Source organism: Zosterops lateralis (assembly GCF_965231275.1).
Source record: "Zosterops lateralis genome assembly, chromosome: Z".
In the NCBI taxonomy this organism is placed as follows: Eukaryota; Metazoa; Chordata; class Aves; order Passeriformes; family Zosteropidae; genus Zosterops; species Zosterops lateralis.
The window spans coordinates 5,608,483-5,672,633 of record NC_139800.1 but is presented as its reverse complement, the minus strand read 5'-3'; the positions used below and the strand labels follow the sequence as shown (position 1 = coordinate 5,672,633).

Sequence of the window (64,151 nt, the reverse complement as noted above, 5' to 3'; positions counted from 1 at the left end):
TCAAATGACTTCTCACTAATACAAAATAAGACATGTAAGTTACCAAGTCTAGGCTAGGGCAATGTGTTCAACTAATGAAATAGTTATAAGAGGTTATGGTTACAGTTACTGTCTCTGTAGATCATGTAGGAGAAGTTATAAAGATTGTACAAAAGCAGCTAGCTTGACTTCCTGCCGGAGTTCCAGACCCAAAACATGACTGGAGAAGCACCTGTGATAGAAGAGCTGGAGCTGCAATTGCTCTTCCTGGAGAAGAGAAAGCTCAGGATGTGCACACATACCTGGTGGAAAGGGAGTGTATGCCATGCTTAACAAATCACTTGCAAAGCTATTAGCGAAAGCAGATTTAATATAAGTTCACAAAAGCATGACTTTAAAAAGTTTGGTGACAAAATTCGCTCTATTACTTACTAGAGAGATGAAGCATACAAAGGCAAATTGAATTAGAGTAAATCTAAAATTACTTACAGAGGTTCAAAGTGGACCCCCTTACTTTTCTAGAAGCATAGAAGATAAGGTTTGTTGGTAATTACACACTGAGCAAGAGCAGGACATGGATTGAGATGGGGACATACAAAGGTAAGGCAGCATTTTTACAGGACCAAACATCCTTTTTCTGGCTTCTGGAAATAAAACACAACACAGTGGGTGTCCCCTTCCTCTTTTCCTTTTTACCCTCCCTCATTTCTCTTCCTTTTCATCCTACCCTTTATCCAAACCCCACTGCTGTGTCTAGGAGATCAGGGACTAACATACCAACTTCCATGCTGAGTATGGAATTTTGGTGATCGTCTGACTTAGGTCATTCTGTTCAGCCACAAGCACCTATAAATCTTGGATTCTTCCTTTTTGCTACAGATGGGACACCACAGCTTTCTAAACTCCTGATAGAGCATGATTGAGTCCAGTCTTAGTTCTGAGCATCTTTAGTGGCCTATCTTTAAAGGACTTGGCAGCACTCAGTCATTGACTAGTTTAACATTTATGAAGAGACTCAATAAGATTTGCCCAACAACAATTTAATTATAGATCCGAGATGGCAATGCTTATACTGTACTTGCTACAGGGTGTTTGAATCAATCCCCAGTTACATGTGTGTGTGTATGCACAAAGATAAAGGTACCTACTAAAGTTCCCCTGGAATTCAGTGAAATACTCATATTGAATGCCTTTGCATTTCTGAAGAAGTGAGAGTTGAACCTTAAGCAGAATGGGGAGCTGTCAGCCCAGGTCCCATCAGCACTGGTCCTCAAAGTATCACAAACTCCCCAGTTGCTGAGCTGTGGGAAGTGCTCCATTCAGAGGAACCAGGAGGGTTAAAAGGGCCTCCTATAGGACCATTGACTATAGGATTGCAAGATGATAGACTTTAGACATCAGTTAATCTTCATCTTGGCTGAATTTATTACTGGAATTCTTCAAAAGTCCAGTAATAATAATGCTGTTCCACAGGCTATGGTTCAGAGAAGTAATGTTTGAAGACTATTGGGAATTGCTGATTATCTCTTGTGCTGTCCTGGGTTGTAGTGTAGGATGTGCACAAAGTATTTATTCTATCACCATCTCCATGAGCTGTTGAAACCAGGTGGGGCAGTGTTTTCCCAGGCTCCCTTCCTTTGGGCTCTTCTGCTCATGGCCCATCAATGCCTTGCCCATGACTCACAGGTCACTCCCTCCAGGAGTTATCTCTGTTTAATGGGCCATCAAGGACCCACTGCATGACTCAGCATCCCATTGTGAGATGCTCTGCCCAGGGGGAGGAGCCAAGCATTCCCATCTGGATAGAATCTGGGATTTGGGACAGTGCAAGCAGTCCTTACCCACTGGATTCCCAGAGGACCAGAGCTACCAGACCTTTCCATAGGATCACCGTTTCAGGAAGCCCATCTCGTCTGGACTGCTTCCACCATCCTGCTCAGGTTGTATTCTGACTCTGTCAGTGGTCTTTTGTATTATTGCATTTGTTTTATTTTATTTTACTTTTTTACCTTTCTTCTTAATAAATTGTATTTCTGACTTGGAGCCTCTCACTCATTTTGCCTTCAAACCATGACGGTGCCTTACCTTGGTTAGGCATCAGAAGTTCCTGCTTATGAAGTGTTTCTGGTAAGCTCAAGGGGAGTTTGTGTAGGAATCATTAATCAGGGCAAAAACTTAATGAGGTTATAGAGCAGTTTGTGGATGAGGCAGAGACCATGCATCACTGCAGGATATAAAGCTGGATTAAGACTCAGTAGTGCTCAGTTGGCAAAAACTGGAACATAGAAAATTCTATTTAAACAAAAACCAGTTTAAATTAGAAGTGGTCAAATGCTGGATCAGGTTGCTCAGGGAGGTGCTGGAATCTCCACACCTGAATATACTCAAGTCTGCTGTAGGTGAATACTGCTTGCATAACTGGAGGAAATTTATTAGGGTTTGATTTGTAATTTGTGCTAAAAGCTCCTTGGCTGTAAGTGAAGTACTATTTAAGAGTAAGAATATAAAGTGGTGTTATAAATGCATATTATATAGTTGGCATTTCACAAATATTAACATGAATACTATATGTATAATTGTATTGTATATTTTCTGACGGTACCAGAGGGTTCACAGTAAAAAAACTGTTTTGTTTTTTTTTTTTTCTTTCTTTCTTCTAAACTGACTAAGCCAGAAGATATGTGGAGGAGTGGGGTCACCTTGTAATCCTGCATAAAGATTGTACGTTTTTGTTTTCCTATCCAAATGAAAAGAACCAGAAAACCTCAGAAGAAATATTTATACCTCTGTTAACTAGACAGAGTGCAGCCACCCACAATAAATCTGCCAGGTAAGATAATTGAGAACACTTGAAACTGATACAAACTCAAAGAAATGTTCATTAAATTTATTGAATATGCAACACTGTTCTCCTAAAGATAGAAGTCCAAAAAGGGTGAGGGGGCCACTGGCAAACCTTGTACCAAGCCCCCTCGGCCGAGAAGCTTTGCCTATTCTGTCTCCTAAATTATCTATTTTTATTTTTAATTAAACTTATAAATTTTACAACAGAGTGGAACTCGTTTTCACAGTAGTGAGTGTGGTTACTCATAGTGATAAAAGACTTCTGTTTACCACTAAATCCATGACTGAAAGATTACCAATTCAGTTATATACAGCATTGCTGAAAGCTTCCAGTTTAGAAGTAGCCTTTGATTCTTTTATTTCAAGGCCCAACCCTTTGCCTGCTGAGGACATGCAAAAGCATCTGGGATGAGCATTTCACTGCTTTTGAGGGGAATGTTTCACAGGTACCCTCCACTGATTGTGTGTGCATGCATGCATTCATATGCTACAGCAAATCTGGGAGAAATGCTGCTTTTTAGGTGTTTAAAAGTTAAATGTTGTCATGGGTTTTTTTTTCTGCTAAGTTGTGAAGTTATAAGTTAGGTTAAGTACTGTTAAGTGTTATTCCTCTATTAAATTGTTAAGTTGTAAGTTATCAGTAAAGTTTAAGGTGTAAGTTAGGCATGGTAAGTTTGAGTGCTGGCTGGGATTTTAGGCTGTTTTCCTTCTTATCCTTGCCCTTTCTATCCTTTTGTCACACACAACTGAACACACACACAAATAATTTCTGTTTTGCTTTACTGGATTTTATTTTTTTGGTTTGTTGTGTTGCTTCTTCCTTAGTGTGCCTTAACTGTCTCATAGAAGTAGAGTGAATCTTTCCAATGAACTTTGTTGTGCTGTTGCTTAGTATTAAATCTGTTTCTTTCTGGTGCCCTTGCCAGTGATTTTTTATGCCATCTCAAACACCCATTTGTAACACACCCCCCCATTGCTGCTTATGTTTTCCCAAATCCATGATTCTGCAGGTCTAAGTATCAAACCTGGTGCTTAATTTCTAATGTCAGTCTGCAGTAACATTCCAGCTACAGCCTCACAGCCCTCCTGCTTTCCCAAAATTTGAACAGAAATTAGCATGGTCTTCTGTACCTTTAGTTAATTACAGCAGGACATCGTGTGAGACAATGGCTGTATTTCCCATATGGGAAATTTCCCCTATGGGAATGTGACATGAATTAGGTACAACATACCTAAGCAAGGAAACTGCTAATGTAAAAACACCAAGAAGGTTTAGATCAAATCCATACCCCACGGGCAAAGCATAAAAATTAAATTTCTTTATTTGGACAATGTTCAGCTGAGAAAACATAAATACAAAAATGTGAGCAGTTGTTTCTGGCTGAAGTTCCTCCTTGGCTTGTGGGGTCTCTGTTCTGGAATGGCTGAAGGTTCCAAAGTTTTTCTTAATTTGGGTAAAGTCCAGTTACTTTGTAGGTGTCCACCTCCAATGTTTGGTATCCAATTTAAACAAGTAGAAGTGCATTGATACAGCCATCATTTTCTGGATTGTTGGTTACTTGGGCATATTTCCCTAGAGAGAAAAGGAAATTACATAAATTACACATGTACAAAACCTAGAGGTAGTTCATACAGATTAGATCTTTCTATGTTTGCAAATTTAATCAACAAGTCTCTAAAGTACAGAGACTCAAATGCATTTTGAAATCTTAATCTACCTTCTGAGATGTAAACTTATGTTCTTAAAACATTATAGTCAAGCTCTTTTTTATAAATGGATCATTCAGGGTTCTGAGAGGATTAAAAAAACCCCTTAGGTTTCCTACTGTCCAAGTGAACTGCTCTGTTAAATGAAGTCAGTCTGATCCTATGAAGACCACAGAATCACAGAATATGCTGAGTTGGAAGGGATCCATGAGGATCATTGAGTCCAACTCCTGGCCCTGCACAGAACACTCCCAAGAGTCACACCACGTGTTGAAACCATTGTTCAAATGCCTCTTGAACTCTGTCAGGCTACTGCTGCTGTGACCACTGCCCTGGGGAGCCTCTTCCAGTGTCCAACCAGCCCTAGGTGAAGAACCTTTTTCCTGATATCCAACCTAAACCTTCCCTGACCCAGCTTTGTGCTGTCACCTCCACTCCTGTCACTGGTCATGAGAGTCAAGAGATCAGGACCTGCCCCTCTGCTTCCCCTCAGGAGGAGGCTGAAGACCAGAGTGAGCTCTGCCCTCAGTCTCCTCCAGGCTGAACACACCAAGTGACCTCAGCTGCTCCTCATAAGGGTTCCCTTCCACATCCTTCACCATCCTCATGACTCTCCCCTGGGCACTCCCCAGTAGTTTTATATTTCTCTTTCATTGTGGCCCCCAGAGCTGCGCCCAGCACTGGAGGTGAGGCTGCCCCAGAGCAGAGCAGGACAATCCCCTCCCTTGCCCAGCTGATGCTGTCCTTGATGTCCCCAGGACAGGGGTGGCCCTCCTGGCTGCCAGGGCACTGCTGGCTCATGTTCAACTTGTCATTGACCAGGACCCCCAGGTCCTTTTCCATGGCACTGTTTTCCAGCCTGTTGTTCCCCAGTCCACACGCACAGCCATGGCTGCATCATCTCAGGTGCAGAATCTGTTGATGAGGCTCCTACACAGAGCTTCCACTGCAAATATAATTCAATTGTTCACGGTTCACATGGCTACAGGCTTGTGGCATTGCTCAATATGATGGACAGGCAAGCAAGTTGAGTCTTTGTTCTGAACTTCATCCAATTTGATTTTGGAGGTGTGAATGGAAAGCCTAAGATTAACACTTAAAGCTTGTATTTTTAGAGTTCCTATTAGCTGCTTCTGCTACAGCCCAAACCTAACTTTTAACAATGGATCAGTTATGACCAGAGAATGAGGTCTTAACAATACATGATGCAATGCAAACCAAGAACTTTACAAAGTAGTTTTGCAGTATAACTAGTTAAACTTACTTACCCCAGATAACTTTGCCCCCCTGTGTCACAAGGCCAAGCTCACTCACGTTCACCTCAATGATGGTACCCTTAGTAATTACTCCCAGCTGTGTATACAAAGGAGATGATGGATTCTTCTTTACGCCAAGGATAGGTAGGCAAAAAGTAGCTTTAAGTTCAGGGTGTGTCACATGTGCCTTCTTGAAACGTAAGCCCTGTTGCATAAAGAGTGTTAGAAAGAGTTAATATTTGCTTTAAGCTCTCACAACTGATCTAGTTAAACACTTTAAAAATTATGTCCCCATCTTTATATGTTTAGAGAGACTGGGAAGAATCAAACAACCTAGAATACAGAATGTCATCTGCCTATTATAGATTGCCAGACTTATTTTAAAACCTGATTAATGACAAGATAAAGCTTTCCATGTATGTTTTCAGGATGTCAATTTTTAGTAGTAACCCAACAATAATACTTGTTACCTTGGACAATTTCTGTTCCATGAAGAAAGTATGGCAAAATATGAAATACTCATCTCCTATAGCACTTTTTATGTAGTGACATGCACTTCATAGAAGGTACTTTACAATTATGTACCATACACTATTCTGTATCAAAAAAATCTTGCCAAGGCTGCGTAAGACCATCAAACTGGTAGTGAGTGCAAAAACCAAAGCAGTAAATCAAAAGAATTATTACTTAAATGTTCTTTAAGGCTTTAAAACATTACCATTGGTCGAATGAATCGCTCGTACTTAGGAGGCTTCCTGGTAAAGCCATCTCCAACAAAACAAACTTTTGTAACCATCCTCTTCCATGCCTTCTTCTTCCTCTTTCCTGTACGAATCACCTTCAAAACTTCTGTTTCTCCTTGTGCACGAACCTTTGGCACAGGAACCTCCCACTTCCCCTAGAAGGAGGATAAAACAAAAAAGAAGGTCAATATTATTACATGTCACACAGTTAAAAGAAAGGGGAAAAACCAAAGCATAAAATCAAATTTCTGTAAAGCACAGGGCTAGACCATAGTTGTTATGCCACTCCTATCCACTTATTTTAATTAGCACTCAGAAGTTCCACAAAGCAAGATACTGCATATGCTCCCATTGTCCTAAACTGTTCAGTTACTCAAGGTTTCATGTTTTTGTTAGTCTTTGCTTCAAGGCTGTTAGGTAACCTGAGCATCAATAATACAAAATGGTCACTGTTACACGTAATTTTAGGTCTCTGAACTTTGATACATTTACTTACAGCTTTTTCTTTTCTTTTTTGTTTGATCATGTTAGAGAGGACCTTGGCCCGGGACTGGCCCTCTCTGTCCAGCAGATATGCTGGTACAGCTCCTTTGGGTGTTTTCTCATCACTCTTCTGCTTTGTATTTCTCTTCTCATGCATTTTAATGCTGCAAAGAATGAACATCAATATTAACAGCACAAGAAATAAAGGCTTATTTCTAGATCTATCGTCTTAACTTAGCCTGTGCCTGCTCAAATTTTTATTTAAAAGCTATTTGTGAAGTATTACGTATTTGTACTTAAGGAACAGTACTAAACTATTTTCAGGGTAAACTACGAACTTCACTTAATTTTGTGACTTCCTATAAGGACATGAACACAAGAAAGACGTGCACTTCTTTAAGGAATTTCTGAGTGACCTAAAGCAAAGAGCCAACCACTTTGAGAGATAGCAGCCTTCCTCTCTGCTGATAAAAAAGAACGTTCTACTCCTCTTCTGAGATTTGATGGCAATGCTTACACGTGTGAAAAATGTGTGGTTGTAAAAGGAGCCAAGTTTTGTTAATTTTGAGATTGTTTACTGGAGGGGTGTGGGGGGGGTGGGGAACGACCAACAAACTAATAATGGGTTAATAAACCCATTATCTTTAAAAGTAGCAAAGCAAAACAGCTATTTACACTTTGAAAACAGCAAAAACAACATGGTGGACAGGTGTGAAGTCCATTAGCACTTAATGAGACTATTAATGATGCCTAGGCAACAAAATAATGCTTGAGCTATACAAAAAAAAGGTGGATCTATGCAGAAAGAAGTGGTTACTTTGTAACAGGACACGTGAATGAAGCATATTTTAGAAATCAGCAAATTTAGCAGGGCAAGCCAACTGCAACAAGCTAACCACTGGTTATTTGAGCAGACATGTGCAGGCAGCAGGAGTGAAAAGTTCAAGCCTCAGGAAGACTTTTGAGACTTCATCCAAAAACAACCACCAGGAGGCTGACAACCACCCAGTGCAGAAATGACACATGTGCTACAAGGGCTTACATAACCATGCAATTAGGAAATATCTTGCAATATGAAGGTAACAGGCAAGTATAATGTCCACATTAGGTCAAAAAAGTGTAAAAGCTTGTACTGTGCAAAGAACAGACAAGTGAGTTTGTGGTGGAGCTATTCCCCCCACTCCTAGTGTCAAATAAAAAATGCATTCTCTATAGCCCTTATACTATGGAGTACTGTTTTCCTGCCTAGTTTTCAGGCATCATTTACAGCTTTGATTTCAAGTTCTGGATAACAGCTAAAACTTACATTACAATTATTTTATTTTTCTATGCTTGACACTGCTGTTTGTCCTTGAAGACAGGCCTTACCTTCTGCTCAAATACTGCATATGCCACTGTGTATTTTCTATTAATCATTAAAAAAGATATGTGCTGCCTCTTACTACACTAACACAGGAGCTGATATAAAAGCTCCATGGAAATGCATTCACCCTTTTTTTTTCACGATTATTTTGGTCATGGTTACTGCTCACCAACACTTTTCTCAGGGACTATTTCTAGCAGTAGAATTGTTAACATTCTTTTGAAAGAAAGAGACTCTGAAATGTGTTTGCTGCAGCAAAGCAATTTCCTTCTGCAGCCTGATCGCTATTTTAAAACCATAACATGTGACCCACGCAACAGTGAGCTCTTGGTAACAATATCACCATCCCAGCTCATCCTACAAGCGGGCACTCACGTCTTTTTCATCTGTATCTTCTCGGCATGCCGCTGCTTATGGTAGAGCTTGGCCTTCAGCCCGATCATCTTCTTGGCCTTGCGGGACCGCTCGTGGGCCTCCCGGCCCTCCTTCTTCCTGCGCTTCTCGTGGTAGTCCAGCCGGTAGCCATAGCGCTTGCGGTGGAGCTCGATGTGCTCGTTCTGCGGCTGCGGGCGGGAAAGACAGCGAGGTCAGCGGGCTGGGCCGGGGCCGGGACGGCGCTTTCCTCACGGCGGGGCCCGCCCGGCCTCCCGCGGCCTCCCCTCCCCGTCCCTGCTCCGCCGTTTGCGTCCCGCAGCTCCAGCCCCATGTCCCGCATTCCCGGCTCTCTGTCTCACACCCTCAGCCCCATGTTCCGTGTCCCTGGCTCCTTATCCTGCATTCCCAGCCCCCCGTCCCGTGTCCCCGGCTCCCTATCCCACAGCCTCGGCCCCATGTCCCGTGTCCCCGGCTCCGCATCCTGCATTCCCGGCTCCCTGTCCCGCCCCTCTAGCCCGTGTCCCGTATTCCCGGCTCCATATCCCACAGCCCCAGTCCCGTGTCCCCATCTCCCTGTCCCACAGCCCCAGCCCCCTGTCCCGTCTTCCCGGCTCCCCATCCCACAGCCCCGGCCCCGCATTCCCGGCTCCCTGCCCCGCCGCTCCAGCCCCTCGTCCCGTGTCCCCGGCTCCCTGTCACGCCGTCCCGGCCCCGTGTCCCTAGGTCCCTATCCCGCCGCTCCAGCCCCGTGTTGCCGGCTCCCTATCCCAGGGCCCCGTGTCCCCGGCCCCGCGTTCCCGGCTCCCTATCCCGCATTTCCGGCTCCCTGTCCCACAGCCCCAGTCCCCCGTCCCGTGTCCCCGGCTCCCTATCCCGCCGCTCCAGCCCCCCGTCCCGTGTCCCCAGCTCCCCATCCCGCCGCTCCAGCCCCCTGTCCCGTGTCCCGGCCCCCCATCCCGCACTCCCGGCTCCCACCATGGCGGCAGCCCCGCGGCCTCCTCCGCGGTGGAAAGGAAAGACCTCCCGCGAAACGGCCCCGGCTGGAAACTCTCCCCAGCGCCGCTTTGGTTCCTCCTGGCGGAGAGACGGCGTTCCGCGCCCCCCGAGGGCTTCGCACTGGGCTTGGCGAGGCCAGATAGAGGGGGAGAAATGGATCGGGAGAGGCCAAAGTGGAGCTTTTCGCTGTTTTTTCTGTCAGGCTGTGACGGGAGAGCGGAACGCGAGAGCGAGGGGAGGGAGAAGCAGGTTACCTTCCGGCGGCCGCGCTGAGGAGCGGGGCCGGGCCGGGGCTCCGTGTGGGCGGCGGGGGGTGAATGAACCGGGACAGAAACGCGCTGGGGCTTCGGAACGCGGGATCGGCCGCCGGGGATCGGCCCCTGGCGGTGCTCGGCTGGGCTCGGCCTGGGGACTCGTCACGGGCGGCCTGAGGGTCCCGCTCCGCCGGCACCTTGAGGGAACGCGGCCGCAGGATGAGGGAGGGGAGGTGAGCGGGTGCTGGGCCGCTTCTCCTCCTTGTGAAACGAAGCATAAACTCTCGGGAGCTGGACAGCGACGTCCCTTCAAATAACCACCCAGGAGTGCTTTTGGCGCTCCTGCACTTTGGCTTTTTGTTGCAGCGGGTTTTTTTGGTTATCCTTAAAAGGTCATAGTACTTAATATTTTCTGTTGTTTTTGCTCTAAATAGGTATTTTGCCCTGCAGTCCTTCCTTCAAGACTAGAAAAGCTGTTTGTATTTTGCTCACCAGTAGTCGACGCTCTGGAGCTTATCTGAGAGTGAGTGTAAACTCTGATTTTCATTATTCTGTTTTAGTATTTCCTTGAGAAATGTATTTAGTGTTTGTGGGCGTGCATTTATGCGGCATCATTAACGCTTAATAACATCCTTATTACAGATCTGACGCTGTTTTAACTTGCAAAGCCACGGCCTGAAAATTATTAACCTGATTTCCCATCAAAAAGAACAAAGTTTTTTGATTGAGTTATGTCAGTGGAACGTAGTTAGCCTGTTTCCTGTCATAAACATTTTTTACAATGTTTGCTTATCTTGCCAGGGAACAGCTTTAGAGACAGGAGCCAGAATGTTGAGAATTATGGGGAAGTTTTCAGTGAATACACTGAAGTCATCAAGTTTTTGCAATAAGGTAAGATTTCCCCCAGTTTTGGTACTTCCTCTGTGAGCAAGGGAAACACTTGGGTTAGTCTGAGTAAACTTTTAATTGGGGTGGTGGTTTTTGTTTGGGTTTTTTTGTCTTTAACAGTTGGCCCCTGGACAATGCATCCTTTCATGTTGGAATAGGACTTCAGAAATGGGAATTGAATTTGTAATTTTTGTGTAAATTTTTTGACTGCTTAGCTCTCGTCATTGTTAAATTATTATTTACACAGACAATTAGATGTATTTAAAAATTTCTGGCTATTGAAAAAGATTTTGATGCTGCCATAAATTTTTTACTGAATATTCCAAATATTATTGGGATCAAATTTGGTTCAAACCCCAGTGTGGGCATCATTTTCAGGCATCTGCATTTAAATAGTTGGTGTTTTGACCGTATATAAATACCTGACAACAACATCTGTTCCTGTAGATTTGGGGTTTTCTTCAGTTTATTTTTGTACAAAACTGCCAAAAACAAGCTGGTTATAAAATGTATGAAGTAACTGGTTGTAACAATAAACATTCTATGTAATTCTTTTTTTTTCTTTCAAGTACTTGTATTTGAGAAATACAAAAATGAGGATCATGAGTGTGACACAGGGAAACTGCAGCCTGAGAAACTACAGTTCTCCACCAGGTATAAGTTTGTGTGGTTTTCTTTGTAGTAAACATTAATTTAAAAGTGAGTAAGAATAAAAAATACTTTCTATGTCTTTATACTCTCTGAAGTTTTCTTTTGTATTCTTTTGGCCATTCTTTATAGAATTTAGTGCATGAAACATAAATGCAGCAGTTAAACAGCTCAAGGCCTGGAGAGTTGTGTTGCTGCTCTTTTCTCAGTAGATTCACAATATCCACAGGCCTTTAGGAAACAATAATAAGCAAAGGTACATGTTTTGAGAAGTCAGGTCAGTTGTGAAGTGCTGGAGCCCCTCATTAAGGGTAAGATGCTGCTTTAAAGCATCTCTGAGGAGACAGATGATCTGTGGGAGGTGAAGGAGTGTTGGCTTAAATATTGTTGAATTGTGTGGCTTATCAAAGATGAACTCAAGTACTATGTGTGTTCCTGAAACACAATTTTATTAGCTTGAATAACTGAATTCGGGTTAGTTTCATAAAAAATTACCATGAAAAGTTATTTTCCAGTTAAACTATGTGAGAAAGAATATATCTTTCAAGAAAACAGCATTTAAAACTTCCCAGTATTTTTTCAACACAGGTCAGCTTGCCTTTTATCCCTGAGGATTATGCTGTATAGCTTTAAGGCTTAAAGGAGAAACAACTTTTCAAATTTATTATCTAATCACCGTTTCAGATGAGTGTCAGCATTACACTGTCTTGAGCTGAGGTATCCTTCTGCAGAATAAGATGATGATGCTTTCCTGTGTTGGCTTTTTCCTGTTGTTTCTAAATGACAGCTGTTTTTTCAAGTGTTTCTCCTTTTTTTGAGGTGGAGAGAGGATTTTTAAAATTAGGTGCATGTCTTTAAATCTGAGGTGATAGAGATTACAGATTGTCATGACTTGTGGCTCTGAATCTTTTTTTTTTTTATAAAAAAGATTTTTAGAAGTTTTCTTAAATATATTTCCACATTGGGTTCTGTCTGAAAAGTTGTTTTGTTTTGTTTGTTTCCAGGAGATGTCAAGTCTCTGCATTCTGTCATTAATCCTCATATATCCAGGTACATCAAGCTGGTTTGTTGTTGGGATGTAACTTCAGTCAGAGCAGTTTGTGTGGTAAAGAAATAATTGTTTGTTGCCATACCTGTCTCGTGTGCAGGTTTAATATAAAGTTAATACTTGCTTACCTTTACCCTTCAGTGCAGATTGCTTGCTGGTGGCACAGCTTGCACTGCCATAACCAAACCCAGGCTGTCAGGGAAGCTCCAAATCCAGGGTGTTGCTGGGAGCTGAGGAAGGGGGAAAGATGTCCTGGGAACTATTTTTTGTGTCCATGGGAGCACTGCCACGTTAAATACTGACATTCTTCAGTGTGAGAATGCACACTGTGTCGGATATACTGCAAAGGAACAATGCTACCAATCTGGTGTGCTATTCTTAGGGAATATTAGCTATTTATGCAAATGAGAATTATCACAGGATTAAAAAATTACTGCTCTAACCACAGTGTTTTCACTTTATGCAGAATCCGAAACATTGGCATCATGGCCCACATCGATGCAGGCAAAACTACAACCACAGAGAGAATGCTCTATTATTCTGGATATATAAGAACACTTGGAGGTTAGAAATACTTCTTGTATTTCAGTAGGTTTGAGAAATTTAATAGTGTATAATTACCTGCAGTATAGATGCTGGTGGAATACCTCATGTAGGAGGCGGTTGTTCCAAAGCTGTGTTGCAGTTTAATTGAATTTTAATGCTTGTTCCTTTGTGTACTAAGGCAGTTTTGCTTTCAGTTATCATAGTTATCATAGGACGTACCTTTTTAATTGATTTTTTTCTTTTACTTTCAGCACATTATCTTTGTTTAACATTTAATGAGAGAATCTGCTTATTTTACTGGTTATTCATTGGTCATTCTGGTAAAACAGTTTGTTGAGTTCTTCTTTTGACCTGTGAAGAAACCAGAGTAGGAAAAGGTATCCATTTCTTTTGAAACACATGGCACAGGAAGAATTCCCTTGCTACACCAAGTTTAATAGAATTCTTCAAGACTGAAATGTCACAGCAGCCTCTGTTTGTGTTTCTTTTTGACCTTTTTAAGTTTTTTACCCTGTTCTCTACTGTATATGACTGATAGAGGATGTTAGGCTTGTGAAGCAGTGGAACATGGGATCCTGTTAATTTAAAAATGTGAACTGCTTCTCTTATTATTAGAAAGTAAGCAAAACCCAACCTCTTACTTGGTGGTTTGTTTGTGCTTTACTTTTGACTTGATTACCTTTTGATGACCAAATTCCAAAATGTCAGTGACATTCCACACAGCGAGTGCAGCCACGTTTTTTTAAGCTGTAGTTTGTTCATGATTTTGGACTTTGTTTAGTTTTTAAGATGCTCATGTTGTTAATAGGATTAAGAACAACAAAAAGGTTGTTGGAATTGCTTGTCTTTCACTTGTGCTTTCATTGCAAGGCATTTACTCCTAGGAAAGGCAGCCTGGGTGAATTACCTGGCATTATAATGTTTTTACAAAGGTTAATTTTCATAGTTTTTACATATATATATATATATATATGTAAAAGGGACTATTTCCAGCTCTCTCTTGACATCTGTATTCAAAGACAGTTTCAGATTTTGAATTGATCACCTGCCCAGTCCTGCTTTCTGTTTGCAGATGTTGATGATGGAGACACAGTGACAGATTTTATGGCCCAAGAGCGAGAACGTGGTATCACCATCCAGTCTGCTGCTGTCACATTTGACTGGAAGGACTACAGAATCAATCTGATTGACACCCCAGGTACTGCTCTGCAGTTGTACTCATATTATTAAGGGAGAGAGGGTGAGGTGGAGTGTCACTGAGTGTCTTTGTCTTAAATACAGTGCAAAATTTAATCGGTTAGTAAAAGTGCCTATAATAAGCTCTTTTCAGCTTTAGATAATTGTTTGCTGATTCCAAATCTAGCTTATATAAAGTGAGCTCACATGTTTGCACATTAAATTGTTCTCAGTTCTAGGATTGCTTTATAATGATGTTGCTTATTTTAAAGACTGATAGGTGTATTTCCCTGCAAGTAAAGAAAACTTGTTTTGACATTACTTGAAAGAAAAATAAATTGTTTAAATATGTAATGACCCATTGATGTTGCCTGTTTGAATCATGATGATCTAAAAGGAAGATTGTTTTTTAGGCCATGTGGACTTTACAGTGGAGGTTGAGCGTTGTTTGAGAGTCCTGGATGGGGCAGTAGCAGTATTTGATGCATCAGCTGGTGTTGAGGTAAAAATCAACTGTTAGATTTTTTTTTGTGTGTGTGTGCACAGTCTGTCATGGGAAAAGGGAGAAATTTTCTGAAACCCTTTGTGCTTGAGTAGTCTGTCAGTTGCCCAGGAACGATGAGACCCTTGTGCCCAATTCAGTCTGTCAGTGTCTCATTATGGGGACCCAGGGACCCTTCACTGAACAGTCCATGGGATCAGAGTGTGGTTGTGCTGCCTGGAAGGCTGACCTGAAACAGAGACTGGACAGAACTGGAGAATAAAGTAGGGATTTATTGAAAGGCCTCCAGGATCCACCCTGGGCAGGACAGGAGCCCAACCAAGGCTGTGCTTGGGTGGACCAAGAATAGTCACAAAAAAATACCCCCCCGCTCACGAGATCTTGCACTTTTATAAGTTTTGGTCCATTTGCATATTGGGGTTTAATTGTCCAGTTACAGCTTCAGATTGTGAGATCTCATCCTTCTTGTTCCTCCCTTCAGCCGACTGCTGTTTGTGCTTTTGGGCCTGAAAGTTGTCCTTGGTCTTCAGCAAGAAAAGGATTTGTTTTGTCTCCCTACTCTGTGAAGAGAGTTTACTGACACTTAATATGAAGCTCAGAACTACACGCCTAGGCAGCACAGAATCTGCAAACATGAAAACTAAAACTTAAGGCATCAGTTCAACTACCTTGTTCAGTGTCAAACAGAAGGATGCCCTCCTGAGGGATCCTTAATTGTTCTATTGGCCTCAGGAAGGATCCAGGGACACACAGTCCAGTATGTTTGTTACCTGCTGCCAGCAACTGTTAGCACTCTTGAAGGACTCAGACTTAACAGTTTATGGAATAGCACTCCTCATTAATGTAACTGAAAACTGTGACAAGTTAAGGTTTGAAGATAGCACCTGGCTGCAAAAATGTCCTTAAAGCCATATGCAAACCAGCCCTAATACCTAACCAGAGTTAGCTTGATGTCATCGTTCAGCATGGATGGAGTACAGTTCTTACCCAATAGATGTCGCTGTGGGAATGAAGACAAGTTCAGCCTGTTGTCTGATCCCAGAAGTATCTAACTTCTCCCCATTTTTAATTTAGTTTTATACTATTTTTGTGTTTGGGTGGAGCTTGAGTGACTGTAGTCATGCATCATGTTCAGTGGAGAGTGGTTGTCCCTTGTGTGTGGGTATTATCAGTGTTACATCTGAGGTCACCTTTAAGATACAGATGTATGTCTGTGATCTTGCCACGGTTCCTGGTTCAACAGCAAGAAATCTTTATTTTTTCTCCCTTGGTTGACAGCTGCTATGTGGCTTATCAGCTGCAAGGTGTCCCTGAGTTCCCCTCATGCAAGGATTTCAGCAGAGCCTGGACACAGTGTCTCCACTCTGCTCCAGCCTCCATTTAGTCCCCTTCAGCCTGTATTGTGTGTGGGAAGTCAGGCATGCTGACCACATCCCATCTGGGGAGTAGCAACTGCATTTTACCCTGTAATTTCCACAGTTACAAATTCTGTTAGAGGGTGAATGTGCCTTCCCAGTTTTCTCTGATCTTACCTCCAGTCACTCTTGGTTGTTTTCCCACCATGTCTGGTGACTTAAATTGGGCTGAAATAATGTACAGAAATTTTTCTCTGTATTACCTTCATATTTTATCAAATTTCAGCTTCAGGAAGTTGAGCATTTAAATCCTGTAGTGCACAGGAATTTTCATGGCAATAAGCAGCAAATAAGAGGGATTACCATTATAAGTTTGGGCTGGTTTTGTTGTTTTGTTGCTGTCTTTTACAAACGTTGATTGAGGTGAATGCTTCTGACTAGCTCCACAAGTGGAATGAAATGAATATCTGTCAATTTCTCATTTTCAGGTTCCATGTAGAAAACAGGTAGTTTTCAGGCAGGTTTTCTCCCTCCCCAGAGGCCTTTTTAACAGAGTGCAGAAAAGGTGGAAGAAAGCTAGAGTTGGACTTTTTATAGCATGAGATGTTTCAGTAGTTCAATCCTGTAGAAAAGTTATATGTGAAATCCCTCTTGCATGGGACCTACCTTTTTCCTGGATGAGGAATGAGAGAGCTCTTAAATCACTGTAAGTCACATTATTTGACTTGCTACTGGAAAAAATTAGATGCCATTAAATATGAACCTGAACTGAATAATAGCCTCCACCCTCAACAACAAAACAATTAGATCTGCTTGTTTTTTTCTAAAACTCTGTAGCAAATTCTTGCATTATTCCATGTAGTGGTAAGAGACTATTACTGAATCTGAACTGATTTTTCTATATACCTGCTTTAATTTTTGAATAAAAATACATATGATAAATGGCTCAGCAGTGCACAAATTACTGTTAAAACCACAGTAGTTTTTAGTGTTGTTTTCCCTATATATGCCCCCCATAATGCTTAGTTTCTTTTCACATTCCCTTGCCACGATGCCTGCATACTCTTAGTGCAGGAAAGGGAATGACAACAGATGAGAGACAAGATAAGACAAAGCTGTTTGTGGAGTTCATCTGCAATGCTGGATATGGGATTGTCACAGTACAATTGTCACAGTTCCCTTCTACTCTGAACTCAGACCTTCAGTGGTGGTGGGGGGAATATAATTCAGCTGTTGACACTAATATTTACATTTTGTCTTTTGTTCTAGGCACAAACTCTGACAGTCTGGAGACAAGCAGACAAATACCAGATACCACGGATTTGCTTTTTAAACAAGATGGACAAAAGCAAGGCAAGGTATTTAGGCAGTTATTTAAATAAAAAGCTTGTAAGAGAATGTCTAGCATTTTCCAGTTAAGCATAGGGTGATGCCTTGGGAAGGCTGACCTGAAACAGAGACTGGACAGAAGTAGAGAATAAAGTAGATATTTATTGAAAGGCCTTCAGGATACACCTTGGGCAGGACAAGAGCCTGACCAGGGCTGCACCCAAGGTGGACTGAGAATGGTCACAAAATGAACGACCTGGTCATGAGGTCTTACACTTCTATATATTTTGATCCATTTGAATGTTGTCCAATTACAGCTTCAGATTGTGAGGTCCCATCCTTCTTGTTCTTCCCTTCAGTCCACCCTTGTTTATGCTTTTGCCTGAAAGTTGTCATTGGTCTTCAGCAGGAAAAGGATTTGTTTTGTCTCCCTACTCTATGAAAAGAGCTGACCAGCACTTAATGTGAGGCTCAGAACTGCACCCCTGGGCAGCACAGAATCTGAAAAACATGGAAGCTAAAACTTGAAACATCAAGAACAACCCAATTAATGTCAATACTGACTATATAGTCCTTTGGTTATGCAGATGCATGTTTTTGTGTAATTATAGGACTAATTTTTTGCAGTAAATAGGGAATGGTGAGCCTATTTTACTGATATCATAAAGTTTTGTGTAACTTATATCTGTTCTTCTTCTGTAGTTTTGCATATGCTGTTGAGAGCATCAAACAAAAGTTGAAGACAAAACCTTTACTATTACAGGTAAGCTTAGAAATTAAATGCTTGTTCCCTTTCTTTTGAATGGGACTGCTTTGTTAATTTTTTGCAGCTGTCTGAAGTTTCTGTTCTATTTGCAGTTGCCCATTGGGGAAGCCAAGACCTTCAGAGGACTGGTTGATGTTGTGACTAAGGAGAAAATAATGTGGAAACCTACTTCTGATTTGGATGATGGAAAAAACTTTGAGCGAAAGCTGCTGCTGGAGACTGATGATCCAAACCTGTTCCAAGAAGTCCAGGATGCAAGAAATACCTTAATAGAACAAGTAAAGTTCTAAAGTAAATACTTAATATATTTAAAACCATTACTCAGAGCAGTAGGAAAAATAGTCTGAAAGGGACCTCTGGAGGTGTCTGGTTAAGTGATCTGCTGAAAGTAGGGCTGACTTCAGCTTTAGGTCAACTTGTTCAGTCTTGCTCAGTTGAGTTTTCAAGTCAAAGGATAATGATTCTCTGTAGGCACCTGTCCCAGTGCTGGATCATCATTTCTTTATGTTCAATGGGATTTTACAATGTCACAACCTGGGACAGCCAAGCACAAGCTGGTGCTTTCCTTGTGTACCTCTGAGGAGAATCTGGTTCTGTTTTCCCTGAAGCAGGGCCACTACCGCTATTTCAAATAGTAAGAGACAGTGTTTGCATCCTGCTGTAGCCTCTCCAAGCCAGACAAACCCATCTCTCTGGGCCTCCAGCCCCATTAGTGGTTTTCCAATGGAGTTCCTACAATTTGTCAGTCTCTTTTGTGCTGGGGAAGCTAAAACCAGACAGGTTTTGTACTGCCTTAGATGCCAAAATATATCTGGTACATTCACACAGAACCTGACAGATGTGATTGAAACCTGCAGGGTTTCAAGAGAGATCCATACTCTTCTGAAGTGACAGCTAGGAGCTGGATGGGATGTTGCAGCCTGGTCAAAACACACTAAAGCTGTGTTAGAAGCAGCTCAATCCAATCATAAACTGACCTTTTTTGTTGGAAGGGCTGCCTTCCACACAGCTGTGAATAACATTGTGCAAGTGCATAAACAGATGATGCTGGCTTTCCATTTCCTTTGAAATTGGAGAGATCTGAGTTCAGTAGAACATATACACAATCTGGTTTTCAAACTTAGTAGGTTTTAAGTGGCAGTGTTAATACCCAGCCTTTTATCTTAAGAAATATATTGTCAGATAGAAAGGTTTGTAAGAACAGTGTTAGTTTTTTCCCCTTTTTTTTTCTGGGCACTTCCTGAAGGAGGAAGGGGGTGGGCCAGTAGTGTGATAATTGAGATAACCTTGTGTTTGTAAAATATTTTTCAAAATGCTTTCTATGCTGTTAATATTCCTTATCAGAAACCCTGTAAAATGCAGCATTTTGAATTCTGGCCCTTTTGTACACTTCACTTTCAGTTAATAAAATGAACTATTTCCTTTTCTCTCTCACGTTTTAACTCTTAACTTGATAAGAATTCTAATTGCTTATCAAGGGTTTATTTCAGAATTTGGCCAATTGGTGTTGTAGCCAATAGAGGGGGCAAAATTCTTTCCTGTGGTTGGGTGTCCTGAGGCTGTGACAGCACAAGGATGTATGAGAGACGTTTAAGGAGTTAAGTTATATGTCAAGCTAACAATTTGAAAATTTGTACTGGTACAAATTGAAAACAGAGACATGCTCTTGGACCTATAAACCCTTGACATGAAGAAGGCCAAAATGCCCTTGTCTGTCTTTTCCAGCTCAGTATCTGTTGGCTTGCAAAGGTTGCTTTGCTGCTTACTTCAGACTTCCCTGTGTTTGCAGGACTGAAGTACATCAGTTAAACCCCTCATGACTTTCACTGTATGGCTGGAGGGTTTTTTCTGTTTCAGGAAAAAATAAAAGCTTTCTCTCTCCCACTGGTGTTTTGCTTGACAGCAGCTTTATAAGAGTTTGTCGTTTTTTCCATCCTTTCTTGAAGCCTTCTTTTCCATAATGAATTTTTATATGATTTGAGTTTATAGTTGCGGATATCTTTAAAGGGTTTGTTCCTGCTCTGTTTAGCTATATATCCTAAGAAGATATGTAACTTTTCTGTGAAACTGCTGTATGCCAAATAATAAATAACTATTCTATTGAAGGTTGCAGATCTGGATGATGAATTTGCTGAACTGGTTCTAGGAGAAAATGATGAAAATTTTGACTTAATACCAGCTGACAAGGTATTTTTTACATTTACAAGTGTTTACTAGCCCTTATTGCAAGGGTTTGGGTTATTCTTCCTTTGATACATGCAAATTATGATTTTGCAGATTTTTCAATGAAAAAGAGATCATACCATCTTATGTAGTAAATTAACAGTAGTGTGAATTTAGAATATATTCAGAGTTAGGAATTTTATAAAGATGTGCTATGATTCTTAGGCATGTTGGGCATAATTTCAGAAGTTAGGTACATTTATTCAGGAAGGCAGGGTTTTCTTTTTTTTTTTTTTTTTTGAAAGTTAGAGTGCTGCAAAAGAATTTAGGGAAAAAAGAATGGAACTTTGAGGTAGACTTAATGCAGTTTGTGACTGAGCTGCTGATTCTCACTAACAAAAACAACACCTCAGCTACTTTGAAATGGTTGGATCTTTAGAAGCTGCATGTTGAAAGCAGTGAGTTACAATATACTAAATTAAAAGGACTGTTACAACAAAAACAGCAGCAGGTCTGTGTGAAATGTTTAGAAATCTTAAAACCAGTATCTTCTGTTTTAGCAGCTAAATGTTTGGGTTTATGGTTTGGAGCTTGTTAAAAGCAGCAAAAGGGGTTTGGATGAGTGATGTTGTCCAGTGTCTGATAGCTGGAGCGCAACTTAAGGCTAACTTGTAGTTAACTGTAACAGGAAATGATTATTTTTTTGCAGTTGCAGTCTGCTATCCGCAGAATCACTCTGGCTCAGAAGGCTGTCCCTGTGCTCTGTGGCAGTGCCCTCAAGAACAAAGGGGTGCAGCCATTGCTGGATGCCATCACTCTGTACTTGCCTGCCCCCAATGAGCGCTCACACGAGTTCCTGTAAGTACAGGGAGAAAAGGAGATTCAGGAGAAAAGAAGGAAGAATGAGTAGGGAAAATGAAATATATTAACAAAACATTCATATTCTTTCAAAATTTTTACTCTCTTTTGGTATTAAATAATAGTAGAGATCTGTGAACAAAAAAATACACTTGAGTACTGAACCTGCTGTGGCCAGTTCTACTGGAATTGGATGGATGGAATTTATCTCCAGTTGTCAGACTTGCACTTTAGAGTCTTTAAGTCTTTTTTTAATCTGAGGACATTCTCATTTTACAAAAATGTGATCTAGGAATCCTCTTCAGTATTGTCTGAATTACATAACATCTTATGTGTCCTATTGGAGCTGGAAATGCTTAGATTATTATTTTTCAGTACAAATTATGTTTTTTGAAAATCTGCCTCCATTAACATTGCTATAAGAAACGTATCACCTCTTAAATGAGTAAAAATTTAGGTATATGTGAGTATGAGTGGATTAATCCTACAAATATGCTTTTTGTTGTGCTTCTTATTTTGCAGACAGTGGTACAAGGATGACCTGTGTGCCCTGGCCTTCAAAGTTCTTCATGATAAATGTCGTGGACCACTAGTTTTTGTTCGTGTTTACTCAGGTTCATTGAAACCTCAGTCAGCTGTATATAATATTAACAAAGGCTGCACGTGAGTAGGACAGGAGGTGTGGTTCAGTGTAGCATTGGAATGTCTGTTAAAGTTCTGAGTAACAGAGAATTTAATTTTCAGAGAGAGAATGAGCCGGCTGCTGCTGCCTTTTGCTGATCAGCAAATTGAAATACCGTCACTAATGCCTGGCAACATTGCCCTGACTGTTGGGTTAAAACAGGTAATGAAAAATACTGATACTGTAAAGGAGCTTGTTTCACTAAAGTGCTTTCTACTCCTATGATACTGTATCTCAGATGTGTTCTTGATTATGGTGACATATGTAAACTTGCTTTATTTGAAGTACTTTTAGATGTACTTCCTCCTAAAATTAAATACCACAGTGTACAAATATCAGTAACTAACCAGGAAACTGCAGTGCTGATTGGAAAGGAAGCTGCAGGTGTATTTATTAGGGTTTGAGCTTGTATTAATACTGTAGCTCTTAAAATACAGTGTAATGTCACAAGGAGACCTCCTTTGGGGAAGGGGAATAATGTTATGAATCAGTTACCCAAAAGCAACAGTTTCAAGTTCAAATAAATGTGTTTCATGCTTGCTTCTATTAGTTTAATAATTTGTTGCTGTCTGAATAGGCTGCATGAATCTCATTTGCACAAATTTTCTAAAATGCAGCTGGCTTTGGCATACATTTTGAGTTTGGGGTTTTGTTTTTTTCTTTTTACATCACTTCCTGTGTTGATGTGCAGAGTGCCACTGGAGATACCATAGTGTCATCAAAGGCTTCAGCTGTCGCTGCAGCACGCCGGGCTGGAAGGGATGCTGGGGGAAAGAAGACTTCTGTCAGTGGCACAGACAGTCTCCTGCTGGCAGGTGTTGAGATCCCTGAGCCTGTCTTCTTCTGTACCATTGAACCCCCTTCAATGTCCAGACAGCAAGGTACAGTGCAGCCACCTGGCTGGATGAGTGAGTGGCACAAACTTCATGGCCAGTGATCTAGTATGGCTCTTCATGGTGTTTTTTTATACTGATGGTATATTCAGATCATGATTGTCCATATCCTTTGCTATTACAGTGTCAAGCAGAAGTGGTACTGCTGCTTTTCTAGTTTTTGTGTCTAGAAAACTAGTATTTATTCATTTAGAAATAGAGGGATGGAGGCACTCAGAATGAGTTTTGCTGCAGTTGCAGTGGTGGGCTGTAAATAGTGTCCCAAGTAAAAATAACCTTGAAATGTGGGATTTTTTTTTTTCAGTTGCCACTCACAGTTTTACTCTATAAAGTCTTTATACTCTAAGACTTCTCTCTGTCTAATTAGGGTTCATTCTTGCATCCTTGTAGTCATGTAATCTTAGTGTCTTTCCCAACACTACCTGTACCAGATGGCTTGATAATTTCACTCTTTTGGAAATACCCTTTAAATTCCCTATCTTTGTTCCAACAAAGCTGAGCTTGTATGGGAATGAAGAGGAGGAGGGATAAGTACCAGTGTACTGTGACAGAATGGAGTAAGGTGGAAAGCAAATTTAGAGCAGCAAGTCTGCAGGCTGAGCCACTGAGTTGTAAGGTGTTATAAGGTACAACATGATTTTGTGGTGTTTGGATGTTTTTGTTTGCATTTATTTGTTTGCTTTTGTTGCTTTTTCCCCCAAACAGTGTAAGGTATGATGAATTCAATGTTGACTCTTGGTTCATCATTCTGCTGCTTTTCTCAGAAGTTAGATAATGAGGAATCAGAAAAATCCCCAAAACCCTGTATAAAAGACTATGTACATTTTCATTTTGACCATTTCATGTCAAACTCACCTTAAAATACTCAAGTAAATCATGTAACAGTTGACATTTTTCTTAGCAGTTATTTACAGACTTCATGAATAATTTCTGAAGACAGTCTGTCTTCATAGAAGCACAAAATATCACTCTGGAAATACTATGTATAATAATTAAATTCAAGCACTCTGTAGCACAGTTAATTTGTAGGATAAAATCCAGAGTTGCTGGTTGATTGTAATTGAACCTGACTGCCAAAATCTGTTCTCCTCTAGGATCCTTTTGATTGTTTTGAGGAAAGTGATTTTTAGGCACTTAACTCTGATCTTCAAATTACTGAATTAATTTCAGATAAAATGTTTGATATTTCTGTACAGACTTGGATAATGCATTGAGCTGCCTTCAGCGTGAAGATCCAAGTTTAAAAGTGAAGCCAGATCCTGACACAGGACAAGTAAGATGAATCTTCTATTGCTCATGTTACAACATTATTTTAGAACATCAAGGCCACACTTTAGTTAGTTTATTTGTATATTGAGCTTTTCTTTAACAAAAAGGACTCTCTGAATGTTCCTATGATAGATGTACAAGGTTCTGTGTTTGAAATAAAAATGGAGTCTTGGGCACTTGGGTTTTACAGAACAGAGGAAGTTATCCCATGCTCTGCATGTTTTTGACAGTTGTTAATTTAAAAAGGTTTGAATTATATAGTCTTTAAGGTTAGGTAAGATAATCTTTTTTATGGTGAGCACAGTACTGGTAACAACCCTCTCACTTAAATAAGTTTATGTCAGATGACTTAAAACAATGTGCTGCTATAGGGTCCTTAGTATTATGGCTGTTAGAATTAAAGCATTTTAAGAGACAATTTGAAGCATACAAGTCCTTACTTAAATAATTTGTATTAAAACCTGAATTTTGCATGTTTTTCTACTTCTCTCTTAATTATCTTCTCACCAGACTATCCTCTGTGGCATGGGAGAACTACACATAGAAATCATTCATGACAGAATCAAACGTGAATATGGAATTGAGACTTATTTGGGACCTCTTCAAATAGCATACAGAGAAACCATCTTAAATGCTGCCCAAGCTACAGGTAAAATGAGTGAATGGAAGGAACATCCTGTTTCTGGTCGTGTGGCTTGATTTACTTTAAATGGTATATGAGTAACTTTCAGATGAATTGTATGTATTATTTTTTTCCCTCCCCCTGCAGATGTACTGGACAAAACAGTGGGTGATAAACGACACTGTGTAAGTGCAGAGGTGGAGGTGAGGCCCAGGTCAGGAGAAGGAGCAACAACAAAACCCATCATCAGCTATGCTGAGAATGTCAGTGAAGGACTGCCCAAAGAGCTCCAAGGAGCTATAGAAAATGGAATCACAAATTCATGCATTCAAGGTAAAAGAAGAGCTATGTCAGCTATATGGGTCTAATATTTTTGTAAGAGGCAGTTTTCTAGAGGGAAAACTGCTTGGTTGAAAATTTTAACTTAGCTTGAAAACTAAAAGATAGTGTATATACCTACAACTAACATATATATAAAGTACAAAGAAAAATTAAAAAATGCCATCAAGTACAAAAATTGCCAAACACCTTTTTCTCTCTGCCAGGAATGGAAGTCAGCATGCCTTTGGTTTGCTTTTAAGGTTGATGTCTTCTCAGTCACTCAACATTGAGCCTGGAGTTCTTTTGTTTTATCTTTTAATCTGGTATAAGAGATAAGGTATTTACTTGATGACATAATGTGAACCATAGTGAAAACGCAGAAATTATTTCATAGGCCAGCATGTATTACACTTCTATGACTGTTACTAATGCATTTTTTTGATTTTCAAATATGTTAAATCCATGAGTTTTCAGGAGAAAACTTCACCTAATTGCAAAGTCTGTGTTTTCTGAAGGACTAAAAGCGTCCTTGACTTTTGATTAAAAATAGGAATTCTTCAGTAACTTGTGGGCAAAAAAATGCCTTACAGTAAGATCAATAGGTAGTGGATTAACAAAGGAGAATTTCTCTTTAAGAACCAGTATGAAGTGATTTTTCAATGTTGTTTTGTGGAATTTGAAAGCATATCCCATCTTTGGCTGTGGAATCTCTTAAATATGTGTTTTCTTTATGCTTCTTGAAGAAACTTCAGAACTGTGTTGTCTCCAGCCTAAAATTGATGCCATTAAGTGCTTTAAAAAAATAAAAATACCTGGCCACGTTCTCTGTTTAAAAAAAAGTGATTTTTTTCCTCAGATGTGGTTCAGGCCCTACATAGAATCTCATACAGTTTGTTCTGGTTGAGAGTCCTGGGTTGGAGGCAGGTAATCTGCCTAGGACAAATGTTTATCCTTTATGGAACTGAGTTACCCCTAGAGTTTTGGGTATGTGTTAGTATCAGGCATTGCTGTGATTATATTGTGTTCAAAAGGGAAATAAATAAAATTTTCTGGCTTCTGGTTAAACAAAAGTTTTCCCTACTTTTTCAAATGATGTCTCGTTGAAGAGAGCAGTTTTAGATAATATAATGTATATAAAGATAACCTTTTGGTAATGGTTGTCTGGATGAGTATATTCAGGAGCTTCTGGTTCTGATTATTATCTGTGCTTTTGATAAAGAAAGTATGAATCTGCAGTCCTTTGTCTCTTTTGGCAAAGTTAGGTAAACAAAACTTCAAAATGAGGAATGTGACCAGTAGCCACACCCCTGGGAGGAAGGCAGGGAAGGAAAGAGCAAAGAGAAAATTTAAAAACTTCAAGTAAATTTTGAAAAAGTTTTGCATGCTTCTTAGTAGTCTGACAAACAAATGAGCCTTTTTAAATTTTTTCCCCCTTTTATGTCTTGTCTGTGGCCCTACCCAGGACCTCTGCTTGGATTCCCAGTTCAGGATATAGATGTGACAGTGCAATCACTGACAGTGCACCCGGACACCTCACACACAATGGTGTCAGCCTGTGTCTCCCGCTGCTTGCAAAAGGTACAGTGAAACTGTAAGTGCTGTAAACACAGTAGCATGATCAACTGCTGGGAAAATATGTGTATCAATATCTGGTCATTGTTCCTCTTTGTATGTCCGTGTAATGCCCTTGCTGGGGAATTTATAGCTTTTGCAAGTAAAGAGTTTGAGTCAACTTCAGTGATATAAAGCACTTAAGTCAATTTTATTTTAAAAAACCCATAAGAAGACACCAGCGTAACTTCCTTCCTTTCCATGTAGGCTTTGAAAAAAGCTGGTGTCCAAATACTGGAGCCCCTGATGAACCTGGAAATCACAGTAAGTGAAGATCACCTCAGTGCAGCCCTTGCTGACCTTGCACAGCGGAGAGGTCATATCCAGGAAATCCAGTCTCGTCAAGATAACAGAGTGGTGGTTGCTGCTGTTCCACTAGCAGAAATGATGGTATGTGATCACCTTACCAATGGTAAAACTGATCTTTTTTATATGCTTTAAAATATTTGGCTTCAGTTTATTTTCCTTTTGTTATGGATAAGTAAATTTAGAATGAATTTTAAAAATTGTATTTTAATTATTGAAGGTCGGAGGAAGTGCCCACAAATTGAATAGCTTTTTATGCCCAGTTCAGATTGCTAAACCAGCATGTATTCAGCTGTAAGTCAGGGAAGTAGTAAATACTAAAAACAGATTTTACAGAGAACAGTTTTAAAAAAATATTATAGAGTAATATTGGAAAGTTAACTTACTAGTAGAGTGCAGTATACTTCTGACACTCTTTTTCTCTCTTTCTGTGGTCTAAGCAGTTTTCTGTGCTATTTACCTTCCCCTTATCCTAACTTGAGTGATGTGTGTTCTCCATTTTGTCCAGGGCTATTCAACAGTTCTGCGTTCTCTAACATCGGGCTCAGCAACCTTCACGTTGGAGCTTGCCAGTTATCAAGCCCTAAGCAGCCAAGAGCAAAGTGCACTTCTTCAGAGGAGGATGGGATTGGTGTGATCTTTACTCTGCAGGAACAGTATTTTCTATCCCCCTGTTAAATATTTTCATATGTACCACCAGTGTGTGTGTGTCAGACCAACTGGTGACGGCAAAAAATGAGTGAGCAGCTGTATGAACAGACTGCTTTGAACTGTCCAGGGAGGAAGGTTCAAGAGACTCTGCTCTGCTGGCATAACCTCGTGATTGCAAAGCAGGAATACAGCCACAAGTTGTTGCTTTGCAAATTCTTATCTTCTGGACATCTTTAATAAGAAGTGATGCAAATAGTCTTCATAGAAATGAGCACTAAGTCCACCTTAATGTGCCACTGGGACTGTTTTCCTAATCTAGCACATAAAGTTTGTGAAATTTTTGTCTATCACTGAAATAACTTTACAGTTTTGGCATTCTGTATCTTGCTTTGTTTTCAGCTGTATGAAGGGATGTGATTAATAAGCACTTTAAACAGTACAACTTACAGGTATTACTTCTACTGGTAGAAACCAGTTATGAACCAGAGTTCAGGACTGGATGTAATTTTTACTTGTATATAGCAAGTAAGTGAAATAGATACTTCTGCAAATCAAGTAAGATCTGTGTAAAAGAAATACAAGAAAAGCAGTTTTTCCAGGACAGTAATTCCTACCTACCACACTGCAGTATGTTGAAAAAGGATGTTTGGTTTACCTTTAGGAATTCGTAAACTAAGTTGTAATGGTTCTGATTTGCTACGGGTTGCAATTACTAGTTACCTCGAAAAGTGGCAAGTGATACTTTGAAATAAAAAAGATAGTTTGCTCCTAATTTAAATAGTGTCTTAGCTTTATTTTTCTTCAGCCTAGGAGTGTAAGGAAACTGGAATTAGTAACTCCATGCTATCAAGCATCATGATTTCACAGTATTTTTGAAAGGTTAAAAAACAATGATTTTTACTCCAACAAGGCTGTCTAATAGTTTTATTTTAAAAGCGAAAAATTGAAGTCTTGATTCAGATACGAAATGACCCGTACATATCTATCCCCAGAGGCACTTGAGGCTGTTGACAGGAACTCTTTGCAGCAGTTAGAGCCCTCTTGCTTCGTGGGCACAGTATCCAACAAACACCGGCTCAGCTGCTATGCCACGGCTGTTAAAATAAAGCAGAGTGAGTATGACTGTAATCAAACAACTGGCTGCTTGTGTAGGCAGGAAGAGATACTGGCAATCTTATTTTAATTACTACATAAACACAACTACTCCCAAGAAACAACAGATGGCCCATTTAAGGAGTGATAAAGGGCCCTATTCTGCTTTTGATTTGTACTTTTGATTGAACCTCTGTTTCAATCAGTGGCAGACATGTTGAAAAGTTTAAATTCAGGGGCTGGTTCTTTTGATGTTCCGCAAAACCTACTGCTTTTAGTGAAAAGAAGTCATAAGAAAGACAAATATTAAGCAGCTGACCTTTACACGCTCTCCCCTCTCCCAATGTCAATGTTTCCTTCATATTGATCTCTAATTCTATAATTTTCACTGTTTTGAGGGTTGTTTCAAGTGCTTCAGTCCCTCTTGATTAAAGAGTGACAGTAAACTAAACATATATACTCTATACTCTAAAGTGATTCCAACAGATAATCATGCTAAGACATCTTCATGAACATGACCTTGAGTTTCAAGTGCTGACTATAACAGCTGTTGTATCCTGTTCTTTAAAAAATTGATTTGTATCTACCTTGAGCTACTACTACACAGTTGAGATTTTCAATGAGTTGTCATAAACTTCTTTAGAAAAACAAAATGGTATGTTTCACACTTGCTGCAGTTCAACTATTCAGCTCTCTGACTGTATACTTCAAAAGTGGAGTCAAGGTTGGACTTAAAACCTAGAAATCACTCATATGAACATACAAAAACAACATTAGCAATACATAACTAGTATCTCGTCTAGGTACTTTTTAGGAAAGAATTGGGAGAAGAATGTGTTATGACTACTGTAAGCAAAGTCAGTTCATAAATTAATTAAAATTTGTCATGGACTGCTTGTCATGGACAGCCCCTAAAGTAAAGCAGTACCTGAAAGAATAGCTTGCCCAAGCTCAACTCTCATGCAAACAGCTCCAATTGATCACCTGCTGCAGGTCTTTAATTATTATTCATAATAAATAAATAACACCACTGGTTTTTTTTAGAAGTCTGCTTTTCCTTCTGTCAGTGTATCCCTCCCACATACCCTTTAATATAATTTCTGTCTGAAATAAGTCAATCATGGTGTTCATTTTTCCTTTACAAGAAAGAGAAATACAGATGAGTCCTAGTATTTCACTGAAAAAAGTGAGCACTGAAAATTTTATCTGCAAAACCATCCAGAGCTCCTGTCTTAATGTATCTGTCTTCCTCTTCTGTGGATACAAAACCAAATGGGATTGCATTTACAGTCAGGTTAAACTGCTAGCTCTCTTTCCTTCCTCTCCAGGCCAGCAGTTCATGCCTGTACCTTTATCCAACTGGTTGTATAAGTTGACAACCAAGATACACTGTAGCTACTAAATCTTACCGGAGCATGCGGCATCTCTGATGCCTCAGTCTTCTGTAGGCATCCTCCAAGTTGGTCACATTGCTGCTGCTCCAGAGTCTCTCCCCAACAGCACTTGCTCGAGGCCTGTAAAGGTATACTCAGTTTTAGAGCAGCTATGGTCTATAACCAAGAATAGATAAATATTTTTTATAATACCAGGTCTAATATAATACTTTAATACCCAGAAGCATTAATTTTCATAACTGCTTAGGTTCAGCACAGAGCACTGTTACCACTAGCATACAGTCCTAATTAATGCTTCTTGTGGCTGGTTTTTTAAAGTCTGATGATAAAGCAGTCCATACCACAATCTTGGTGTCAGGTTTGTTGCATCCACGAATTCCCCCCACAGGCAGGCTTCTCCACCTATTACAAGTTTCTTCTGTTTTTCAGATCCTGAATTCAAAGCAGAAAGTCAGTATTTCTGTCCAGAAGATGGGGATATTAGATAGGACTGATGTTCAGTTGTTTTCATATAAAAATACCTATCCTGAGCATTAACTTACATTTTGGTAGTCTTGTTACTGAATCTGAGAACCACCAAGCTCTTTGTCCAGAAAAGCCATTTCTCTGCTCTGTCAGAAAGGATTTTACTTTTTAAGCTCTGAAGAGATTCCTCAGTTTTTTGACATTCCTCAGAAATTTAAATCCTGATGGAAACTGTTCATTCTATCACATGCAGAACATTCCTTGAAAAAATTACTTAGTCACATATTCTCCTTAATGATCTCTGAGAGCTCCCTTGCACCAAATGAAAGCCCCATAGAAAGTGTAAGATGTTGTATCAACTTTAGATACAGGGAGAGAAGATGTCTTTTTCTAGGCTAGTTCAATACTCAAGAAGCTTGGTAACCTAAATTCAGTGTCTGTCTACAAAGAGCCATTTTACACAACTCTGCTCCTAAAGCATCTGCCCACCTAGTCCAGCACTCTTATCTTATGCAAACACCAGTATCAGATGCTTGAGGAAGGTTAACACCGTTCCCTGCGAGAAGTACAAAGTTAATTTTTTTTTTTTAATTTAAGAGTTTTCCAGAGTTCTAGCTGGCCATAATTCCTTTGATGATACTATAATCACAGTGATGGAATGGCCACTCTATAAACAGCCCTATTTTTTCCATTTACACTACTATAAACCAGGGAGTTTTATGCAGAGAATATGCATATAAAAAAAACCAAAAACAAAACCAAAACAAACCAGGGAATTTAAGTGGTTCAACACTGTAGTATTTCTTCCAGTCTTGCCCATAACTAATGTAGTCTAAGTACCAGGGTGAGGACAGGACAGCAGTCAGCCCAGCTCCAGTGACACTGCTCAGTTCATGAGCGTAGTTATTTGCCATCCACACTTGAACTACAGTGTCTGGTTTCAGCTAAAAGAGGAAAAGACAAAATCAGCAAACTAACCAACTTAACCCAAAAACATTAATGGCCATCCTAATTGCTGTTATCAAGGAAAAGGATCATGAATTTCAAAACTATTTTGTTTTGAAGAGGAACATTTTGGAAACTACCTTTTGCCATCCCTTCCCTCCCCCCCAAGTCCAAAGCTGATTAGCTCTTTGCTGGTTTTAAACACTCAAATGGAGTGAAGCCTAAGTTATACTGCAGACATCTAATGCTCTAAGAGGATTCTTACATGCATCACGTATCTGACCAGCTCTTAAAAGCTGAGCATTTGGTGTTACTAGACTAGACACACAGTTATGTGAGGAGAAAAAAAAAAGAAAACTCACAGAAACTTCTCTACTTTTACTCTGATGTTTCAAAGCATATTATACTAATTGTGTTCACCTTTAAAAAGCACTTCAGTGATGGTGTTTCCTGTTTCACCTATTATATATTCAACAAATTATAATTTCAAGAGACTGAAATTACCCACAGCTGGAGAGACTTGCTAATGTCAGCAGACTTGCTTTAGCTCTTAAGAGACAAAGCCAAATCAGCTTTGGGAGCCTCACACAATATTGTGCCGTTATGCAAGAGTACATCACTAATTTTCCCAACTTACCTGTGCTTTGTGATCAAACACTTCTTGCCAGACCATTTGTCCTTTGTTGTAGGAGGAAACGATGTCCACAATGCTAGAATTTAAAAATAAGATCAGGCTGGTGAACTTCAGTGAGATAAGTACAAGCACTCAAGTTGTTCAAGTAGAGCAACATCTTCTACCCCAAGGCACATCAGACTTTTCCCACCACTGCACAGGGGACCCAGAAAAAGCTGGTTGTTCTGGTTTTGGCCTTCAGTGTTCTGTTTTGCAAAGCATGTTCTACCATGTAGAACAATGTGCACAAGCATTAATACAAACTGATGTTCAAAACTACCAGGGACTCGTACAGGGTGACTAAATCAGTGCTATTTAAGGAGGGAAAGAAATGTCTGCAAAAATGTCCTTCCACTCTGTGTGCTAACATTACTACAGATACCTAGTTTAAGATACCCAACACATTCAGAGTGTATGTAAAACTAGCCTACATTTCTGTGCTGTGTCCCACATTTTACAGCTATAAGCTTTAGACTTGGTATTTTAAAATAAAGTGGATAGTCCCAAATATGTGGCAACTTTTCAAAATAATGTAGATATTTAGTCAGCTTTCGTATCTGCACCTCAAATAATGACTGTGAAAAACTGAGCAAGAATTAAAAAAAAACAACATACTTCTGAACATAGTAAGATTCCAGTTTAGCATAGTCAATGCCAAAACCTTGCCTCTTCATGAATTCTCTCACTTCAGGGTTAGATTTCCTTAAATAATAACAAGAAAACAAGTTAAAAAAAATACATATTTTTGTTATGTTTTAAACCAGATTTCCCAATAATTTCTACCTATGCATTTCTACCATTTCTACAGCACACAAACTGATGCCTTAAGCATGCCACAGCCTGGAATGCTTTGCAGAGCAGAAGCAGTAGGTTAGCATGACTTAGATATTTGGAAAGAATTTCATCCTGATTTGAAATAAAGCCGATAGACTTAATTCTCTGGTAAATCTGCTGGAGTCCCTGTTCTGAAGCAGTCTCTGGCAGGCTGCCTCAAACTCCTAAGAGCTTTGGGGTTCCTGGCATCTCAGCCACTTTGTGCCAGGATTATCAGCAGTCTGAGAACTCAATAGCATTGTGTTTCTACCACAAAAAACAAAACAACGTTTTTGTGTTAAAGCATTTGCCAGAAGTTTTCCTTCTCTATGAAAATTAAATCATGTCCTGAGTGTTTGGATTTGATCTTGAAAGAGAATGTAGAAATACTAACTAGATCAATTTGAATACTCATCAAAATAATCCAAACTCTTTATTATTAGTTAGTGTCTCCAGCAGAGAGACACTCCAAAATATTCAACATCCACAACCAAATTAAGAACACTATTAAGTACCTGCTGTACTTCTAATACAAACACACATCAATCTGTTTGGTAATTCTTACTGTTACCAGGTTTTCTGGTGGGCAGAACTCAATGTAAACATCTACTTTAACCCAAACCATTTAAATGTCAATTTTCTTATCTAATACTTTTGTAATGTACTAGTTCTCCGTCCTGCCAGGGTAATTTTCATAAAGAAATCCTTTAGAATACCTGAATATTTATGAAATTATGAGTCAAAGCAAAATTCTGCATATCAGTTGCTTTTTGAGGATCACAAATGATCTGCCAGTAAATAGAGGTAGGAGTGGAGATGTTTTGCTTATGTAGTGAAAAGTGTCTTATGGAACTGAGTTCCATAATTGATGGAGGTGGACAGGTTTAGAAAGCACTAGATAGTTGTTCTTCAATGGTCATCATACCAACAACTGAAGTCCACTTCATCTCCTCCCAAATGAATGAATTCATCTGGAAATACACTGCTGATCTCTTTAAAGAACTTAGTCATGAAGTCATAAGTTGTATTCCAAACAGGATTTACAGGTCCAAAGGACCCAGTTGGCTGTCCTCCATTGTAACAAGGAGTGAGAAGATCTTTTTGACCTAATAAAAACAATTAATAGGTGATATTCAGTTTCATGTTGCTATGCTAACTTTGCTAGAAAGAAGAAGCAGTTAGCCATATTAAAAAGGCAAATATTTATGACCTAAGTGCTCACCTATTTTAAGTATAATCAAATAGAGGTGGGATGAAGTAAGAAAACTTGCAAAAGGTTGAAGAACCCTCTATCTGGCAGTCAGGACTCTGACTTTCAGATCTGTGATTTAACACACACTGATATATGTTACATGTAATATGTCACAATACCAGGAAAACAGCATTTGGATAACTACTTGAACAACAACAAAAAGCTTTAATGAATATCAGAAGGAAGCCAGTTAGAAGAAAGCCAAACATAATGAGTGTGCTTCAGAGGCTTCTTTACTCTTTTTATTACTTTGCTTTTTTAACACCTAAGTCAGTGTGAGGTACATAGTACAAGGTAGAATGAAGCCTAAAGCAGAATGTATCTGTACCCTTGCACGTACAGCTGGCATAGAACATGTCAACTTTCTTAATTAATTTTATTTCCTGTAACCTCTAAAGGTCATGACATCACTTAGTGCCTCTTCCTTACCTCTTATCAAGGGCCTTCCAAGAAGAACCTTTATTGGTTACTTCCTAAAAAATTAATTTGCTTGCTATTACTTACCACAACCTCTTAAAAATGAAAACTTTATTGGGCATACCTTTTCCCCAGGACTGAGTGTGTCCTGGTGTATCAAACTCTGGGATAACTCTGATGCCTCTTAGCCGGGCGTACTCAATCACCAGGCGGACATCAGTCGGAGTATAGATGAGATTAGAGGAGTAGGCCCCCTGTAAAATATTCACATTTAGAGATAACACATGATACCAGCAGATCACAAAATCTGCACAGAAGTATTTTAACTTAGACTGGAGAGCAGTTTTACAAGTTGGCTGTGGTTTATCAACTGTGCAGACAGAACTTTTCACTTAACTTGTGGAGAAGGAAAAAAAAACCCGCCAAAACAACAAACTCACAACACTGAGACAGATCTCCTTGAGGAGACCTTCCTTTCCTCCTTATCTCACAATTACTGAAGAACACAGAAAAGCTAGTTTCTTTCCCTTCAGAATTTTGAATTCTGTACGAAGGCAAGTTATTTTTGCCCATCAGCTCTGAAACAATAGGGCCCCTGCTACATAACATACAAGATTAATGGAAAAAATCTGCCAAGTCAGAAAGAACTTCCAAAATCTCTGCTTCTCAGTTTTGATACAGTGACCAATTTAGCATCAGGACATGTTTCTACTGTGACACTAAATTAGAGTGTAATTCCACTCCCACACAGCCAACAAATTTGACAATGACCCAGATTACTGTGGTTTGGTGAAACACATGCTTGCCTAAGAGCCAAACTACATAAGAACACATCATGACTCTTTATGATTTATAGCACCTTAAGCTTCTGTTTATTTGAAAATGGTTTCCACAGCTGAGTTACTCAAAAAAGGAAACAGTAGACAAAGAAGCCTTTCCAAGAGAACTTGCAGAGACAAAGACCTTCTTCCTCTCTAGCTGTCAGTGGGATATATGACAGAACTCTAGTAAAGTTTGTCTTTACTAAAATAACTGACTGCAGTACGCAACATCTACAATTTTTGAATTATGAAATTCTTCATAGCATCTGCTCAAGAACTGCCAACATAATTTTCATGCAAGTCAGATTCTAGCAAGCATTTTAAAACAGAATCACAAATCTTAGGCTTAGTCTACTTAATTATTCTCCACTACTTAACTATGTTTGATTTGGCTCCTATTGTACTGTGACTGAGCAAGAACCTCTCTATGGCTTTCACTAGTGTAACAAAGCCTACTATGCCTCCAGAAATAAACAGACACATTCTACTGTATTTGTTTCAGGAAACAACCCTGTGCTTTTGGATCTCTTACAGACATGTGTTTTGCAATGTTAACAAGGTATCAGACAAGGCAAAAATACTATTGCAGTGGTGCCAAGAGCTGGCAGGAAAATCTCTTATATTTGTTTGAGTGGCAGAAGTCAACCAGTTAAAGAAAACCATCAACAGAAACCCAAACAGTCTTCACTATTTATTTGCATACCATTAGTGTTCGAAGACCTGCAAACACCGAGGATCATTCATAAAATTTGCACAGAAAAGTAAAGGTGGTAATTTATCATGTATCCAAAAGAAGACTTAAAAATGGTCCCCACAGAAACTCAGGCAGGATCATAAATGTGGACTTGCTGATTACTAGTTCCATGGTACTGGTTTTACAATCAGCCAAAGCAGATGTACTCAAGCATTGCTAAACTCCACATTTTATTTTCATGAAATATGTGCCAGATTTCTGCCCTTCCACCCTGCTCCAATGATGTTCACTCACCTTATCACTTAATTCAGGGAAATAAATACTCTGGTAAGGGAAGGACTGATCATCTACTATATGCCAGTGAAGAACATTGAACTTATTAAAAGCCATGGCATCCTGTAACAGATAATGCAATAAAGTCTAGTTAAACATTTCATTCTCATAGAAAACCTATGCAAAAAAAAGTGTTCTTGTCCCAGCATACGCCTGGAAGAACAACTGAAAAAGAAAAAAACTTAATCAAACCACCCAAAAAACTGACTAAAACCCATCAATCCCCCCACCAAAGCAAAAAAGCATTCTATGTTTCACTAAATCCTAGAAGCACATACGTCTAACTGCTCTACCCCTCTGCAATCTTTTGTCACCAGTGCTGTCAAAAAACTTGATCTGACCGGTGTTCTACCAGCCTGTGTAATATGAACTGCTGTGAGCACTTATGAATTTCTTCCACTTCAGAACACACACCCTGAGGTGAGCTCAGGTGCTTACAGCATGGTGCTACTGACACCAAGGCTGCAGGTTTGGCCACCATATGGGCCATTCACTTAAGAGTTGGACTTGATCTTTCTGGGTCCCTTCCAACACAGATGGTTCTGTGGGTAATTCTCTATGCACTACCTGCTATTTCAGCTTATACTTTTATAACTAAATAACTTTAACTTGAAAAGAGCATGAGAGTTTCCTACTACATAGTACATCCCTTTTTGCTAGTGACTTCTGCAGATTCAGTTTCAAATGTATGCAAAATAAACTATGGATTTTCCCTGCAAAAGACCATGTTCCTTTTATGCCTTCATTCATAACAGTGTCAGTACTTCCCTTTTTTTTGATCTTGAAGATAATCGAGATCAGTGTTAACACACTTATTTTAGAATTATGACTCCAGATGGACAGTTACACACATACCTTGAGTTATGCTGGCTTGTTAGTCACTAGAAGGGTGTGCTGTGAGTGAAACAATGTTTACATTGACTGTAACACAGCTGCTCCCAATCTCTTGCCACAATAAAATTGTTTTCACCACCCATTTTTTTTTTTACCTAGGTGTATTTAGAGAGGTGATAAAATCTCTTCAGGAACTCCCACCAAATACAAGAGAAAGATTTATGTCTTGGCCATTCCACAAATTTGTCTCAAGACACTGCAAGAAGTTTTAATTGCCATGTCTTCATGCATTTCTAACAGATATCATCCTTCTGCATAGAAAATTACATCTCTGGACCTCCAGTTCACCTACTCCTTCCTCAAGGACAATGCCCTTCCTGGAAATACAGTGCAGCAGTTGAACACAAACATGAAATGTACTTGAACTGCTGCCCTAAGTATCTAATCAGCACACGTCAGAGAAGAGATTACTGATGCTTTTTATTAGTCTGGATTCAAGAAGGCACAGAGGTGGGAAGAAAAGCATGCTTGTTCTTAAACCAGTGAACAGCTTAAAATGTAGCTCTGATAATGTACTGGAACAACATGCAATTTAAGGAAAGAAAGCAGAATAGCAACAGTTACAGAAACACAAAAATAGTTAGAAATCCAAGTCTCTTTGGATATCTCTTTTAGACAAGACAAAAAATAGTGACACAAATATTTGACACTTTGAAGCATCCTCTGTAGCAAATGTAACACTACACCAGCATTAATTGCTGAACAGGCACTGACCTCGAACGTGGAAACAAGTGGCAAATACCAAAAGGACAAGTTCTGAACATAGTTCACGGATGACCTCAGAAACTAAACAGGTTTGCACTCTTTCTGCCTATCTTAAACCTGTTTTTCAAAGTTGTGCAGTAGGGAGGGGAAATTTTGAATAATATTTCATCTTGGAGAAGCAAGACAGAGACAAAACAGGAAACTGCCTGTTCCTCCACTTCAAGTAACTAAATAATCCCTTCTTCAAGGACTTAAAAAAAAAAAAAAAAAAAAAAAAAAAAAGGGGAGTGCAAAACAGTAAAAACCCCAGCCTTGGCTGCTAAATATACAAATATATCACTTTTCCATCAGGAGCACATAAATTCTTAATGTGCTAAAGTTTTTTGGAGGAAGCTTTGTTTTGATTTATTGGATAGTCTGGGCTTATTTTTCAGTAGCTTCCAGTGAACATTTTGAATTTCCTCCCTAGCTCTGTAATACCTTAAATACTGGCTTGCACTTAGCAGCCTAGGGAAGGACTCCAAAGCCTCTTGCTGGACTACCAAAGTCTGCTCTGAAAGACAGGAGTCTTCCTGAAATCACTGTCACTGAAGCTAGAATTTGGAAGGTATCCCTTTTACTGCTTGATGACAGTCAGATGTCTCAAAACATGCTTCCAAGAAATAGTGCATAAGCTGGTTTAGGCATCTGAAAATACAGAGAATCCAAGGTGCCACAAACCAGACCCCTTTACAGAGTCAATAATCATTCTGTCTGCCCACTTGACTCCTCTCAGTCTATGTTCAGGCCTTTGTTTATCAAAGTTCACTGTCCTTTTAAAGTCAGACAGAGGAGATGGGTTCTTCTTCCACACCAGCTCCAGCTGCTACCTACTTCAGAGGCCAAAACACAACAAAAAGCCTTTATTATTAATGACACGAAACTGCCTACTTACCAGGTTTGTAAGAATAGATTTCAATGGTAAATAATGCCTTGAAGTATCTAGTAAGACTCCTCGATGAGCAAATCTTGGGAAGTCATTGATTTCGGATACATTGATAAGAAACTATGAGAACAAAATTTAAAAATTAAAATTTTATTTTATTTTCATAATTTCAAACAGGAAATACTTTTTCTTTTTCAGAAAATGATTATTGGAAACATATAACAAACTGGTATGTATTTGAATGAAACTGGTAGACCTGCTGTTTCTAGAAAAGCCCCCAGTTACCAGGACAGGGGATTTAGTTAATAGCCATACTTACACTTCCATAGTCATCTTCATGAACCAACTGGCTGAAGGTTTCCAAACCTGGAAAAATATCCAAGAAAGGGATCTCAATTACAACCCGGTACTTGCCCTTAGAATTTTAGTTACAAACAGCACCATAACTATTTACAGGCATTCGTGTAGCTAGAAAGAATGTTTTGTAGCTGCATTTCTTTCTCTTTAGCACAGTTCCTTTAATCGCTCAAGCACCACCATTTTTTAAATTAAAATTCTCTGTTACACGCAGATACTGAATACTTGTGCTTCCACTCAGCTGTAGCAGATTAATCCCTAAACAGAAGGAAAGTGACTGGGAGTAAGGTGGGAATTTCTGGTCTTGTACATATATTCCTGTTATTGAGAAGAAGAAGTCCGAGTTTCAAACTACACCAACATGATTAGGTTTGATCTCCTCATTTATTCTTCATTCCCTATATTTATGTGGTTACAAGGTAGAAGCAGGCACAACTAAAGAATTTCTGATTGGTTAAAATCTTACATTCAAGCACCTTAAGCAATTGTTCATTGGTTCTCGTCTTCTGGCAGCAAATTCTCCTTTGTTCTATACTATGAATAGCATTTCTGTCTTTATGCATCTATGAGAAGGTACAGCAACTTGCTATATATCTTCAGCTTCAGTGAGGAGGCATCAGTGAGAGAGGTTAACTAGCTATCACATTTGCTACTTTTTTGCTAATTCAAAGCAAGGTAAGAACAGCACAGCAGGGCACAGTACGTAGGCACAGAACAAAACCTCATACTGTTCCCTGAAAGCAGGGATTGTTCAAACCTTCGATCAATAAATTGTGGCCTATCTCCTCTAAATATTCTTCAACACCTGTAATTTCTGGAACTGGTGAAGTTTCTAATTCAGCATGAAAAATCTGTTGATTTATAGGTAACTAATATATAGACTTAACATTCCAGAGTAAGAACAGCAGACTGAAATGTCAGGATTATTATTCTTTGTGATGTGTTCAGCATGCCCACTTTATAGGTGCAGTCAGAAAATAATCTGTTCACACTTTAGTTTAGAAAGCTTTTTGCTTGGCCTGGCTTATTCCAAGCACAGCAAGAATGTACTCACACTGTGCCACTGGATCTGAGATGCTGAGCATCTGCACCAAGGGTCTAACTGATACACATCTGAGCATCCTTCTGGCCTGACTAAGCTTAGTCAGTATTTTACAATAAAATGCTGAATGAGGGCAAGGCTCAGTGGTCAGCTGGTTCTCCATGGTCTATTATGAAGTTTGTACAAGCCCCAAACAAAGAGCTCAAGGTGAAAAAACATCAGCTTACCTCTTAAAGCACCCCATACCTCAGGAGCTTTCAGTACAGCCACAGGCTCAGTTACAGTTAAACGGTCTAAAGAAAAGAAAAAAAAAAAAAAAAGCTTACTCATCAAGAAAAAATGAATTGACAGGACGATGCCAAAAGGCATTAAAAAGATTCTTCAAGTGTCACATCTCCAATCCTGCTTTTAATGGTGATTGCATGCAATTATTTTTCATGTTTTCCTATATAAAGCAAACTACTTCAGAGATTCAACAGCTAATCAGAAAGATAAAAGAAGTAAGGTGCTTTGTAAGGGCAATGTTAAAATATTGTATATGAGCCAAAACTCCAGCCAAGTTTAGCCCAATTGACTTAAAACATAACAGACTATATTTTTGCATTTAAGATGTATATGACAAGGATTGGGTGGCTAAGCCAAATGTAATCATGCAAAGTTTTCTTCTCCTTTTACCTTCCTTTTATATAGTTTTACTTCACCTTTTACCTTCTTTTTATATAGTTTATGGTTACATATTTTTTTAGAGATATACCTTGTCATATCATATTGTCAGGTGCTTACTATTGAGGTCTTATTACAAAGAAAAAAAAATTACTAACCAAAAAATAGAATCACAGAGTTGGAAAGGATGGAGTCCAACTCCTGGCCCTGCACAGGACACCCCCAAGAGTCATACCATGTGCTGAAACCATTGTTCAAATGCCTCTTCAACTCTGTCAGGCTGCTGCTGTGACCACTGCCCTGGGAAGCCTCTTCCAGTGTCCAACCACAATCCAGGTGAAGAACTGATATCCAACCCAAACCTTCCCTGACCCAGCTCTGTGCTGTTACCTCCAGTTCTGTCACTGGTCATGAGAGTGAAGAGATCAGGACCTGCCCCTCTGCTTCCCCTCAGGAGGAGGCTGAAGACCAGAGTGAGCTCTGCCCTCAGTGTCCTCCAGGCTGAACACACCAAGTGACCTCAGCTGCTCCTCAAACAGCTTCTCCTCAAGGCCCTTCCCCATCCTTGTGGCCTCCTTCGGACATTCTGCATCCTCCCCTTGGGCTGTTGTGGCCCCAGAGCTGCCCCCAGCCCTGGAGGTGAGGCTGCCCCAGAGCAGAGCAGGGCAGGACAATCCCCTCCCTTGCCCAGCTGATGCTGTCCCTGATGCACCAGCAGGGTGCCAGGTCACCCTCCTGACCTGAGCACCAGTATGGGGCAGTGAGATGAAGAAAAATAGAGTGGTACCTGAAGGAATTCATAACAATCCTTCCTTAAGTTTGAGTAGTGAAGTACAGTACAAAGTACTAGTGGGGGAAAAAAAAAAGCGCTAAAATCATATACATATATATGCATAAAAATACACTACATCTATAAATCTATAGATTTATATTATTATTCAAACATCAAAGCAATAATTGCACATCTGAAACAGCAGAGAAAAAAAGGGTTGAATTACTATACAATGAAATATTTGATCCGTGTCAGTATGAAAGAATGGTTGGCTATAATTTAAACAGTTCAAACATTTATGTAAAATACCAGAGAAAAGTCATTCAGTGACATGAAGAAAGTACCTCAAGCTTCCATGTTAACCTAAGCACTGATTATACATACTGGATATTTTGGGTAAGTCAGAGAATTTCAAAGACTACTGCAACCTCCACAGATAAACTGTAGGGAAAATATGTTAAATCATCTAGGATTTATTTCCAAACCAGCAGAGTTGGTTTTGGTTGGTTTTTTTTCTGAACAGGTATCATACCTTAAATAAACTTGGAAAATTTTATAATAGGCTACTTGACACACTTTACACAAACAGGTAAGAACTCAGCAGGCAGGAGAGCAGATAACCTGGACTTTGATAACATATCCAATACTCTTGCTACAGGACAGTACTCACTGACTGGTCCATACTGTCTTTATTAATGAGCCAGACCACCCAAACCAGCAAGTCACTAATAACAGCATCTTTCAGAATCTGTACACCCTGAAAAAGATAGCCCATTAAAAAAAGGAATGTTAAAACTTGCTGAAGTCTGGAAAGCTCAGCTTATTACATGAAGAAAACATGTTACTTGTAACAGAAAACTTATTTCTTAAAGCAGAAGGAAAAAACTGCCTGTTCTTAAGAATTCAACCTAAAAAATCACACAGTCTGACAGATTCTGTGACATAAGACAAGAACCAGCTTTGGTTAAAATCTGAAGTTCACAAACTAGTTCAAAGTTCAAATAATAACAATAAAGCAGCACAATATCCTGACTGGCAGAATGATGTTAAGAGCATTAGCACTTTTCCTGTTATATTTCATTTGCATTGGAATGTATTATAAGCTTGCACATAAAAGCTGAACTCTTTGGCTCTGTGTCCCAAAAGGATTGAGTAAATTTAGTATCAGTACATTCTGTCACAAGTCAGGTGGAATTAATCCTGCTGCAAATGTATGACTTGAGATCAAAAGGATCTTTTTTTTTCTAAGGATCTGTATCCTGGATACCAAACAACAGAATATTATCTCGAAACATGACTAGATTAACTGAGTATGTTAATTTTTGTGTTAGCGTGCCCAGAAAAAACACAATATTATTGCTCAGTCTTACTCCTGTTAAGGAAATTCTCTGGTGATTAATACTTTACTTAGAGTACTTCTCCACTCTGGACTTCAGTCACAGAACTAAAGAAGCATAGAAAAATAAGCCAAATATAAACATCATATCTTTAAATCCTTTCTTGTATCTACACACAGAAAGGAAGTAGATTTACAAGACTGCAAGATGAATAACAAGTTCAACGAGCATTTTCTGGTTTTCCTGGAAAAACAGGAAATACCATGTCCATATCTCAGTGCAATCATTTCTTAGGAGACGGGTAATCAGTGACAGCCTTCACTCAATAAATACCCTGTACTGAAAAGGATCATCTCCTGACTAAGCACAGATCTCACCGGAGATAACTGCCTATTGCACATACGGTATCTCTGATTCCTAATGCTAGTCAGAAGAAAGGATAGCAGCAGGTAAGCGAGCTGCACGACAGCTGAGCTGCAGAAACCACCCGTGACCAGCTGCATGATTCACTGCGGGCTGAGAACTTCCTCAGCATCAACAGCCAGAATCATCTTCTGCTCGCCACTGCAGTGAAGAAAAAAAAAAAAAAAAAAAAAAAAAAAAAAAAAAAAAAGTGCGCTTCCAAGAGAGAGCCTTCGCTTCCCAGTTCCTTAAAGAAAACCACACAGAACCCCAGCTGACTTCTACACACGTGATAGGAAAAACAAGCGCTTAACGGTGCCGCCTGGGCCGGGCAGGGAAGGGGGAAAGGCCGAGCGGGTACTCACAGGCCTCATTGGAGCCGAGCTGCGGGTGCCGCTCACAGCCCGGGTCCCCCGCCTCGATCACCACCTGCAGCTGGAACAGCTCGGGCTCCTCTCGGGCGGCCAGCGGCCCGCGGCCCCACGTCCGGCCCCGGGATCGCCCGAACATGTACTCGTAGTACCTGCCGGGGAAGCAGAGGCGCCGGCGGGGCCCTGAGGCGGCTGTTCCCGCCCCCGGCCCGCCGCCTGCAGCAGCACAGCCCCGGCCTCACCGCCGCTCACCTGCGGAAAGCATCCTGCAGCAGCCCGCAGCCCGGCCCCGCCGAGGAGCCGGCGCCGTGCACCAGCTGGAAGCGGCCGGGCGATATCTGCAGCTGGCGGGGGAACGAGCTGACCCACTGCGGCTGCGGCCACAAAGAGTCCTCGGGGCCGGCGTCCGCCGCCAGCTCCCAGTCGGACGGGACCGGCTCGGCCCGCGGGGAGCCTTGGCGGAGGTTGGTGCTCACCAGCACGGCGGGCACCACCACCAGCCCCAGCAGCAGCCCGGCCAGCCCCATGGCTCGGCACATAGTGGGGCAGCCGCCTCAGCCCGCCCGGTGCAGCGGCAGCGAGCCCGGCCCCGCCTCCGCCGTCACGGAATCATCGGCCGGGGCGGGCCCGACCCTCAGCGCCCGCCCGGCCCCTCCCGGGGAGCGCGGCCGGTGAGGGCCCCAGGGGGGGTTTGCTGGAGGGATTGGGTGTTTCACCTTCCTCTGAGTGATTTTTTTTCATAAAGAATCATTAATTAATAGCGTCAAAAGGAGAGCTGCGAGGATGGTGGAGGGTTTGGGCAGCGGCTGAGGTCACTCGGAGGGTTCAGCCTGGAGGAGGCTGAGGGGAGGATTCACTGTGGGTTTAAACACCCTCGCAGAGGCAGGCCCCGATCTCTTCGCTCGGGTAACTAGGGACAGGAGCTGAGGTAACAGCACGCAGCTGAGTTAGGAGAAGCTCAGGTTGTTATCAGGAAAAAGGTTCTTCACACACAGAGCGTGGTTGGCACTAAAAGAGGCTTCCCCAGGGAAGTGGTCACAGCGCCAGGCCTGACAGAGCTCAAGAGGCATTCGAGCAATGCTTTCAGGCACGTGGGGTGGTTCTTGGGACTCTCCTGTTCAGAGCTGGGCTTCAATGATCCTGATGAGTCCCTTCCATCTCAGCATATTCCATGGCTTTCCATCGGCCGGCACCATGAGGTCACGCTCATAGCACCACTCTAGAATAAGGGAGCGTGGCTGGGCCAGATTAATTTCTGTATGGAAAGGGTGTGATGCAAACTTTTATGAAAGAAAGACTCTGCATCTCTTGTACAAAACAAATTTCAGTCACAAATTTTGTACAAAACAATTTCAGTCTCAGCTACAAAACAATTTCAGTCTCAGCAGAAGCTACTTTTTCACAGACTTCCTACAGAATATAATATAAGCTATATGGTGAATAAGCAGGAGTCTGAAGTTGCAGTGAAGTGTTTTCAGCCTGTAACCAAACAAACCTGGTGTTCTGGCCAATCTCAATGCGAACTTGGGGGAGTTGTTCTGAAGTGTTTGTGAAGAGGGAAAATCAAGCATTCCAAGACTGGAAGTTTTCCCTGCGAGGAATTCAGGCTTCATGCCACTTTCTAATTGGATGGTTAATGCAAACACTGAAGTGTCATCGTTGTTGCTTTGGCTGATGCACCAGTTAAACCCACAGCAGTGGTGGGAGGAGCTGACACCTTGCACTCTGCCACTGCAGAATAACTGAGGAGCTGGTTGGCCATTCTGAAGGGGATGGATCACTGAACATTCCAGTTTTGCCATTTGCTGTGCCCAGCCATGCAAGTGGAGTGCATAAAGGCTTAATGGAAAGTGTTTGATGCATGCTATCCATAGCAGAATGTTGTTTAATCTCATAAAGCTATAAGTAAAAGGAATTCTTTTTTAGGTGGTAATCAAAGAGGTACAACAGGACATGACAGAAGCAAGCCTATCCTCCTGCCCCTGCATGTCAGGAAACACGTGGAAGTGGCAGTGCTGTCTTTTCTGGCACTTTCAGGAGTAATTGTAACACTCTTCAAGCTGTGGCAGAGTTTTCCAGCTGCCTGTTAAATATACCTTATATATCATTCCTTTGCCTGGTTTGATTGCCCCCTCAACTGTGTTGGTTCAACTGTTCCTGCTGCCTACCCTTGTTCATCTTTTTAGACATAGAAATTATGGATTGTTTCATAGGTTTCTTTGACATATCTGAGAGATCAGTAAAGCTCTCATGGGAAGGAGAGGGTAGGGATAAGTAGCTGCAGTTGCAGGGGGGACTGTAATATAGTAAACTAAATCTTCTGTTTACAGGTAAGTAACCACCTTGGACACCCCTAAAGTATTCTCAGACACATTGAATTTTTTTTTCTTTCAGTTTTCAGTGGCTGTATCTTCTCTAGAGCAAATCTGTTTTATACCAATGAAGTGCACCCATTCACTAGTCATCTAATAAATATTCACCTACTTATTTCTTATTATCACACTTTAAAATACTTACTCTGTGCATAAAACAATAATTTAAATTAATTTTGCTTTTCTGTCTTCTCTTGGTAGATTTTCTGATAATCAATAAAGAGATCAGGTAGTCTTTCCTTGTGTAAGTCCATTAATATAGCTTATTTATACTCATACTCCTTGGTATACTTGACAAAATTGTACAAACTTGGTATCTTTGAGATATTTATATATCTGTCAGTTTTGCTTCAGTTTGGCCTCTGGGATTGAACAATTACTGGTGGAGTATTTAGACATAAACATGCTATCCCCATTTTCTAAGGAAACCTTGCTGTAGTGTCTTCGGTTAGCACAAACAATCTAATTCTGCATTGGCATTTTTAGACACTTAGGTTTGAAGTGATAATGGTGTAACCCAGTTTTATGTTGCATCTTAGGACTGGTTCTAAGCTCACAGTAGAGGATAAACAGGACACAAAAATTGAAGAGTGATTTCAGTGGGATTTCCATAGGACACAGCAGAATGTTGAAACTGCAGAGCTAGGACTGTAACTGTATCCAGCAGTGTGCACAAAGAAGATATCAGTGTGCTTCACACTCTTAAAAAAGAGAAAAAAAAAAAAGAAAAAAAAAAAAAAAAAGAGCTCCAGTATCAACTCAAAATCTTGAACATAGAAATCTTCCATACTTTATCCTTAGCCTGTTCTGTAAGTTTGATGTTGTGCTTCTGAGAGGAATGGATTTTGATCTTTCTTTATTGTTGACATTTGGCCTGGATTGTAAACTGTGTTAGTATGGGAATGTACTCTTACCTAGGCTTGTAAAGACTTACATGGTTTTATAGGTTGTACATACCCACTGAATGAGTAGTAAAGTACTGCTTTGCATTTTTTGTGGAAAAATTGAAAAGTGCAATCATGAGTTATTCAGATCAGGAACTTGAATCTCCTGTTTCTACCAGAGATGGCTTTTCCATTACACAAGGTAGAAGCTGTGTCAGTTAGTTGCAGACTAATCCTTTCTGAAAACAGGAGGAGAATTGCTGCAGTAAAAAAACATGATAAACATAGCTGAGCTTATATAACATATATATATAATATATAAGCTTCCTATAACAGAACTGTACAGATTCCTTCACACACGAATGTTAAATAGGAATTTAAAAAACCAAAACCAACCAAACAAAAAAACCAAAACAACAAACAAACAAACAACCCCACCCCCACCCCCCCAAAAAAACCCCAACCCAACCCAAACCAAACCAAAAAACCACAAAAACAAACAAACAAACAAAAACAAAAACAAAAACAACAACAACAACAAAAAAAAAAAAAAAAAAAAAAAAACCACAAAAAAAAAAAAAAAAGGAAAAAAACCAAAGGCAGTTTTGGACATTAGGAATCTTAAAAGTTCACCTTTCTAACCAAAATGGTGGGATTGGGCTGCACACCAATAACTTTTATGGGATGAAGGTCTTCCATTTGTGTAACTCTTAGTTATTGCAATTGTTCTGTGGCTGCCGCAGTCACTTCAAAGTGATCTCTCAGAAGTGTTTCCTGGTGTGCCAAGAAACGTTCTATATAGTCTCTGCTGTTGACTTCTTGTTTGAGAAATAGCAAAGCAGCATAGAGAAGACAGTGACTTACTACCACTGAGTAATATTTTGTGGCCACTATAGTCTGGTCAACATATGCAAGTGTTTCTACCCAGTAGACTGGGGTGTGAGTTGAGACCAGACTGGGGATTGCACATTGGTGTCTCACAAAGACATTTTTGGAGTATGTTAAAGGTTCATCCATTAAATTTTGAAACAAATTCATCACTGTTAGTGAAAAGTATGACTTCCCCATTATTTGGAATCCAGGTGATATTTTATTTGCTGCATTGCCAAGCTAAACTAAATTATTATGTTGCCTGAAACTGACAGATCACAAGTAAATGTTTTTTACCATGGTTGTACTAAGTTCTGCTGTTCCATTCTCTGAGTAGTGGAACCTATGAGTAGTACATATCCTTTGCAGATGAGACTGAATCTTTCCATGCAGCTGATTACTTGTAGGTACATGGCATAATGTACCTCAGATGAAGGTCTTGCCTACAAGGAGGTGTTGTGACTGAATAAAGTAAGATGATAATTTCATACTACATATAGCTGCTGACAGTAATTTTGTATAGGGAAAGATTGTGAAGATTCTGCAGTTTGGAAAGGTGATAAACTTCTAGCAGGGAGTCACTTGCTGGACTGTAAGTTCCTAACCCAGCTTGCACACACTCTTCTGTAGGGTTATTGTATGTCCACATTTTTCCAAATACATGTTCTTTTTCATCCTAGCCACTTTGTCTAGATATCTTTTTATGGGTGTCTTTTATATATCAGGAGTATCCAGGCACTGATTACATCAAGAAGGCTGGAAGTTCTGACAGCCTAGAAATCCTGTGTGTGACCAGTGAGTGTTTGAATGATGGGTTTAGAACTGTCCAACTTTAGGTGTGTTTGCTGGCTGAAGGGAATTTCCAAATGGAGCATAATACATGAGCTGTCTGTGAGCTACACACTGAGAATGCTGGTATTGATGTTGACATACATAATTATAATTAGGGGTAAAGACTAATGAAAACAGGATGTTTAAGTGATGTAACTTCAAGGTAACTCACAGGCTGAAAAGGTTTCAACATATAGCATGTAGCATTTCAAACAATAGCGAGGACAGCCCTTGAATGGATGCACGTGCCAGATGCATGATTAGTCTAAGTAGGTGAACCAGCTAGAAAGAAAACTGTGGACACAGCATATATAATACACACACATTCTCTTGCAAAGGGAGCTGTGGTTTAGGCTGCCAGCCTCATGGTGTGCTACTGTCTGACTACTTTTAGTATTTGTTACGTGGTTTGGATAGAAAGAAATCTGTATGATTCTAGTACTGGGTCAGGCCTGTGGCTTCAGTGCTTAAGCCCCTAGAAGGTGTGAAAAACATGTTGGGAGAAAGTGTTAACATATGACAAATGCAGAAAGGTTCTAGGCTATTGGGTGGCTATAAAACTCCTCACAGCCTTTTGTTGATTTGTCTTTTTTGTTTCACAGCTGTCTGGGAAATTCTGTGAAAGTCAGGAATGGAGCAGTGCTGCCGTTGGGCTTGGGGGCTTCAGACTTGTGGAACCTCCTATTCTGATAGAGATATACTGCTCAGATATAGATTGCTTGGAGGTCTTTGGTTTTATCAGCTCTGGTTCTTTGGTCTGCAGCAATTGCAGTGAGATATCAGAGGGATGGAGAAAAAGGCTGAGTAAACCCTTTGTACAGTCTGTTTTCAGTAATGATTTGTGCCTTTTCACTAACTGCTGATTTCTCAAAGTGCTTTGGTCATCACTGCAGACATGGTTTGTCAAGTAGGACATAGCAGAGCTGTCCTGGATTAGAAATGTGTGGAAAAATTCACAACAGCAGAGGTTTATGTCCAGAAAGGAAACAGAGGAGTCCAATAACTTTATTGACTTTATGTAACTTTATATAAAAGGAGAGGCCACAGGGCTTTCCCTGAGATCTCTCAAATTGCTGGAGGACACAGCCCCCTTTTTATCCTGAGTTCCTGGCCACATCATCCTCTTCCTCTCCCCCTTGGCTGAGGTACTTGGAAGGTACTGACTACCTGAATCACGTACTCTATTGTCCCCCTCAGCTATACACTCCCTTTTAAAAAAATTCTTTTCTTTTATAACAAAACACTAGGAGTGTCCACACAATGTCTGAGGTGCAGAACCCTTGCAAGTTTTATATGTTGGAGATTTCTTTAATAATCAAAGAGGACAAAGTCTATACGGACAGGTTTGGTTGATTGATTGATTGATTTATATGTAACTATTATGGAGAAAGGACAAAATCTTTTCCTCCCCTCTGAAGCCACGTCTTCACCAGGAGGTGGTGCTATGCTCTCACTGTATCAGTGTCTCTCCTTCCTGGGGACTTCACCCTGAAAGTGTAACTACAAGTGTGATTTTTTTTTACAAGCTTTTTTTTACAAGCTTTTTTTGCTGAGTTTCTCCATGCTGTGCTTATACAGCAAAATAAATATCGCTGAAGAAATCAATGCAAATCAAGTGCCTACTTAATGACTGTTTGTATTCTGAGTAGTTAACATTCAAACTTACTGATTACAGATTACAGGATAATAGGAGTCCCAATGTACAGGGGTAAGTCTGTATCCTCTTTAGGAACAATAGAGGAACTTTCCAGGGGCAAAAACCAGCTTAGTGCCAGCTGCAGCAGATGTGTTGCACACTATATTTAAATTAAGAATATGCAGTGATTCATGTGGGAAATTTGTATGACATAAAAGTTTCTAGGAACAGTACCCTAATGATATTGTCTTCTGTTCACCTTGGCTATTCTAAGTCAGGTTCATCTGCTCTATGTCATCTGGCTGTGCTGAACAGAGCAGCCCTACAGCTTCACTGTTGTGTGCTGGGGTAGGTGAGGTTTACTAATCTGGACATGGAACAAAGCTATGACTGCAGTTATATTGTCCTGGAAGAGAAGTAAGTTTTGTAGGAGAGCTAAAGAGAAGAAAATAGAGTGCATGTGTTAATCAGTCTTTCTATTGAGATGAAGTCCCATAAATCAAGCTCTGGCTCAAGGGCAGTAAGATCACCTAGCAAGAAAAGGGTTAGTAAAAGGTAAAAAGAAGAGGTGCTCCAAAAATGGAGTGCTTGTGTTGCTTTTTCTGTTGTAAAAGACTCTGTCCTGCATGACATCTTTGTCTCTAAACTGAGGAGATGTGGATTGGATGGGTGAATCACTTGGTGGATAAAGAATTGCCTGGATGGTCACACTCAAAGAGTTGCAGCCTATGGTTCAATGTCCAAGTGGAAACCAGTCATGTGTGGAATTCTTCAGGCAGGGTGTTAGTGTTGTGACTGTCCCTGTTAAAAATATCTATTGGTGACATGGACAGTGGGATTGATTCCAGTCTCAGCAAGGCTGCCAACACCACCAAGCTGTGTGGGGCAGTTGATGCAGGGCAGGGATGTCATCCAGAGGGACCTTGTTAGTCTTGAGAGCTGGGTCTGTGTAAACCTCATTAAGTTCAACAAGGTCAAATGCAAAGTCCTACATCTCATAGTCCCAACCACAAGTGTGGAGGCAGGCAGGGAGGGGTAGAGAATGGATTGATAGTTGATTTGAGTCAAAAGACTTGGGGGTGCTGCTGGGGGAGAGGCTGGACATGACCCAGCCATGGGCACTGACAGCCCAGAGAGCCAAACGTGTCCTGGGCTGCATCCAGAGCAGTGTGGGCAGCAGGGCCAGGAAGGGGATCTTGCTGATCTGCTCTGCTCTGCTCTGCTGAGACCCCATCTGTAGCAATGGGACCTATAGCATAAAAAAGGCACAGGCTTGTTGGAGTTAGTCCAGATGAGGGCCATGGAGATGATCACAAGGCAGGAACACCTTTCCTGTGAAGACAAACTGAGAGAGTTGGGGTTGTTCAGCCTGGAAAAGAGAAGGCTCTTGGGAGACCTTAGAGCACCATCCAGTATATAAAGCAGGCCTACACCAGAGATGGAGAGGGACTTCTTACAAGGGCATGTAGTGATAGGACAAGAGGGAATAGCTGTAAGATGGCAGAGATTAGGTTTAGATTGGACGTTAGAAATAAACCTTTCACTATAAGAGTGCTGAAAAAGGTTGCCTGGACAAATTGTGGATGCACCATCCCTGGAAGTGTTCAAGGCCAGGTTGGATGGAGCTCTGGGCAACCTGGTCTAGTGGTAGGTGTCCCTGCCTGTGGCAGGGGGGGTATAACTAGATGATCTTTGAGGTCCCTTCCAGCCCAGACCATTCCATGATTCTGTGATTTGGGATCTTTAGGTCCAAAAGGTCAGACAGTGTTGCTGACCAGTAATGTGTGCTAGTATATTGCCAAACTAGATCTGGTGCATTGTTCACTGCTGGCAGCTTGTTACTGATTTTTTATTATTTTTATGCAGCATTATGATCCTCAAAAACAGCAAGCTGCATGCAGTCTGTTAAAAAAAAAAGTAATCCAACCCTTTCTTTTTTTTGCTGTGTCAAGTACAGTCTTGGTGCAGGATGGCATGGATGGGGGAATATGGAGGAAGGAGATATGAATTATCCTCCTTAGGCTCATTTAATTTTTAGCATGAACTTTGATTACAGAAGAGTCATGCTTTATGGAGCAGTAAAGAAACCAGAGCATACAAACTCTTCCACCGGTCCTTATAAAATGAAACAAGAACATGTGTTAGGATTACAGCATGTATGCAAACAAGACCCAGAGTACATACAAGGCAGATGCATTTTCTAGACCAGAAAATCAAAGATAAATGTATCTCCTTTTTTTTTTTTCATTGGACTTAATGAGAACTGAGAAAGGAATACCCTATGGTTTAGACAATAATATAGGTAACAGTATATTAAAAAATCTCCAGAGAGAAAAACTTTGAGGATACTGTTTTGTTTTTAACAACACTTTTCTTTCTCCAGGACAATAGAGTGTTACAGTGAGAACTTGCAGATGCTTTCAATAAAAACTGATAGTAGAACACAGGTGAATGCATTACTCTAAAGGGTGAGGATGAGGCCTGTTTTACCTGCCATATAATTTGTATCTGTTCTGATTTAGCTTGTGAGTGTTCTGACTTGGTTAGCATGTTTTTGGCTAGCATGTTACATTTAGAGAGCAGTGTCTCCTTTGCAAAGTGTTTGGAGACCTCCTAACATAAACACTGCTAGTAGTGTTTGTGTTTTCAGTTTTTAGTTGTGTTCTTAGCTTTGGAGAAAAAATAATTCCAGCATAAATTTGTAAATCTGTAATTTGTGTAACAAGCTGCTTGTTTTGATTTTTTTTATATGTGTTTATACTGCTGTAATCAGTCAATTTTAATTTTGTTCAGTTGGATACATTATAGACATATTATAAGGGGCAGATTTGAGTCCTAGATGTGTCAAGATATGTGGCAATGCAAATAGTCTGAGTAGTTTTTTATTTTCAATAGCAGGATTTATACAGAATCTCAAGACTGATTTAAGCAGGCCTTTGTGGGATCCAAAAAGGAATAATTCACTTATGTTTCCAACTCAGAAACATTGCAATGAGGTTATTTTCCTTCCAGCATTGCACAAGTGCAATGTTTCTCTCTTTGTGCTGCTGTTTGTACACAGAATATTTCTGTGTACTCTGTCCTCCTTGAGCAATCCATTGGACAAGCAGAATCAGGTATGCTCTTGGTCCAGATTGCTTTCTCTTTGCAATAAAAGAACAAAGAGTTTCTAAGAGAAGTGCAATGGCAATTAGGCTAATTCATACAGTGAGAAATATAAATTACCTGCTTAGTCTTGTCACAGCTATCTCAATCATTATACACAAACCTTAAGACATGGGATGAAGGAAATGTTCTGGCTTTGGTCTCAAGCCACGCTGAAAAGCCTTTCAGCTGGCTATTCACAGCAAGGCAAGTGAACAGCCAGCTTTGTGTTTACTAAGGATAATCTGCTCTGCTGTGCTACTCAGTCTGTAACTCTAAATGTCCTTGTCCTGTAGTTGGCAGTACACTAAGGCCAAAGATTTCTGACTGGTTTAGGGGCCAGCTGAAATGGTAACCAATCAGACAGTCATTGCAGCTGTCTTTAGGGAAGAGAACTGATGGATGCAGCAGGACAGGTGTACTTAATAAGTAGGGTGAATTATTGATCCTCATCTTAGCTCAACTTCTGAGGAATAATCAGTATGGTGGATCAACCATCATACTTTTCATGAACAGAAGGACAAATGTTTTCCCATCTTTTGAGTCCTGTCTAGAACTTTGGGACATTTTTTGTAGTCTTTGTTGGGTTTCAAGTAAATACAAGTTACAGGGTCAGGGTATTCATAGGACTGAAATTAATTATACCCTCCCAGGTATTCTGTATTTCAAAAAAGTTGGGAGTTTTTATGTTTTTAGTGGATATAGTGTAATCCTGTTTAAAATATTGGTGTTCAGTAAATTTTAAGAGAGGTAAACAAATTAATCATTAACTGTGAAGTCAACCCTAGACTGTAGCCTCCAGGTTTTTTTGAGACCCTATTAGATCTGCCTCCCTTCACCTGAAATGTCTGGGTTTTTTGGTTTTTTTTTAATGGCTGTGCTCCTGCTTGGGACTTACTAAAAAAGAAAGCATGGTGTGAGAAGTAGTATGTAATTTGAAACAGGACTCACAATGAATTGAGCAGAGGAATTTAGGCTTTCAGTGCCAGTGTAGGAAATATTACAGGACAGAAAAAGCTCTGGAATTAATGTTACTTTTTAGAAACAGAAGTTATGAGATCATGTTATGATCCCATTTTGAATAGGATTATGAAGTATATTTGCTATAGTCAATCTAAGATTGTTGCTTTTTTGTTTGCTTGTTTTCAAGAATAAAATCAGAAATGTCACACTGATACATCAATTATTCTAAAAATGTGTGTTTTCACTTGGTAACCTTCACATCTCTCTGTATATCTTGTATTTCATTAAACCAAACCCAGCATTCAATAAAATATACTTTCATTTCGAGGAAAACTAGTGGTTACTGCCCAACCCCTATATTAGTACCTCTTTTTTAGTGGCATTCTTACAATTCTTCATTTCTACTTTGCTGTGCTTAAAGTCTTCTGTGTCCTGTCTCTTCAGACATCTTGGTGAAACACCATTTTTATGACATAGTGTCTGCTGCTTTTCCTTTCTTTTATGTGCTCACCTACATGCCTTTTCATCCCCTCCTCTACCTCATAATTTTATTATTGCACTAGAAACCTGGCTTTTATGAGGGACCCAGAGAAGCTTTTCAGATGCCATATGGTTCTTTGAGAACTGTCACTCTAATTTCAGATATATTTGAAAATGTATTTCTGTTCCTTAGAGATTAAAAAAACCCCCCACAAACCTACAAAAAAAACCCCCCAAAACCCAAACCCAAACCAAACCAAACCAAACAAACAAAAAACCCACAAAAAACCCCCACTCAAACCAAACAAACCCCCAAAAAACCCAAACAAAAAAAACTCCCAACCAACCAACCAACCAACCAACAACAACAACAAAAAAAACCACCAACAAAACAAAACAAAAAAACCCACCAAAACCAAACAAACAAACCCCTCCAAAAACCCCCAAAAACCAAACCAAAAGCCCCAAAATCCAAGAAGACTCCCACAGCCCAATTCCAAATTGGAGGAATTCAAGGACATTAGTTTTCAATGTCTTCAGAATTTTTAGCTAACTCCTTGATATGTTTTTGGATATGGTTACAGTTACCAGCAATTTTTGTACTAATGGTTTCCATTTCATTTTCATTAGTTGCTTGTTCTGTTTTTTGTAAATATTACCTACAATTATATGCCATTTACTTCTGGAGGAATAAGTAAGTGCATATTTAAAATGCAGTCAAGTGAAATCTTAGTCTGAAATTGAATTTTTAAGTGTGTCTCTTTAAACATGATAGCACTGATGGTTCAGTCACATGATTTGCCATTAACTGTATCACAAACATTTCCTGTAGCTTAACTTGCTATTCCTGTGCCTTGCCCTCTTGAAATAAATGGACTTCCAACAACAGTTTTGACAATACTCTTGTCTACAAGTAATAAAACATCTGGAAATTAGGCTAGATGGATAAAACAGTTCCATGTAATAATATGTATCTGGCATTCATACAACCTTTGTATAATGCATGTTTTTTATGGGCCAGATGTGGCATTTATGTGTTATGAGGAACAGAGGCATGTTCAGTCATGCTTTTTATTGCATTTAAATGCAAGGTATATTTTAATAACTCTCAAAGGGAATTGTCTCCTATTGATTAGAAACTGTCAGTGTGTTAGACATAAACCTCAAAAAGCAAATGAATCTGTCAGAAAACCATAGATGTAATTTAAGTTGACATTAAACTGTATACTTATTGTGAGCTGGCTTTGAAAAAAGAAGGAAAAAACAAAAGCAACTAATAAATTTCTACTTATTCCTCTAGTGAAGGTGATATATGAAGCCTTTGATCTAAGACTTGTTTATTTCTTCTCTAGGACTGTGTTCTGTTAGATTTACAGGTCTATGAAATTATTGTTCTTCAGCCTTTCACATTTTCTCATTAGGACAACAGCTTTGCGTAAAAGCCAGCTGCAAAGTCTCCATTTTTACAGTCTTCCATGACATTTTCAAGAAAGGCGAACTGAACTTCTATCAAGTGGAAAAGAGATTTCACTGAATCCTGTCCACCTTGCTTTTGCCATTGTGAATTTCCAAACAACTCTGAAAAGCAGGTAACTGAGCTATTCTCTCCTCTACACCTTTTCTTTGTCTAAGGTTTTTATTGTTTTCACCCTGAAACATCGCTGCTTTTTCAAAAATGGTACTTGCAACTTTCTTTCATTTACCATTGCCATTTCTGTTGAGTACACTGACTTTTGTTTACATGGCATTCTGCATTTGCTATAATCCTTTGTTCTATGTCTTTTTACATGTTTATGATCTGTACAAGAGCTGTCAATGTCAATCTCTTACAGTTTCTTTAGTTTGTTTTTTTGGTTTTATTTTTCCTTTTTACTCTGCAAAATCTCCTCAAACAAATAAATCCTCTAGACGTGTATTTCCAAATATGTTACAGATTGTTTAAAAACAAGTACATTAAGGCCAGCCTTGACAGGTGTCAGTACTAGAATCCCACTAGTGCATCTCTCCTTTCATTAACTTTTATTGAAAGGGAGCAAAAGTCTGCAGGGATGCTGGTTTGGCAGCTATGAACTATGTTTTGTTTATTTAAAATTTGTAAGAGGACTCCAGCTATTGCAATAATTTGCTTAATTATCTTCTGCAATAGTGAAGACCAGAAATCTCAAAGCCATCCTTGATTGGCTGACCTGATTTCTAAACCTTCTATCCTCCTTACAGTTTGCTTGTGTGTCACTGACTTTTCCCAACCCCTACAGCACTGCCAGGCTTCCTCTTTGATTCAGCTCTGGCTCTACTGAAATGCTTATTCATTCTTGAGTAATTTCTCTCTCCACTTTTTCAGCTCTTTTTAAATAGTTCTTCTAAATCCCTCTAATTTTAGGCTTCAGGAGACACTGAATTCTGTGCTTAGATTACTTTTTCATGTATATTCTCCATCTATCCCTCCAGTCAGCCATCTTTGAATTCAGGTTCAACATCCTGCTTTTTAGAATTCTCACTGGATTTGTATTTCATTTTCCACTTTTGAGTCTGTGATGAACAGAGTAGGTATACGTGCTTCATTCAGTAATAAGATTGATGAAGGCAAAAGAAAACCATGGTGTAGAGAAAAAGCCTGACATTCAAGTTCAAGATCCAGTGTTCCTGTCACCCCTTTCATTACAGTAACAAATAAATGGTGATGTATGGATTTATTAATAATCTCTAGCCCTGACAGAGAGGGATAGCATCTCTCAGCCTTAATGTATAATTCAGATATGAGGGACATGAAGTGGTTTCATCAGAAAAAAAATAATTCTAAGCCAAAATATTAGAAAGCTCCCAAAGTCCAAATTGGAACAATTTTTTTGAAAAATGTCCATCCCTGTAGACACAACCTGCTTTGACTGAATCTTTATTGGCCACTGATATAATCCCAATATTCAAGACATACAGGAGGAAACCAGTGTGGTCAAACAGAGACCATCTGACTGAGTTCAAACACCAGAAAGGAGACTATGAAAAGCAGAAGATGGGATATACTACTGAGAAGAGAAACATCATATGGGGATGCAAGGATGAAATCAGCAATACCAAAGTTTGGCTGGCATTGAAATATACAAGGCATGTGGACTGAAACAAGAAAGGCTTTTGCTGGTATATTGGCAGAAAAAAGAAGACCAGGGAAATCACAGACCTGGTGGTGCATCAGGTAGGAGATCTACTAATGAAGGGCATGAAAGATGCTGACATACCTAATGCTTTACTTATTTCAGTCTTTAGTAGCAGAGACTCCTGCTAAGCCTTCCAGGTTCTGCCAGGTCTGTTCAATCCTTTTATCAGTGATCTGCATGCAGGAAATTAATGCACCATTATTATGTTGATGATACTAAAGTGGGAGGTCCTTTTGACTCTCTTGAGTGATGAGAGGCCTTGCAGAGGGATCTAAATAGAGCATTAGGCAATCATCAAGGACATGAAATTCAAGAACAAATGCTGGGTTCTGTACCTGGGCCAGGATAAGACTGGACACGAGTACCAATTGGAAAAGGAGTGGCAGGAGAGCAGCCTTGCAGAGAGGGATGTGGGGTGCTGGTCAGCAGCAGCTCAGTGTGAGTCAGCAGTGAGCCCTGCCAGCCTGGCAGGAAAACCGGATCCAAGGATGCATCAAACACTGCACTGCCAGTTCAATAGAGGTGATTATCACTGTATTCAGCATTGGTGCAGCCTCTTCTGGAGTGCTGAGTGCAGTTTCTGGGCCCTGTGATTCAAAACTAATAGAATCAGAGAAGGATGTGACAGTTCTTGAATGTTCACCAAGGAGGGCAACAAAGCTGGTGAGAGTTCTGTGAGAAGTCACAAAGGACTGTGGCCTTCTCCAGTTTGGAGAAAAGGAAGCTGAGGGGTGATCTCATTATTCTGTACAGCTTCCTGAGTACAGGGAATGAGAGATGTCCATCTCTTCTCTTGGGACCCAGTGATGGAATACGTAGGAATGATAAAAATCTGTGCCAGGGGAGGGTCAACCTAGACATTAGGAAACATTTCTCTACTGAGAGGGCAGTCAAACACTGGAATGGGCTTCCTGGGGAGGTGGTCAATGCCCTGAGCTTGTCACAGCATTTAAGACACATTTGAACAATGCCCTCAATAACATGCTTTCACTTCTATTGTGCTCTCTTTTGTACTTTTGTAATAACCCAGAGGAGGGTCAGGTTAGAATATACTTAAATGAACTGGAGATATACAAACCCATGGGACCTTGCAACCATGGAACAAGCAGAAACAAGTTCCACAAGTGTAAAGGTAGAAAACTTGAGGCAGAAAACTCCCATGCAGTGGTACCAGCTGGACACTGTCACAAGACCAGCTTTGGTGAACTGCAGGTGGAACCTGTGACCTCACAGCAAGGATGGTGAATGGTGTCCTGAGTGGTACAGGCAACACCACCAGTGGGTGAAATGACATTAATGTTGTCCACTCTTGAAGATTTTTCAAAATTTGCCTGGAGATTTTCAAAAGGGCCGTAGGCAGTCTGATTTAACAGCAAAAATATCCCTCCTTTGAGTAAGAGGTTAGACTAGAGACCTTGAAGACCCTTTCCAGCCAATAGTTTATGATTTTGCCATAATAGAGAAAATAATCTGATATACTTTGGTCATCATAGGAATCTCATCTCTCAGAATTAACTTTAATAAAGCACTTAATGGGTAAGTGGAAAGTAAATTTGATGGAATTTATGGAGTTTATATTTAAAGTGCTTTGCTTATAGGAATTTAGATTTGAAATATTTTTTTAACTTTCTCTGTATTCATAAAGTGAATAATAAACCCTTTAATATATAATTAATATAATTGTTGATATGCACACCTCCCCAAGTCCCTTATCTTTACTGTGAATATTTAATTTATTATGATAAACATTTTAAAAGTACAATGTAGAGCCTGAAAGTATCAAAGAAAACATATCTAAACACTGATTCGCAATCCAAAGAGCTACCACAATACAACTAAAAGGCTTTTGTAAGCAGTATTGCTCAGTATACTTAGACCTGTTGAAAAGAATTTCAAGATTTATTGTGAAATGTTTTGGAAAAAAAGCATTTTTAAGCAATAAAGAAAACCTTACAAAATATCAAGTTTCAAAAAAACCCCCAAACAATACATTTAAATTGAACTGTGGATTTTAAGAGCTGAAGAATGGTTTTGATTGTAGTTAAACAGTAATATTTTCTTTGTATAGACCCCAGTAACAGATGTTGCTTTTTTTTTTTTTTGGCAATCTGTAAGTAATCTCTTTTGTTCAATGAGCTCTAAGGCTTGTGTATTGTATTTGCAGTTTAATTTGTCAGAAGTCGTCAGATCATTGCTTCTTTTGGTCCTTAGTATTTGTATGACCTGGATGCTTTGTGTAAATGTTCCTTATAGGACTGCTATGAATAAGTGGTAACAAAACTAGACTGTACGAATCTAAAATGTCTTTTATTATTAATTTCAGCGCTTTGTTTGGTCAGCTGAAGAGTGCTTAGAAAGCCAGCTTTGTTCAAGTGTAAATAGGGGGAATGTGCAGTCAAATGGCACATGGTGCTTAGAGCTGCCACGACTGATGCTGACAGGGCAAAATGGCTTTAAAGCAACCCCCTGGGTGGAGGAGTCTTGTCTAACCCTCATTTTGTGTTCCTTAAGTAGTGCATGTGTACTGCCATATTTCTGCTCTCCCTCCCCAAGGGCTGTTGAATGTTAAAAGAAGCTTGGAGGTGGCTTTTTACCTTGGCTGTAGCTGGGACTGGAGAAAAGGAAACAAAGAGAGGAAGACAGTTTAAGCCCTATCTGTCTGCTGCTTTCAGTTCTGCCAAGAGTTCCTATGCTAACATGTCAATATTTTAAGAAGATTGCCTAATATTATTAGGCGTATGTTTTGTTATATGTAGACTTAATGTTTTTAAGAATAATCATAAAAAAGACACCTCAGTCAAAAATAAACAGCTCTAGACAAAGAATCTGAAGTCGTAATTACACATTTTTATAAAGCTGAAGTTGATTTTCTGATGAACAATGAGATTTAGATCTTTATATTCTCTTATGTTTCCTTGACTTTTCGTTGTAATTCTGCAAAACTATATAACTTCAAGTCTTCCAATGCCTATTTTACAGGCTTTGCTATTCAGAAAGAAATAGGAAAACACTTAGATCCTCAAAGAGGGGAAAAATGTCAGGAAACAGGCTTGCAGATAGGAGTTTGATGCTATATATACATGAAAGTACAATGTTTTGGGATTTTTTTTTCCATTCATAAGACAGAATGGTTTGAAGTTTGGAGTTGTGTCTTCCAAGAAAAGAAACATGTAGAGAATGTGGTGGTTTGCTGAAGGCGCCCAGTTCTGTAGCCAGCAAAGGCAAACAGTAACTTGTCTCTACTTCATGAAAGCATGATTGGATGCCTCGTAAAATGACTGTGTAATATGGTATGATTGGCAGTTCCTGCTTAGGAAGCCAAAGAATAAAAAAGCAGAGGTGTTGACATTCACTGGCAAATTCCCTCTGACTTCAGAGGAGCTGGGTTTTAGTCTTAAATAAATAATGTTGAAAAAATGTGCTTCAGAAAGTTTGGGTTAATCTGTTGGTTCAGATCAGGGTAGAGTGGATAACTATGCCTGCAGGCATTAACAGGTCAGACCTATCTTTTCATGGTTGTGGGATTTACTGAAATAAGTGGATCAGATAGGGCATGCGGTACCAAAACCTATCAGGGTGGAATCTGTGCAATCCTTCCAGGATCCATCCATTCCCAGGGTGTGACTGAGTATATTTTGGCTGTGCAATTGGCAGGCTTCTCTCCCTGCAGCTCCTTTATGGACAAATGCTGCTAAGCTAGGAGGGCAGCTAAGAGAAATGTATGTTTTTAACAGTTAAGGCACATGATCTCACTGTGCAAAGATGGAGCAAAACAGGAATGGTGCAAAGAGGAATGTATGCAGAAAAGAAAGGAAAAATGCCATTGTAATGAGTTCCTCAGGAATGTGTTTATCTATAAATAAGTAATTGTACCATAAGTAATAAAAAAGGGAGAAAGGAATGTATTTAAAGAGTGGAGGGTGGAGATTGTTTTATATTTGTGAGCCTAGATAATTTAAATGCATGTCTGCTTCACTAAGCATTATTGCCTAACTCTATAATAATTAGGGAGACATAACCACATCTCCAATCATCTGTCTACTATCTTCAACAAGGCCAGGATGTACTCATTCCTTTTTCAGATGTCTGAGTTTGTTCATGATAATGGATTGACTAAACAGTTTAACATCCTTTATCATGAGCTTTGGGCAGTCTCTTGCCTTGCCTGATGCCATACGGTTGCCACCTCACCACAGAGAGTGGGGAGAGATGGCTGCAGAACTCAGCCCAGATTTTACAACTATCATAGTTTGAAAAGTCAACTATCACAGTTTGAAAAGTGGGGTCCAAATCATTATACCTAACAAGTACACAGTTGAAGATTATGTTAATTCCACAGGTGCTGTAACTAACAGTGGAAGGAGAATAAAGTTTTAAAGATATTTCCTCTTCTTAATAAGCCTTGTTGAAGTAACAAATTATTTAAGTATCTTTTTCTTTTGGCTCCTTAAACAATGGACTGCATTTATTATTTTTTTTAGCTAATTTCTCAGACAGGAATATATTGGGATAGGTTGAAATATAAAAATGTTTATTGACTATAGTAAAAGGAAAGATTCGACAAAGTGTCCAAAGATTGTTCCTTGTTCCAATTTATTCTAAAGATCACAGACAAAATTTTATGCTTTGTATTTGGATGGGCTGGGAGTCCTGTGTTTTAAATGTATTTTCATTTCTACAGTCTGTTTATTGAGGTGCATTAGCATGAAAAAGCTAAACTGCATCACATTACTTTCTGCATGTTCTAGAAGTTCACATGTTAATGCTGTTTGGTGGGAAATGAGATGAAGTCTATAAAATTTAAAACTGTTTTGCTCTTGGGCAACACAACTCTTTTGCAGAAACACATCTTCACTACACTGCTCAGAGAAGCAACATAAAATAATTATGCTTATTAATTTTGTAGAAAATAAATGAAATCTGCTGTGTCAATCATAAAGGACAATTCTAAGTTATTGGAGGTTTGTTTTGTTTTATTTTTTATCTATGTTTTTCTTTTGATCTATCTATGATCTGGGGTGATCAATGGCATCTAATGAAACCATTTATGATTTTTGTCAGATATTTTATATCTCTAAGGTTTTTTTCCCCCATTTAGTGGAATGGAATCTCAAAGACCCCCCAGCAAGTAGAAAGCTTCTTCAAAAGTACTTGAGCAGAAGAGAAATAGAGGGTTTTTCCAAACTATCTTAGTCATAGGAGCACAGGTGATAGTCCAGCTAAATCTTAGGATTCTGTTTACATATGAATGTAGCTTTTATTTGCATTAAAATCTGGTAGTTCTATTAATGCTTACTGAGATTTTCAGTTATTTCCAATCTTCATTTGAGCAATGATAATGTAGAATTTGCTTCAGATAATGTTGAGGTCAAATTTCCAAATCTGGTGAATTTTCATATGATTGGTCATCCATAAATTAATTTTTTTGTTTGTTTGTTTCTAGAGAAGAAGATGTGTCTACACACGTACAAACACAAGTTCTAGCTGGGCCTGTGCATACAATGTGTATGTGGACCATAAATGTACTGGAATGTGACACAAGCTACTGAGCACTACAGATTTCTGCCTAGATACTTTGGTTAACTATTACTTCTGAACTACTAAATCCATTTACATGTATTTACTGCTGTGGTGTGTGTACCACTGTTTCAAGGCTGTCAGCCTCTACTCCCATCTGTTTCTTGTGATATGACTAAGCTTCCACGTATTTTTCTATCCAGAATGTGCAGTTTATCACAAAAAGCAGTGAATTTCAGAGCTATCTAGAGAATGTAGAGAGTGGAATTCTTCTATTCTTTTAGCCATCACAGGATAAGAT

At 39.8% G+C, this 64,151-nt stretch overlaps 3 protein-coding genes across 4 annotated transcripts; 1 reads left to right on the top strand and 2 right to left on the bottom strand.

Annotated features, from left to right (window-relative positions):
- Positions 1-4,127: 4,127 nt before the first annotated feature.
- NSA2 (NSA2 ribosome biogenesis factor) lies at positions 4,128-9,847 on the bottom strand. Its single transcript, XM_083884140.1, has 6 exons — positions 9,726-9,847; positions 8,751-8,938; positions 7,026-7,176; positions 6,505-6,684; positions 5,799-5,991; positions 4,128-4,396 (listed from the first exon to the last, which is right to left on the bottom strand). Exons 1-6 carry the CDS (start codon positions 9,726-9,728, stop codon positions 4,329-4,331), a joined length of 783 nt encoding a protein of 260 aa, XP_083740266.1. The 5' UTR covers positions 9,729-9,847; the 3' UTR covers positions 4,128-4,328.
- Positions 9,848-9,907: 60 nt separating this feature from the next.
- On the top strand, positions 9,908-28,419 carry GFM2 (GTP dependent ribosome recycling factor mitochondrial 2). Of its 2 annotated transcripts, none has more exons than XM_083884156.1 (22): positions 9,908-9,943; positions 10,435-10,523; positions 10,802-10,891; positions 11,458-11,542; positions 12,541-12,586; positions 13,051-13,148; positions 14,203-14,328; positions 14,720-14,808; positions 17,433-17,521; positions 18,195-18,255; positions 18,351-18,536; positions 20,365-20,445; positions 21,131-21,279; positions 21,802-21,942; positions 22,024-22,123; positions 22,653-22,842; positions 24,051-24,127; positions 24,634-24,772; positions 24,893-25,078; positions 26,529-26,644; positions 26,885-27,067; positions 27,492-28,419. In XM_083884156.1, exons 3-22 carry the CDS (start codon positions 10,829-10,831, stop codon positions 27,618-27,620), a joined length of 2,334 nt encoding a protein of 777 aa, XP_083740282.1. In that variant the 5' UTR covers positions 9,908-9,943; positions 10,435-10,523; positions 10,802-10,828; the 3' UTR covers positions 27,621-28,419. The 2 variants fall into 2 exon arrangements, with proteins under 2 accessions (XP_083740282.1, XP_083740281.1); XM_083884155.1 differs by lacking the exon at positions 9,908-9,943 and adding an exon at positions 10,132-10,233.
- A 122-nt stretch (positions 28,420-28,541) lies between these two features.
- On the bottom strand, positions 28,542-44,564 carry HEXB (hexosaminidase subunit beta). The gene is made up of 14 exons (XM_083884157.1): positions 44,254-44,564; positions 43,996-44,153; positions 40,684-40,749; positions 39,377-39,423; positions 39,067-39,177; positions 36,495-36,596; positions 34,810-34,939; positions 33,942-34,122; positions 32,819-32,905; positions 32,168-32,240; positions 31,355-31,529; positions 30,462-30,552; positions 30,136-30,240; positions 28,542-28,728 (listed from the first exon to the last, which is right to left on the bottom strand). The coding sequence occupies exons 1-14, from the start codon at positions 44,538-44,540 to the stop codon at positions 28,665-28,667; spliced, it is 1,677 nt and encodes a 558-aa protein (XP_083740283.1). The 5' UTR covers positions 44,541-44,564; the 3' UTR covers positions 28,542-28,664.
- Positions 44,565-64,151: the final 19,587 nt, after the last annotated feature.

Bases quoted from the DNA above. Each gene is read 5' to 3' on its own strand.
- NSA2 (XM_083884140.1), bottom strand. The intron at 7,177-8,750 runs GTGAGTGCCCGC...CATTCTTTGCAG, and splicing joins AAGATACAGATGAAAAAGAC to CATTAAAATGCATGAGAAGA. The intron at 4,397-5,798 runs GTAAGTAAGTTT...TTTTCTCTCTAG, and splicing joins GGGGGGCAAAGTTATCTGGG to GGAAATATGCCCAAGTAACC.
- GFM2 (XM_083884156.1), top strand. From the start codon at position 10,829: ATGTTGAGAATTATGGGGAAGTTTTCAGTGAATACACTGAAGTCATCA. The intron at 20,446-21,130 runs GTATTTTTTACA...ATTTTTTTGCAG, and splicing joins ACTTAATACCAGCTGACAAG to TTGCAGTCTGCTATCCGCAG. The intron at 21,280-21,801 runs GTAAGTACAGGG...CTTATTTTGCAG, and splicing joins GAGCGCTCACACGAGTTCCT to ACAGTGGTACAAGGATGACC.
- HEXB (XM_083884157.1), bottom strand. From the start codon at position 44,540: ATGTGCCGAGCCATGGGGCTGGCCGGGCTGCTGCTGGGGCTGGTGGTG. The intron at 39,178-39,376 runs GTAAGTATGGCT...TTGTTCTCATAG, and splicing joins ATGAAGATGACTATGGAAGT to TTTCTTATCAATGTATCCGA. The intron at 31,530-32,167 runs GTAAGTTGGGAA...TTCCTCTTTTAG, and splicing joins TGTTTGATCACAAAGCACAG to CTGAAACCAGACACTGTAGT.